Source organism: Hylobates moloch, unplaced genomic scaffold (assembly GCF_009828535.3).
Source record: "Hylobates moloch isolate HMO894 unplaced genomic scaffold, HMol_V3 SCAFFOLD_9, whole genome shotgun sequence".
Classification (NCBI taxonomy): Eukaryota; Metazoa; Chordata; class Mammalia; order Primates; family Hylobatidae; genus Hylobates; species Hylobates moloch.
In genome coordinates this window covers 58,346,542-58,417,208 of record NW_026652284.1, presented here as the reverse complement: position 1 = coordinate 58,417,208, position 70,667 = coordinate 58,346,542, and the positions used below count along the sequence as shown (strand labels likewise).

The 70,667-nt window shown below is 35.1% G+C and overlaps 1 long non-coding RNA gene across 1 annotated transcript; it reads right to left on the bottom strand.

Annotated features, from left to right (window-relative positions):
• Positions 1 to 10,432: 10,432 nt before the first annotated feature.
• Positions 10,433 to 36,262, bottom strand: LOC131384183 (uncharacterized). Its single transcript, XR_009214771.1, has 3 exons — positions 36,093 to 36,262; positions 33,019 to 33,214; positions 10,433 to 10,545 (listed from the first exon to the last, which is right to left on the bottom strand). It is a non-coding gene; the product is annotated as an uncharacterized LOC131384183 (long non-coding RNA).
• Between the last annotated feature and the right edge of the window lie 34,405 nt (positions 36,263 to 70,667).

Sequence of the window (70,667 nt, the reverse complement as noted above, 5' to 3'; positions counted from 1 at the left end):
TTTACATATATGTGATTATACCATGGCAGATTTTCTTTGGACTAAGGTTATTCCCTTGCTTAAGAAGGACTTGCCTTAATATTTGGCAATAAATAGCAGAAAGAAATTTCCACTTGTAAGCTTCACTAAACATAGTTTTTTAATGAGGTCACGGATTTGCCCATTTTAATAATAATTGCCTTCATAGCAGCATATTAATGAGTTCAAATAATATCTAACTTTCTCAATGGCCCCCTTTGCGTTATAGGCTGCTAACATTACTCAAGAGGAAGTGATTCTACCCAACTGGACTGCAGAGCAGCATGCTTCGCTCTGATGCCAGAGCCCCAGCAATCAGCTTCTAGAAACTGTAGGACCAAAAACCTCAGGGCTCTCAGCATGAAACCGTCTACCATAGGAAATTAAGGTGCCAACCACTCAATCAGAGAGTGCCTCCGTAGGGGTTACATCTCCAAGTCACCTAGCTATTTCCTGGCCTTTATTAACAAATGATATCTAAGAAAAACACAAGAAATTTTTTTTTAATTTTGATAAAATGAAAATTTAGCAGCCGGTTGACAGTGATCATTAAAGCTACTCATTATTTGCTTTTTCTCCTTCACTTTTCACCTGCTGGAAATATAAATGTTTAACTTTGTTGTTTTTGGAAGTCTGAACGTAATTAAAAACAATTAGCTAAGAAATATCCCAGCCCAATAAAAGCCTCTGTGCTGGTAGAACGATGTGATTCCACTCTGAGCAGCACAGCCCTGCTACTGCCTCAGCTGAAGTGGAGCTTGGTGAACAGTACCTCCTCCTAAATGTTGCTCTTCGGGTTGACTTTGAGAGTGCAGAGTGACCCTGCTGAGGTAAGCTTTCGATCACAGAGGCGCAAGCAAAAACCTTTACCATTACAACGTAATGGAAAGCAGATTTTAACATTCAGGGAAAATGTGACTTCAGAAATATTAAGGATCTTTATGTGGAAAAGGCATCGTTTTAACTGAGGCACTGCAGGAAACAAATTTCCCCTTGGGTGTTATGTAACATAAGCATGGTTTAAGCTTTGAGATAAGGTTCAGGCCATTTAATGGGGGACAAGCAACAAACTCAGGATATCCAGACTTGAAAGAAGTACAGATGGAAAAAAAAATACAATGATCAAAATTTACACTGCATTGTTCTGATCAGGAAACCAGTTCATTAAAAGAAATGGTTAGCAAAGCACAACTAAAAATTTAAAATATTATTTTCTCTGTAAGTTATCTTTTAATGTTTCATTGCATGATAGATGCAAGGTAGCATACTGTACTTAATAAATTCTGAAAATAGACTTATTCTTTTATTATTATTTGTGTGTATAGAGGATAACAGATTTCCCTTAGAGATCACAAAGTTTTAATTCACTTACGTGACATTATCAACACATAAGTCAGAAAAATATATATTCATTTGTCCTTGGATAATTTCTCCCTGTTATTATCACTAACAATGATAATCACAATATTTTATACACTACCTATAATAAAATCCTTTTTTCTTTTCATTTATAAAATTCTGAAGATTTACAACACTGATTTCTGAACATAGAGATGTCAATGTTAAGGTACTGGAAAGGTATTAAAACTACATTTTTATGCATTGACCTAGCAGGAAGCAGTTTTCACTGATGTCAGTGAAAGAAAATTACTAGTTATTTTTTCTGACCCTTCTCCCCCAAATAAACTAGTTTTATGTTATGTTATGAACAGCTAAGCAGCATTCTTGAAATTTAAACGTTTACAGCCACATACCAGTATTTAGATCTGATGTGAACTCTTCGATGAACACTATGTTACAACGAGCTAAATGTCAGGGAAACAAAGACTTATAGGAAAAGAATTCCTCAAGCAATTTAATCAAAACCTTTCAATCAAAGCATCAGGGACATTTGTATTCCTATATTCAGCCATTGGTACTAATACTGACTCACAGTCTCAGTGAGAAAGTTGAATAACTGTAGGTCATGCCACAGACCCTTGTTATGACTTGTGGCTTTGCACGTAAACAATGTCTTCACAGTGGTGATATAACCAGTTTGAAAGCAAAGGCAATTTGAAGAAGAATTTCTGTCAAACATTTGCCTATGCCTATTTCCCATAATCCCCAGTGCATCTTAGAGTTACAAATGTCAGTTAACTCTTGTAGTACCTCTTCTATTACTTTTTAATCGACTTATCTTTTCCTCTTTTCTTTTTCATTAACTTTGACTGTGATGATCATTGCTAAAAACATCTTCAATAAGGTTTGCTTGAGACCAATGGCTTGCTCACAGAGAGGCTATCACTGCATTTTCTGTTGGTGAGAAATTGGAATCCTGTTTGCAGTAACAACCTAGCAGAATTGGCAAGTGTCTGCTGTCTGTCTAGCTAGACAGACTTCCTCATTGTTCCAACACAGAAATTTATTTTTTTATTTTCCACTGATGTTTGTGTATTCCATCTGCTCTCTGAAATATTCTTCCTCTTCCTCTCCTCAATGACAATCCTAGCAATTTTTTATATTTGAACTCCTCCACGACATGTTCTTTAATCATTTCAGACAAGGCTTAATAGCAAGCACTTAATAGATATATGACTCATTTTGTTCTCTGTTGTAACTAGATTGTCTGTTTGCACGTGCCAATGCATGTAATAATTTTTCTTATCAAATGTATTCCCTGAGACCTAGGGAGTTGGAGGGTGTCTTTTTTTAATTTTGTCTCCTGTAGTACTTTTAATTATAACTTTTATTATAGGTTCATGAGTAGTTTTGTCTCACTAAAATTCACTCTCCTTTTAAATTATAAGGATTCTATCAACAATGATAAACATTGTAATTTGCTTATATTGATTAAGTCTCCAAATCCTTGCTGGTGATGATAAAATCCTCTTTGATCTTATCTCTACATTTCTCTCCAACTTCATCCTGATCCTTTTTCCTTCATGTTCCTGTAGTAAGGAATTCTGTGTTTCCCCCCGCATACACTTTTACTTTTATTTTATTTTACTTTATATCATTTTTTTTTGTATAGGTCCACCATCTTATGGCTCAGTCATTCCCTTCTAATTCACCTACTATTATTTTTTTCTTTATCGTCTTAAAATTCAAGTCAGGCATCACCTCTCCGTGAAGGGTTTGCCCCTAAAGACACACACACTTACTTGTGAGTAACATCTGTCCTCTGGTAGTGCCTAAGGCATTCCTCTATCAGGGCAGGTTTCATATTACATAGTATTCAAAATTAGTGTCTATGTGTCTTTTTTTCCCCTGGTGGATTGTGAACTCTTCAAGGAAAGGGGCCATGTTTTATCTGTCCCTGAATTCCTTGCATGTAGCACAGGCCTGCCCCATGGTGAGCAGGTAACAAATCTGAAGGGAGGTGAGAGTGCTAGCTTAAGTGCTTGTTCCTCAGGCACACACTGTGTCAACTGCTCTTGTTTTAACTGCCCAGGGTTGAACTTTGGCAACATCTTTAGGTAAGCGAATAACTATGATCCATAAAATACGTGAATATGTTTTTCAAACTGTCAAGCATGATCAAGTGGTGGTTTATTTTTATTATAAAAGAGGCTTTAAGCAATGGTCATTAATCTTGAAGTTTTTTATGAATATGCAAGTTGTTAAGATGATTCATATTAAACCAATCAGTGTGATTTGTTTATTTATTTATTTTGTTGCTTAGTCAAGCTCTTTCTTTGCCATGAATGATCACAGACAGGCAAGCCCAGACAGTATTTCATGAATAACTTTCTGTTTCCATCAGCAAGCAAGGAAAGGAGCGGTGTAATGTGCTACTGCATAGGGAAGAGCTCAAGCTTCAGTTGCCTGCCTCATGGCTGTTCTGAGCTGTCAGGATGTGCCTAGAAGAACCACAGGAGCATGGATGAACCCTTGAGAAAGAAGATAGATAACAGTGGGGAGAAGGTATTCAACAGAGGATCATGAAGCAGGGAGGGAAGAAGCGGTGATTGATCAATGATGGGTGTATACAAGAGACAGTTTTTCATCTCAAATATGCCATTGTATTCCACATTCTTTCCAAAACATTTCAAGTTCTGCGTTTCCAAATATTAACATTTCACTTGTTTTTGGATCATGTTCTTTATTCCTCTTGAATTACTCATAAATCTATGAACTGTTGTTCATTTGTACTTCTACCACAGTGTTATATATTAAATTAAAATTTGGAAGTAGAGGTTTTCTATAATTTGAATTCCTCTTTGCCTAATATTTCAAAAATCTGTTCTGTGTATGTAGAATGATCTCAGATACATCAACTACTAAGAATGAGAGGTCACTTTCACTGGCGAAAATCCATATACTAGAAGTAATCCAAAGACACATAGACGCTTCTTTTTTTCAAGTGATACAGCAGTCAAGCTTTCCTGAGCATTTGCAAGGACTCATCTTAGTATTGTTTTCATATTAATTATATTATATTAAAAATATAATTGGATTTCTCTGTTGTTTTAAGTAAACAGCTTGCTTAAGTTTTTTTAATCTTAGCTGTCAATTTTTACTCTGAAATAAGCACATTAAATATATAGACTTTATTTGTGCTAACAACTAAAATGCATAAATTGATCCCCTATCTTGTACAAATGCAAAATGATTAATGTCTATAATTACATAAAGCTCTAACAAATGAAGTAAAATTATTTTTTGAAGGAAAATTAATCCTTTCAAACTATACTACAAGGCTACAGTAACCAAAACAGCATGGTACTGGTACCAAAACAGAGACATAGATCAATGGAACAGAACAGAGCCCTCAGAAATAATGCCACATATCTACAACTATCTGATCTTTGACAAACCTGACAAAAACAAGCAATGGGGAAAGGATTCCCTATTTAATAAATGGTGCTGGGAAAACTGGCTAGCCATATGTAGAAAGCTGAAACTGGATCCTTTCCTTACACCTTATACAAAAATTAATTCAATATGGATTAAAGACTTAACATGTTAGACCTAAAACCATAAAAACTCTAGAAGAAAACCTAGGCAATACCATTCAGGACATAGGCATGGGCAAGGACTTCATGTCTAAAACATCAAAAGCAATGGCAACAAAAGCCAAAACTGACAAATGGGATCTAATTAAACTAAAGAGCTTCTGCACAGCAAAAGAAACTACCATCAGAGTGAACAGGCAACCTACAGAATGGGAGAAAATTTTTGCAACCTACTCATCTGACAAAGGGCTAATATCCAGAATCTACAATGAACTCAAATTTACAAGAAAAAAACAACCCCATCAAAAAGTGGGCGAAGGACATGAACAGACACTTCTCAAAAGAAGACATGTATGCAGCCAAAAAACACATGAAAAAATGCTCATCATCACTGGCCATCAGAGAAATGCAAATCAAAACCACAATGAGATACCATCTCACACCAGTTAGAATGGTGATCATTAAAAAGTCAGGAAACAACAGGTGCTGGAGAGGATGTGGAGAAAGAGGAACACTTTTACACTGTTGGTGGGACTGTAAACTAGTTCAACCATTGTGGAAGTCATTGTGGCGATTCCTCAGGGATCTCGAACTAGAAATACCATTTGACCCAGCCATCCCATTACTGGGTATATACCCAAAGGACTATAAATCATGCTGCTATAAAGACACATGCACACGTATGTTTATTGTGGCACTATTCACAATAGCAAAGACTTGGAACCAACCCAAATGTCCAACAACGATAGACTGGATTAAGAAAATGTGGCACATATACACCATGGAATACTATGCAGCCATAAAAAATGATGAGTTCGTGTCCTTTGTAGGGATATGGATGAAACTGGAAAACATCATTCTCAGTAAACTATCGCAAGGACAAAAAACCAAACACCGCATGTTCTCACTCATAGGTGGGAATTGAACAATGAGAACTCATGGACACAGGAAGGGGAACATCACACACTGGGGCCTGTTGTGGGGTGGGGGGCCGGGGGAGGGACAGCATTAGGAGATATACCTAATGCTAAATGAGGAGTTAATGGGTGCAGCACACCAATATGGCACATGGATACATATGTAACAAACCTGCACATTGTGCACATGTACCCTAAAACCTAAAGTATAATAATAATAAAAAAAAAGTGGGCAAAAGATATGAACAGACACTTCTCAAAAGAAGACATTTATGTGGCCAACAAACACATGAAAAAACGCTCGTCATCACCGGTCATTAGAGAAATGCAAATCAAAACCACGATGAGATACCAATTATTAAAAAGTTAGGAAACAACAGATGCTGGCAAGGCCATGGGGAAATAGGAATGATTTTACCCCATTAGTGGGAGTGCAAATTGTTCAACCATTGTAGAAGACAGTGTGGTGGTGATTCCTCAAGGCTCTAGAACCAGAAATACCATTTGACCCAGCAATCCCTTTAGTGTGTGTATACACCCAAAGGATTTTAAATCATTCTACTCTGAAGACATATGCACATGTATGTTTATTGCAGCACTATTTACAATAGCAAAGACTTGGAACCAACCCAAATGCCCATCAATGATGGACTGGATAAAGAAAATGTAGCACATATACACCATGGAATACTATGCAGCCACAAAAAAGAATGAGTTCATGTCCTTTGCAGGGACATGGATGAAGCTGGAAGCCATCATTCTCAGCAAACTAACACAGGAACAGAAAACCGAACACTGCATGTTCTCACACATAAGTGGGAGTTGAACAATGAGAATACATGGACACAGGGAGGGGAACATCACATACTGGGGCCTGTAGGGGGATGTGGGGAAGGGGAGGGAGAGCATTAGGACAAATACCTAATGCATGCAGGGCTTAAAACCTAGATGACAGGTTGATAGGTGCAGCAAACCACCATGGCACATGTATACCTATGTAACAAACCTGCACGTTCTGCACATATATTCCAGAACTTAAAGTAAAATAAAAAATAATAATAATTAAGAAATAATTTCTGAAAGCAGCAACAAATAATATATGAGTGCTATTGACAAATAGATAAAAGTAAGAGAATATGAGAGGTTAAACTGTAAAAATAATAAAATCAGGATAGTTTTTAGCAAAGCTAATCAAGAGAAAAGAATAAACACAAATAGTAAAAAATAGGGAGAAAACAAATTATGAGATACAGATCATTTTTGTTTTAGACAGTGTATATACAACACGATATATACGTTTAAATTAAATGGAAAATTATCTGGAAACTATAAAAATATAATAGGGTTTCAAGAATATATTAATATGAATGGGCCATGTGTAAAACAAAAGAACTACTTACCCATATGGTTATGAGCTTAATTCTTAACATTTCAATAAACAGATAGTTCTTTTATGTGAACAGTTAAATACAAAAAATTAAGGAAATCTCTGTTGTTGGATAAATCACGGGGAAAGGTTATACTGATTACTGACCTTGAGAAGCGTTTTACTTTTCTCTTTGGCTCTAATACTACTTTTCTTTATACCGATAGTGGAATTTTACATTCTCCAGTAGTAATGTAATAATTTCCAAATTGTTGGTAAATACCTCTGAATATTCCTTATTAGTTTTGTAATACTTTTTATTTTTAAAGTTATATTCTATAATTATATATTCTATAATTCTTTGCTATTTACGCTCTTTTTGTTTTTATCTTGATCAGACTTGTCAACCACTTGCCAGTGTTATTTGTTTTCTTCTATTATAACTTGAATGCCATGAGGTCAAAGCTTGTGTCTCTTTTGATCACTGTTGAAACACAGGTGACATCTAGCATTCAGAACAGTGCTAGGCAGATAGTGTAAACTTCTATGAATTCTTTTCACATGAAGACAAATGTTTGGCTACAGTTCTAAGATAACATTTTTTATTATATCTCTGAATATTACCTCTGTCCATTCTCCCTGTCTGAGCCATCTGGACACTGTGATGCTTTCTTTCTTTCTTTTCAGACACAAGCAAGGACTGCATCTCTCCATCCCTGAAATTAGAATTGGCCATGTACCTTGCTATGGGCAATGAACTCTCCAGTGGAAGCATTCAGCAGGTGGTGCATGGTACCATTATGATCCTGCACTTCCTTTTGTCTGAATTACAAAGCTGGCACATGATGGAACACTGCTCTGAAGAGCAGCCTGGACATGGAGCAGATTTGGGAGACTGAGAAATCAAAGCTCAATGTGATAGGCCACTGAAATTTGGGGAATTTTATTTTCTAGCCTAATACTAACTATAAAAAAATTTCTCAAGTTAATCAATCCTTCATATCCCATACATTTCTTTATTTATCCTTTTTTTTTTTTTTTTTGATGGAGTTTCAGCCTTGTAGCCCAAGCTGGAGTGCAATGGCACGATCTCAGCTCCCTGCAACCTCCGCCTCCCAAGATCAAGTGATTCTCCTGCCTCAGTCTCCCGAGTAACTGGGATTACAGGCACCTGCCACCACATCCGGCTAATTTTTGTATTTTTAGTGGAGACAGAGTTTCACCATGTTGACTAGGCTGGTCTCGAACTCCTGACCTCAGGTGATCTGCCCGCCTCAGCCTCCCAAAGTGCTAGGATTACAGGTGTGAGGAACCATGCCTGGCCTATTCATCCATTTTTTAAACTTCTATATGTTCTATTGTTTTAGAACAGTTCTACCCAATTTCCTGCTCGATAATTTTCAGCTATAACCATCCTGCTATTTTATTTCATCTACTTTTTCTTTTGTATTCAATATAAATAAAACTGAATTTTATAATATTTATTGGCTTTCTGAATGGTCCATATCTCTCTGAGAATTAAAACAAAAATCATTTTAGAATCTATTGTAACTGTTCTGGTGACTTTGTTTTCTCAGCTGATAGTAATTACACCATTTGTTAATGGTGCACTTTTGTTATGGTGTTGCCTTTCCTTAAATACTTGATAATTACCACCAGGGTATTCATATTAGGCTGTCTCCTGAAACTACTTGTGGAACTTTGATTGGAGGTCAGGATGTGATGTTCTGTCACGGATTATATTTTGGCTCATTTAGAGGGAGTATAGAGAATGGAAAAGGAAGACATTCTCCCTCCTCCATTCTTCATTGGCAAGGAATGCTCAGGTGGTAGTCCTTAGTGTGAGGGCTTTTCCTAGAAATTAGCTTCCCATGCTACCACTGTCTTGTACCCTACAGGATCTCCTAAATCCACCTAAATCTCCTAAATCTCCATCTTTTTAGAGATGCCTGGCCTATGACATGTGCGTGCATGCACGTGTTTGTAGGTAAACATACACATATAAGAGTTTATCTTACTGTAGAACTGCATCTTGTATTCATGTTAATTGGAACTGAATTATTTATCGTGCCAAGATTCCTCCACTTTTAGGCAAGGACGTTCTTTCTGCAACATTATTTTCCTATAAATATATGAACAATTTATGGAGTTAGTTGAATGTTGAATGGCACAATAAGAAACAACACAATCAATTTTACCTTCCAATCTTCTCAGTACACCAACTCAGTCCTGCCTTTCAGATAAAATTTCAAGGAGATCCAATAGCTTTTTGTTGCTGTTGTTACATATTAAACAACTCTTTTTTTCCAGGTATTAAAAACATCTAAATCAAACTTATAATAATATGACAATTGTCCAAACTCTAATTCAATTTTCTCCTGTCATACTCTCGCCTAGATTGTTTGGGATCCTCCCGAGTCTGATTCTAAAAGAGAGAGAGGTAAGAAAGTAGCATATAGGGTCTTCCGTTATGATCTGGCAACAGAGCCTTCTGGGTATTATACAATTCCAAAAACAACCCTTCCTTTTTGGGGTTGCATTTGCAGTGCCCTTGGAGACCTTGATTTGCAGTTCATAGGCTATGGGACATAATCTCCTCCAGCTGGCCACTTAAAATTTCTCTCCTCCCCTGGGCTTTTAGCGACATATCCCTTACTTAGTTTGGGATGGTTCACAGTTTTCAAGACTTTTTCTTGGGCAGTTTTCCTTTGAAAGCAACTCCAAATTGGATTCTTCACATGGGCCCACATCTGGTCCCTAGGAAAACAAGTCACCAGTAGTAAGAAGTTTTCTCTTAACAGCTTTCCTTCTCTTTTCTCTGCCAGCTCAAGTCAATCAAACATCATTAGAACTCGCCTGTAAGTCAAACACCTGTCCACGCCTTTCAACTCCAGAGAAGAGATATCCAAGCTTTCTGAACACACACAATGCTCCTCCTTTCAGATGCCCTGCTTCTCTCAAAATGGATACTGACCAGCATCTTCAGATAATTCCTCCACACAAGTCTCTCCCATCAATTCTCATTGCGGTTTAGTGGGAAGCAACATATGGCAGAACACGCTTTATAATTTTGCAGCATGCCCTTCCTGCAAGGTTTCACATAACACTTCAGACTTTACGAGGTAAGTATTATTTTTTAAGCTATTTTATAAATTATTTCTACATATTTAAGGGGTGCAATTGGAATTTTGTTACCTGGATATATTGCGTAGTGTTGAAATCTGGACTTGTAGTGTAACCATCACCCAAATAATGAGGTAAGTATTCTTAACAAATATCTTATTCTCTTTTGGGTCCTTAGCTGAAACTGAGACAGAAATAAACTAATTTTAATATTATAATATTTTGTTACATTTGTCAAAAGTTTCAATCTGATCTTGTCTTCTATATATCTAGTGGGATTTTTCTTATGAGTTTTCGGTTAACTAAGAGGTACGCGTCTTGTTTTTCTGCACAGCTGTGGTTTATAAAGTAGCTCATCAGATCAATCAGTTCCAGGCATCTAGAGGAGTAGAAAGCTGGAAGATGGACTCAGTCCATAATCTTAAAATGGAAGTTCTTCAGTGGCTTTATTGCTCATAAGATATGGTAATTTTCCTACAAGATACCTACATATTTTATTCTGACAAACCATATCTTAAAACACTTAAGTATATAAATGAATTCCTTCCATTAAACCCATGGTACTATTTATAGATTTCCTACTATGTGTCAGGTACTCTTTCAGTGTTCTAATGCTTAAAAAATGACAAAATATCACAGGTAGACAGATATATATATATAGATAGATAGATAGATAGATAGATAGATAGATAGAACATTGACACACAAATATACATACTAAATTATTTCAATAAAGGAGAATTGACAAAGTAATATGCAATCATAATACACGGAATACCAAATGGTACATATGTGTGTTCGAGAGTGAGCAGCAGAAGGGAAATCTTAAACACAGGAACTTCCCTAGACATTATTAGTTTTCACCTCTTGACACTTGATCTTGGGTCAAGTGTTCACTGAGATCATTTTATTTCTGGTTGAATGAGAATTCTAGAAGCACCACCAAGTTTATAAAGGAGCCATAACTTGGTGCTGTCAGAGTTAGTGAGGTAGGCACTTTGTAGCCATGGCAGTGAAATCTGCTGCCATATGGTATTCTGTATTTTGAGAGGGTCATTTAAGACATGAAGTGAAGACCTTGAGGTTCAGTCTGTTTGGTAAAAAACTAGACAGCTTACAACTATAAGTCACTTTATACTTGAATCTTCCCTAAGCATTCTGAAAAGTTTCTCAATCATTGCCTTTTTTCAGTTGATGCTTTGTTATGCTTTGTTGTGTGCGCATTAGGTGACCAGTGTTGTGGCATCTAATAGGCTGTATATAGTGCTCCTACCATATTATTATGTGCAGTGGGGCTACTTAATTAATACACAGCGATTCATTTTAAAAACTTTATTGACTACTTATACAACCATTTGAAAACACTTTGGAATAATGTGAAGGGTAGAACTAAGGCCAAAATAAGATCTCCAGAAGATTTCTATTTTTAATTTGAAAAATTTTTCTAAATGGAAGATAAATTTTATAGTGACTCAGCCTCACCTTTATACTCAGAAATGGGAAACTATCCTCACTTTTACCAGTATGACAGCTGTAATCTGTTAAGAGGTTTCTGTAATGTAGAAAGTTGGTACGTGGAACCTAGATGTCAGTGAGGGTCCAAAGAAACCACTTACCCATTCCTGGAACAAGAGCACACCAGGAAAGCTGGTAAGTGGCTATTTCCAATTTTAAGTCTCTTTTCATATAAAAACAATGATGATAGCACTAAATTAAGCAGCCCAGTCCCTGTGCTATGGTGCTGAATTGCAATGAACTGGCTTCCGTACCTGTGGAGTGATGGCATTCCCCAATCTCATTATTGGAAGCTCTGCATGTCATTTAACATTTAGCAGAGCATGCAGTATTGCAAGTAAAATTTCCTTTCAGTTTAAATACATGACTGTAACAGTAAGTCAGTCAGAATGCTCTTTTTCTGCAGGAGGTTGGATAGGGACATTCATTCATTTTTGCATACATTAGACAAATATTTCTTAAGAGGCAGGAGGATCACGAGGTCAGGAGATTGAGACCATCCTGGCCAACACAGTGAAAAAACCCTGTCTAAAACAAAAACAAAAACAAAAACAAAAAAAGAACCTGATCTATATCAACACAATGCAATGCTCTTTGCTTAGGGAGACAAAAGAAGTGTCAGTCATGATCCCAAGAGAGAAGATGCTTATATTGACACCTTCAATTGCATCTGAAGTTTCCCTTAACCTCACTTCTTAGTGAGCAGCAACAATAATCGACACCACTTTTTAATCACTTAGGTTGCAGGCACCACACTAAGCACCTTAAAAAAATAGCTCATTGATAGCATTGTCTTAACAAAGAAACACAATTTTGCAGATTCCAAAACTGGGTCTAAGATAGGTTAATATCTTGTCCAAAGTAACATAGATATTAACTAAAGTAGTAGCACAGTTATTAAGTAAAATGACAGAGTGAGGGCCTTGATTCAGGTTTCTTTTACTCCAAAGTTCCTTGTTTTAACTTATTTTATACTGTCCTCAAATTACTAAATCAAACCGAAGCTCTTGCATTTTCAAAGTAAAGCAAATGACAAAGCAGGTAAGGCAGTCGATCAGGTGAAAATGTCATAAAGCTAGCCTATACATCAGAAGCCTAGAAAACATGAGATTATTCTCTCCTCATTCCTCATCTTACATATAAAAATATATTCAAGTCCTGAAACTTTTTTTTCTAAATCTTTTCAATATGTGGTTTTTCCTCTCTATTCCTGCTATTGCTGTCCTATCAACAGCTTCCTGACTTGTTTCCCTGCCTCAAATTTTGTACCATTTATTTGTCCTTTAAATTATCACATAATGATCAATCTAACATAAAAATCTCATCACGTCACCCTCATGTGGATAATTGGCCAATGGCCCTTCATTATCTGATCCAATGCCCCATATATGGCATGGAGTTTAGCCCCTATGCCTCACCTCCTGTCACACCTTTGCTCCCCACTGGAATCTCTGGTAGTATAAAGACATATATATTTTACAGCACACAATATACTGTTTCATAATCCTTTCCTCTAAACATGTTCTTCCTTTATCCTTAGGTGCTTAAAGCCCTCTCTGTATTTCTAATACACCCAGCACACATCTCTATCGAAGCATTTGCCAAGTGAGATTTAATATACCAATGTTTGTGTCTTTTTTCTATCCTAGCAAACTAGACAACTTCAGTGGAAGTCCATATGTTTTCCAAATATTATCCTTCAGTGTCTAGTCAACGGCATAAATGTTTATTAAACTATATTAAAACAAAATGACAGTTTTAAAAACCAAACAATAACAACAACAAAAATAGAGATATTCTCAGTTTTCCTAGTAGAACATAGAAAACACTTACTGAAAAATCGGGGGAGAAAAGATATAGGTACTTCCTCCATGTTGATTGTGTTTTTGCATTCACCTTTATGTGACCTTGGACCAATCACTTAACGATTTGGAGTAAGTCTCAATTTCCCAATTACATAGTTAAATTGTTGTATTGGCTCATTCTTGGACCGAGGCTGAAAAGGCTCCAAAAGTCTATAGTTGCTGCACTAACTACCCTACACACTAGAAATAATATTTCAATATTTCAAATTTTCCTAGAGGCCACAGATGTGAATCAAAACAAAATCTACACATAAAGTAAAAGCAAGACATAATTAAAATTCTGTTCTGTAGGCAGAAACAGCTCCCCATACCCAACTATCTACCCTAAAATGACATGCCACTAGTGGAAGGGACTAAGTAAGAACATATGGGTAGAAAACTGCAATACAGCACTCTAAGTAGAAAGAAAACCCTAAACATTGGGACTATATAATTGCATTAATGCATTTTAATGCCTTATTTTATTCTACATGAAAACTGCCGGAATGCTCCTGCATTCTACCTTTACACCTAACAAGCCTATTGAAATCTTAAAGGGCTGAAGACTCAGGAGGAGTCATCCTTGGCTCCAAGATGAACTGCTTCCTCAGTGGCACTAGGTTTAGCCTGAGAAACAATATCAGCTATAGCCCTGGACTCCACATAAATAGATCCTTCATTAGTGTGGCTGGGATGTCAGTTTTCTGGGGCTGACAGAAGCAATCCTCTCTTTAGTTATAACATACTCGAATTACTGGTGTGTTTGAAAGCTGTCTAAGCTGTTTACAAATACAGCAACACATTGTCTCAAAGAATCATGCACACTGTATTTCAGTTAATTCCATCTATTTAGAAGGTTAAGATTGTAGTTCTGGAATTGGAGAACTGTATGGATTGTTCAAACAAAGAAAAATAAAAATTTATTGTAAAGTCTTACACTGTTAAAGGTGTGAGGTTTTAGTAAAGTGCAATTTGGTTACACTCAGCTGATTCCTGGAACTAGAATCCTTTTGACATTATTAAGAATCAATTAAGCATAGTTTCCCTAGGTATTGCTATAGTCCCTTGGTAATTTATCCAGGGCACATTCATAGCCTCTTTGTAGGTGAAATATAAATGGGACTGATTTAGATCAAGGATAGCTTTAAAACTAATGAGTGGATCTCAGAGACAGACTAATGAAAAGCTTTACAAGACATTTTCTCAACTGCCTTCTCTGCATGTGCCGAACTTTAAAGCGTTTAGCAGTTTCCACCAACCTTCTTAGGAACAAAGAGACAAAATTGAGGACTCTGTTTATTAAAGACTCAATAAAAATTAGACTGAATTATATAAGCATAACTAAAGGTGCACAATTTATTGTAGCATTGAGACTTAAATTTGTCTTCAGAAAGGAAGACAGTTGCTTTTATCTTAAGAAATAACAGAAGTCATGATTAAAAAAAAATCATTGTTGAGGAATTTGTTAAAAACACATCATGAGTCTCAGCTTTTAGTGAATTTATTTTGAACCTCCTGAAGCAGACACTACAATTTTTTACATTCTAATGAGTGAACTAAAAACATATATTTCAAAGCAAATAGCACTCATAAATTACATTTATGACACATGAGGTTGCTGACTGCTGTGCAGGGAACGCAGAGTAATGGTGCTAATATGCACTCTAGCTTGATTTTCTCAGTTCCCAACATGCTCTAATTCCACACTACAAATCTTTAAATGGCAGTTATATTTTAATTAATGTGATTATGTGCTGCCATTAGGAAACCCTCCCCCAGCACATTTCTCCTGCCAGGCCCATGAATGCCAGTAAACCATTAACATAAAAGGGCTGTTTGCTTATTAAATTCATCTACACAAATAGGCAAGGGTTGCAATTGTTGATTTGTCACTGAAAGAACCGAATGAGAAGGAGTTGTTCAGTGCCTGGCAGTTGCAATTATTTGCTGTAATTAAGTCTAATTTATAAATCCCCCCTCAAATGAGAAAGTAACAATTTTTGTTAATTAACAGGAGCATTTGTAAAGCTCATTAATTCCATCATTCACAGTCCGTCTGGAAAAATGGGAGCATATGGCTATTACGATGGGACATGTTGCATATGTGTATTTGTACATTAATCTGTTTGGAAGGTCTAATGATTGAAATGGGAGCTAGAAATGGATGTTATATTACTGAGAAAAGAAGATCTACTGTTTTCATTTATCTTTACAGCAATGTGAGTGCTTTGTTATTATCTTCTGCATACAGTTTCATTATTCCGATACAGCACTCCACATTGCCTCATACCATCATGCCCATAAGCCTGCAGGGTACAAGAGCACTTATCTTTCCTGATGACTGTTGAATCATTTAAAACAAGTTATTAGTGAAACAATTAAAATGATATTGGTTCACAATTGTATTTATAGCTGGCAGGCATAATGGGACATTCTGAATAGCGGTCGGGGGTTCTCAGAATGGATGGAAAATGCTGTTAATCAGAGACAAGAGAAACCTCTAAAGAAAACCTAAATTGCAGGAGCACGTTAATTGTATTGGAGCATTTCATTTAATTGAGAACAAAGGGAAGGTAAAAATCATATTATCAATGTTTTATGAACATGAAGAAATAGGAAAATTACTATGTCATTTGTCACATATCTTCTTTGAAAGTGAATTAAAAAGGCGGTATTTAACTTTAACCAGAGCAGGCCAAATACATCATGTTGTTACACATTTTCAATTTCAAAGGGAATAGCAAAATAAAATACAACAAATAAATTAATTAACTAATAACTACGGAGGAAGACATTGGGCAGAACACCCAACATACATAGGAAGATTCTAATCAGAGTTAGAGATTATTAAATGGCTGTAAAGGTGACGAAGGTTGTCCTTTCTCAATTCCATTCATAATTCTTAAGAAATTACCATGGTCAGCTTATCTGCAAGGAGTATATATGTTATTCTTTTCTTGCTTTTGGCAGCAGAAGTCACTGGAATTTATGAGAGATGACTGACAGCATATAGGTAGATGAATAGAAAACTTATCTTTTCACATAATCCAATTCATCTTAAACATGACTTGACTGGTATCGTGAATGGAAACTGTCAATCACACCAAATTCTGTGTGTGTAGTTTGTTTATATATGCTTGGAGGAAGCAGAAGTGGAATACTAGAGTTAGGGTAGCCAACAGTAAGAAGGGGATTGATTGGAAGAAACAAGGTTCTTATTATTTCTTCCATTGAGAAATGTTATTTTTTCCTCTAATAAACTATCTCATTTGGGATCTTAGATTTCTTCAGTGAAAGGGCAGTTTATTATGTCAATGAGCTGGTCTAGTTAAAACTGATTTATTTTGGGATTGTATTGAAAATATAGACCCAAATATAGATAGTTTTATTACTATCAAGAATTCAAAAATCTTTGATTGGGTTGGACATAAATAGAGAAAGTCTAAACAGCACAAGCATAGCACTAGCTATCAACCCAACCACTGTGAATTCAAAATGGCAATTGTGGATAAACCTATCACCAAAAGGGAACTTTTTTTATATAAAAAGCCAAATTTTTCTAAGAAAAACAGAAAGGAAAAATTAAGATAACAAGATGAGGTTTCAAATGAGAAAATATTTTATTAACTGAGAAAGGCTGAACCTATTTAAATGATTCTACTATAAAATCATAGATAATTTAAGGATAAAAATTATCTTTAACTATCCTTAGTAGAAAGATTTTAGATTTTGAAGAACTAGATTATAATAATAACAGCTAATGCTAATTGAGCTCTTTCTGCAAACCAATTATTGATTTAAGTTAACGAATTAACATTTTAAAACTACATAACATTCCTCAAAACAACTCTATGAAATATTATTATCCTCATTTTATCGATGAAGAAATTCAAGCACAAAAAGTTTTTGTAACTTGCCTAATGACAAATGGCTAATCCATGGGAGCAATTCATTGTCAACTGCCTAGACAGTTTATAATCCATTCAGTTTAATATTTGAACTTACATATTGATTCTCCTCACATATCTTCTTCCATTGAGAAATGTTAAAAATGAATTTGCAATGAGAATGTCCACATTTGTTTTCCAAATTGTGAAATTAAAAGCCCACAAATGAAAGTATATTTACATAAAGATAGAATAATTTTGAGTTATAATAGACCAAATAAATAATTAATGTTTTGCTGACTGCTGTTTTCAGACTACTGAATTGTGAGGTAAACTGGTGGCAAGTGGTGGAGAGAAAAGTTAGGTAGAAAAGATGATGAAGGATAGAATAAGTTAACTGTCCCTCAATTTTTTTCTCTTTCTGGCTTTCTCCACCCACCTGTTGTATAGAGCTCTCTGGTCCCCTAGTAGCTAGTTTGGAGAGAAAATAGCACAATCATGACAGGCTCTAGTTACTGCCTGATTGTTCTGCTGGTAGAATGCCAGATTGGTTTAGGTTTATTATTATTGCAAATCTGCCTAAAATATTATCTACACATGTATTAGTTCATTCTCATACTGCTATAAAGAACTATGTGAGACTGGGTAGTTTATGAAAAAAAGAAGTTTAACTGACTCACAGTTCTGCAGGTTGTATAGGAGGTATGGCTGGGGAGGCCTCAGGAAACTTACAATCACGGTAGAAGGTGAAGGGGAAGCAAGCACATCGTCACTTGGCAGAGCAAGAGAGAGAAGGTGAAGGGGGGACATGCCATACAGTTTTAAACAACCAGATATCGTGAGAAATCTATCAAGAGACAGCACTAGGGAAATGGTGCTAAACCATTAGAAACCACCATCATGACTCATTCACCTCCCACCAGGCCCCACCTCCAACACTGGAGATTACAATTTAACATGAGATTTGAATGGGCACACAGAGCCAAAACATATTAACACACTTGACTTTTAACAATGAATAGAGCTTACTGAGAAGTAACTCTGTTACTTCTATTAACAATGAGACCCTTAACAATGAATAGAGCTTGTGGAGAAGTAGTAGGACCCACTATTTGTTGAAGAGAAACAAATTAGAGTTATACTTGAGTTTTTGTCCATGTGTACAATTCCATTTGATTTGTTTTACTTAAATTGTTATATACATATATATGTTAGCTTATATATACTATATATTTCATCATATATATATTATATATATTTAAGCTTCTTCTGAGAAAGCAATCTCAAACCTACAGAGAATCACTACAAAGAATTTAATGAGATAAAGTCAATACCACTTATATTTAGGCCTTGAAAGAAAGAGATTGTTTTTATTTGTCTGTCTTGTTAATTATAATGTTCATAGTGAAACAAGCAACAAAATATAGATTCAGTTCTATAAAGATGCTGACTAAAGAAAGAGAAAACTCTTTTAAATAGAGGCTGTTATACACTGAAATATGCTCTCCTAAGAACTTGTTAAGCTGCCTAGTCTGACAACTTTAGTAACAGTGGAGAATTAATTGTATAGTCTCTTATGGATTCCAGCAAAGGAAATTAGAGAATTAAAGGAGATTCCCCTCTAGTGTGAAGAGTTTAAGAAATGCTTATTGAACTATACATATAAAGGAATCATCAGATAAAATGTGGTGACCGACATACATAGTTCAACACTGACTGACGTGTTAAAAATTATCTAAATATTATGCTGTATTACAACTTTAAACACACTTTAACTCTTAAAATTCTATCACTGTAATTGCTGCTTTAATGGGAAAAGCTTCCGGCATGGAAAGGCAGAATTACATGCCATTGATGTTCTCGTTGTACAAATATAAATTTAGACAAAATGATTAATAAAAAATATTGTCTCTGATGAGTATTTCCCTTCTACATAATCTTATTCAATGTTTTACCTTAATGCCAATATTAAAGAAGGGAAAATATATTTTTGTTTTGTAATGGCCATAAAACTTTGACTTGCCAGATATATGGCAACTATACTTTACCTATACTCACCAGTGTGCCCATATACATGTACAGTTCCTGCAAACCTAATATCAGAGTAAAGCAAAGTTTAGCAAAACTTACACCTCTCAAGATAGTTAATCAGGATAGGTGGAACTGGTAATTACCCTACTGCATTGTCCAAGGTAGCAATGTAATGTGTGCTCAGGCATAAACTCTGGTTACCACAATTGTGTAAGGGGGTTTATACTGGTTGCAGTGGGCCTCCCAGTCTTTCCCTCCCCAAGGCTGTGGGAATCCAGGACCAGGTGCTGGACAGCAAAAAATTAGTAATAACAATAAAAAAAACTTTTTAAATATTATCTTTCCTTTAAGCATCACCATCTTTTCATGGTTAAGATATTTCTTAGGACAAAAGTATGAAAGTTCACTCAAACAAGTTGTGTATTCCATTCTAGGAGTCTTTAAAAGCAGGTTGTGTGTCAATTTATAGATCCTTCTAGTTTAGAATTACTGAATAAGGAGAATGGAGAGAGAAAATAGGACTGAAATTTCCTCAGTGATAAACTTCATTCTGCCCTCCCTTTGTCCTCCTTATTTATCTATTTTTATTTATTTGTATTTAAATTTTAGTGTCAGTGGGTTCATGTGCAGGTTTGTTTCATGTATCTATGATTGCCTAATGCTGGAGTTTGGGCTTCTACTAAACCCATCACTCAGATTGTGAACACAATACTCAACAGGTAGTTTTTCAACACTTGTACTTCTTCCTGCCTCTACCCTTTTGAAGTGGCCAGTGTCTATTTTTACCACCTTTATGTCTCTGTGCACCCATTGTTTAGCTCCCTCTTATGAGTGAGAACATGTAGTGTTTGGTTTTCTGTTTCTGCATTAATTCACTTAGGATAATGACCTCCAGCTGCATCCACGTTGCTGCAAAGGACATAACTTCATCCTTTTTTATGGCTGCACCATATTCCATGGCATATGTGTACCACATTTTCTTGACACTCTCCTTATTTAGAGTGGGAGTGAAGAGCAGAGGGTGAGAAACTACAATGAAGCTCAGCCTGAGACCAGAACTGCAAGACTCCCTTACTTTCTCCAAATCCCAACATTCTTAAATATCTCTCTGATCTCTCCACAGCCAAAGGAAAAATACAAGCAGAAAAAAAAGTGAGGAAATCAGAATTCTTGCTTGCTTATACTAGTAAAAGGTCTTTCCTAATTGACAGTAGAATTCATTATGCCTTCCTTATGGTTCCAGTTAAATTCAACTCATCTTTTTTTTTTTTCAGTCATGTGAAAGCAATGTTAGACTCTGCTTTGCTTGGAGAAAAGTCTTTCAAGGTTCGTTGGTGTGTTCACATGCTACCAGAAGCATTAGTAACTGAGGGGAACATTCCCTTTGGCAAAACTCTCTTAATCCCTTTGTTTCATTAACTTCAACTATTGTTTTGGTTTCTTAATTGCATGTGACCTAATTACATCATGCCTTATGTCCCTATAATCCTTGGTCACTGCCTAAGCTTTTAAACACTCTAGTTGTCCCCTATCCTGTTTTGCCTTCCCATACCCATTGTTTCCTTTCTTTGTTCCTGTTTTTGCTTCCCTCCCTTTCAAACCTTCCTAAGTAATATTCTGAAACTTTATGCAATACTAAACACTGTTATACTCATCTTTAAGTAATTATTTACCCCAGGATCCAAAGTTAGGAAAGGCATTTTTCCACTTCCTAATGGCCAGTTTCAAAGCACACACTGTTCAAGATACCTGCCTGCCCAACACTACTACTCTGTATTCCCTAATGCTATCATCTTCTATTCTCTTGGTAACTGCTCCATAGCTAAGGATTTTTGTCACTTTTCGCAATGCCCAGACACCATGCACTGTAACAACGCTCTCTATGCAGGTTGTCCATCCAATAGTCCACATTCATGGCCCTTAGCTTTTGACCTCCCTGATAACCTCCCCGCTGAACGCCCCTTCTTGCCCGCACATCCATACACACAGACTACACGCTCACTTTAACCATCCATTTTCATGGCTAGATCCTGGGTTTGTCTTCTAGAAATGCCAGTAGATTAAAATATTCAACCTCTAAATTCCTAACTCATCCAAAACAGCTTACTCATTCTAACAATTTTATGCTCTCACTTAATGGGATCTTTAATGATCTCCATTTTCACCAACTCTACCTCCAACTTTGTCCACCCAACACACATCCTCATCAGCAATCTCTTGCTCTCACATCTCTACCAAGCTTAGACTTCAGTATTCAGGGCTCCAGGGATTATAACCTGCCCATTTTTTGACATATGAAAAGGGTATTAAAATATAGATAACCAAGACTACATCATCCTTCATCCCCATAACAGTGTAGAACACCTTCATGTAATTTACTCGCTCTTATTCCCAGACCCAACATATATTTCTGTTTGCCCCTGTCATGACTGGTTGTGGGAAACACACACCCATCAATCCCCAACTTCTACAGCATTCCTTCTTCTTCAGTCTCCTTGCAAAGTACAATTCTAGATTAAAGGCAGTCATCCTTTTCACCCCATTTACCTATGTCACTGAGTGAAATGTTGGAAAAAAAAATACCAGAACCTTGAACACTGCTCCTCCTACAAATTCACAGTTTCTAATTTCCTACCTGATGTGTTAGCTCCATTTAACACTTAACTCTGTTAATGTGCTATAATAGATCTAATAGATCTTTTTTTTTTTTTTTGAGAAAATGAAGACCCTAAGGTATTGAATTGAAAATACCTATCTCCCCCTTGTTCACTCTTACCTCTGCCCTCCAGGATCAAAAGTTAGACAGCCCACTTCCTGTTTAAATCTAGGCCATCTTGCTTCCCAACTCTTCTGTCTTTAGCAACATCATTGTTATTTCACTGTTCTTGTCCCTGTCTTGTCTTTTTCCTATCTATTCCACACATCAGCCCCATCAAAGTGATCCTCCTAAAACAAGGCTTATCCTGTCACTCCTGTGTTAAAGTCCCCTTCAACAATTTTGTATTGCCCTTACTACTGAAGTGTAAATGTTTTAACTTGACTTTTAAGACTCTGAATTATTACTTGATTCAAGTTGCCTTATCTCTTACCCTACAGACCCTTGCCCTTGGTTCATCTTTTCTTATGAACTTCATATCCACTGAACCTTTGCCTAGAGGCTCTATCATCCACCCAATCCTTCATCTGTACCTCAGCTGCCCCTTCCTCCAATGAGCCATGCTACTTTCACCTACCTCAGGTTTTATTTAATCTTTTGTTTCTAATTCAACTATTTTTCTCTAAGAAAATACCCCTGAATCTCCAGAGTTCAGATTAGGTGACAATTTTCTGTCTACACATTTGTGTTTCCCACGAGACACTAAGCCCTTACGGTCAGATGCAACATATATGTTTTTCACTGATTCTTTTTGGAGGTAAGTCACTGGGATCTGACATATAAATATTTTGTGAACCTAACGGCACAAGAATTGGTCTGTGTGTTCCAACTCATTATAGATCCAAGAGCATATGGAGATTAGCAATTGAAGGCTGAAAGGACTCACAAAGCATATGATCCATTTTACAAAGATAACCAGGCATAATAGATGTGTAATCTAAGAATATTAACATCATTTAGAAATCCCCTCACCCACTGAAAAACAAAAACAAAAACAAAGAACACTGGAAGAAGCATCAAAGTAAATATTGTTACCAAAATTCCTAATTCCTCAGGATTACCTAAGGGTACTTCTAATAAAATAAACAAAGTTCAGGTCAAGAAGAGTACATTTGCCAACATTGCTAGTTATGAAGGAAATGCAAAGTAAAGCCACAATGAGATAACACCTTAGTCCTGTAAGAATAGCTGTAATTAAAAGTCAAAAATAATAAATGTTGGCTTGGAGGTGGTGAAAGGGGAACAATTTTACTCTGCTGGTGGGAATGTAAACTAGTACAACCACTATGGAAAACAGTATGGACAGTATGGAAAGTCCTTAGAGAACTAAAAGTAGAACAACCATTTGATCCAGCAATCCCACTACTGGGTATCTACCCAAAGGGAAAGAAGTCATTATATGAAAAAGAGACATGCACACATATTTAGAGCAGAGCATAATTTGCAATTGCAAAATTGTGGAACCAACCTAAGTGCTCGTCAATCAATGACTTGATAAAGAAAATGTGGTATATAAACACCATAAAATACTAATCAGCCACAAGAAGGAAGAAAATAATGTATTTTGCAGCAACATGGTTGGAGCTGGAGACCATTATTCTAAATGAAGTATCTCAGGAATGGAAAATCAAGTATTGTATATTCTCACTTATAAGTGGGAGCTAAGCTATGAGGATGCAAAGGCATAAGAATGATATAATGGACCTTGGGGACTCTGTGGGAGAAAGATGGGAGGGGAGTGAGGGATAAAAGACTATATATTAGGTACCGGGTATTCTGCTCAGGTGACAGGTACAACAAAATCCCAGAAGTCACCACTAAATAACTTATCCATATAACAAAAAAACCACCTGGACCCCAGAAGCTATTGAAATAAAAACAAATAAATAAAAAGAAGAAAGCATTTGCTTCCACAACCTCAACGCAGCCTGACATCAAGTTTCAGACAAAGTTGAGGAGTTATTCAAGAGAATGCTACTGATCACTTTGGATGACCAGAAGCATTAGGGGGAGAGGATGTGGAATAGCCACAGGCCATGTAAGAATGCAGAGGTGTTAAATGGTGATATTTAGAAGTATGATAGACCCTCACAAATCAGTCTCTTAATATTTTGTACACTGAGGTACAAAAGAAATGGTAATTGTATTTTAATATTTTAGGGTGATACATAACTGTGTTAATTCAACAAACCATTGTGCCCACACTGGTTGGAAGGGATTTCTTTCATTTTTGTTCCATGAATTTACATTGTTTACAAAAAATAATTTTTCTGTATTCCTTTTAATTGTATATTTTATTTCTTAAGTGCCAACATGCCAGGCCCAAAGTCAGAGGCAGTGAAGACAATGAGAGAACCTTGCTTGTGGACTGATTCTGTTACAGAGTGTAAGCCAGCCATCTGCAGAGTGGCTGATGACTGTGATGGCATTAAGTTATCACAGGAAAAACTAGTGCTATCTTGAAGGTATTTGAGCAATACTTATTCAGTTTGGTAGTGTAATTAATGGTCACTAAAACCTTTTCCATTTCAAGAATTCAAGTTACTTGGTGTTTCTCAAACCATAGTAGGATCAAACGGGTGGGAGTCCACAACCAAAGATTACAAATTAGATCAAACATTTTGCTTTATGCAAATTATTCTACTAGAAAACACACTGAAAGGAACACATTTAGAAAGACTTCTGTTGAATTTATGTAGAAGAAAAGTCCTAAAACATTTTCAATGGATAGTAATTAAAAATTAATTGTAAATATTCCAAAATATATTACTTCTCATGGCTATACTATTTAATTTGCTTTTTCCTATTTTGTTTTACTGAACATAAAGTACCTGTATGTAGTCTCTCATACACATACACTTCTAATCTCAAAATTTTATTTTCATTTTTTAATAAAGCCAGAAATATTTTGAATTTTTAATATTATTGTCAGGTATCTTTTAGTAACAGAACCCTGAAGGTGGGGGAGTTAATTTAGCAACTTTTTTTTTTATTTGTTAACATTATTTTACCCAAGGTTAAGCTCCACAAATTTAAAAATCATAATCTCTTTTCATTTTGTATTTATTGTTTTGATTTACTATAATACTGATAAAATTGCAAAAAAAAAAAAGAAAAAAGAAAGAAACAGTTATCTTAGCTGGTATGGAAACAGAAATCTGCAACATTTAATTCAGCAGTAAAGCCCTAGATCAGGGTAATAATTATATCTATGAAACTATGCCATGTGGTTGCCAGCCATAAGAAAACAATAACACACCCTGATCCTTAAATATCCCAGAATAGAATGTCCCTGATTTCTATATTTTCAGTGAAGTATATGAAGAAAATCAGATGAATAAATACTGGCCTTCACTAACTTCAGTTTCTCTCTAAATCATTAACATAAAACAAGAGAGTCAACTAGCAGCTGATACAGCATATACTATTTTGGGGGATGAAAATTTACCCATTGTCTTTCTGAAATGCCTGTTCTCTCCATCATGACTCTTAAATCCACAGGTCTCTGAAACGCTTAGATGAGGCAGCAGGAGTTTGAATTACTGGCTGAGTCAGCAGGTCACAGAGACCTCAGATAGAAATTTTTTGTTGTTGTTTATTTATTTAGGGAATGAAAGAGATTTTCTGGAACATAGAAATTACAGCCTGTCATTTGCAGAAACATCTCTTTGTTTCAGGCATTCTGAGGAAATACGCAAGTGCCATGAGCAATCTAACACTAAAATTTGTTCAATGCCACAATTCAGAGAAATAATGAAATGTAATTGATAGGCTTAGAGATGATGAAGAAGCTATTGTTTGTTGTGGGGTTTTCACACCACAATGTTCTATTACTGAAATAATTTACTTTTATTTCGGGTGCTGATACTGGAATCTGTATATTTTTGGTACAAAATAACTTTAGGCTTTTGAAATATACTTGATGTTCCAACTACAAACCAGAGAAGGAAGCTTTTGGTGTTCCTAAACCACTCTGGATATCTTGTATTTGCCTCTGTTCAGAGAGTGCACCACAATCATTCAATGACCTGGGCCAGAAATCTTGTGCTTAAATACTGTTCGGCAGTGGTGAGAACACACAGCCAAGCTAAATTACTTCCCAGATCTGAGCAGCACTTCCCAGGCTGATGGACGCCGACACACAATGCTCCCTAAATCACCCCGTACTTTAATAACCCAGCCCTGCTGAAGGGACTGGGTTGATGTGAGCCTAAATCCAAGCCCGCCCCTACTGGATTTCATTCAGCTGGAAAAACGAACATGTAACAGCCACTGGCAATGGGCTTTGCTTATATGGGAAGTCCTCCCAGCCACTGCTTTAACTCCAGTGACCTCTTCTCCAACACTTAAGGCTGTAAGGAACTTGGCAACGCAGGAGAAAAAAAAAGAACAGTTTTTAGAACTTTGGTTGGCAGGGCTGCAAGCTACTGAGGCCATATGAATTCTGCGGCAAGAGGCCAACTGCGAGTGCTGAGGCTCACTTCTTTTAGCCTAGATAACCCACTTACTGATGCATGTGTCTTTTTAAAAGAATATTTTGATCACAGTGCGTACGCCTGCTCACATACTTTTATCTTCCTAAATTAACAAGTTCCTTAAACGTTTCACTTCAATTGTGATGAAAGTTGCCTCCCCTTTCAGATGCTTTCATACTACTGAAAACTGGATGCTTACTTTTGGTTAGCTAATTGTCGGTCTAGAGGCATCCAGCATTTCTCATTTTACCCACAGTGAAAAAGAAAACTTCTCCAAGAAGTTAGCACATACTTATAAAAATGACTGTTTCCTGCTTGTCAGCACTTTAGGAGGTGGTGTGCAAACAAAACCTCACTTTTCACGGAACTCTAGTTCTTGTTTGGCTCTGGTTGTACCTTACAGATAAGGAAACAGGCAAATGTGTGCAATGTCCTAGAACAAATCGGGCATATAGGAAGTCTGAGATAGAAGACAAAGTTCTCTATCATTTCCTATCACAACTCTGGAATGTTCATTCTTTTTAACGATGCCAGTGAAATGTATATGAACATCAGTAAAAAGGTGTCCTTGTATATTCAGCTCTCTTAAAAAGTCACTAGATACAATTGAACACCACTATTAGAAGTACATACTTACTTTTATTACTGCTTGTACCACAAAGTAGAATTCACAACACTTAAAAAATATATAAGCTGTAGTTGATGTTTTCTTGGAAGGTAATCCTCTATTTCTCAACTCTCATTTATTATAAAATGATTTGATACTATTAGAGGAAATCAGAAATTATTTTCAACCCTGAGAGAATATTTCTTCAAAGAAGTTTGTTCTTTTGTTAGTTTACTACACAAATGGCCTCTAAACCTTCTTTGTAAGATTTAAAACATCTTTTCTTATGATGTGGAAGGGAATAGTGGTGTGCTTCCCTGTGATTGTATATGATAGCTCTGTTTGTGTGCATTTAACTTGCATTTGGTAGGTAGGAATGAAATAGATTGGGTCTAATTTATTGCAGGTAAAGTTTAGTTAACAAGTTATGATACCAGTCTTGATATTACTATAGATGAAACAGTTTTCAATTAGAGTAATAAACAATTTCATTTGAGACAGTTTTATACAAGCAAAACACCTACTACTTAGTGTCAACTGAGTTCTGCACTTCTCATGTATGGTAGCTAATCAGTTACAAAGTGAATTAATTCCTCAAATATTGTAGAAATATTTTGCTGCTGAAAGCTTTCTTATCTCTGGAGCATATTAGTCTTAGATACTTCTGAAATTATCCACCTTATTAAACTCCAACAGACATGGTAATTTCTATTGACATAAGGGAAAAATAGAATCTTTTCCATAGAATATAGCTATAAACGCTGGTAAACAAACAAATGGGAACATGAAAAGGTTGACTCAGAACATAATGTCATCACAATCTTTATATAAATCCTATGTATATGTGGATGATTTGATTTACTTTTTAAATCAAAAGCAATCTTTCTTAAGGCAATATTAGAGTAGTTTTTAATGGTAGTGAACTAAGCTGTGATGATGATTTTAAAAAATAAATTTAATTATTTTTACCTTTCTGTTATTTGAAAATCTAGATGAAAGCAGATGAATATTAGCTAAATGCTCTGTAGTAGAGGTGAGAGGGAATTTAAAGTGATAATGTCTTAATTGACAAGATTGCAGTCCTAAATACATCAGTGACAAATTTAAGAGAGAATAACATTTCAGGATTAATGCTTTAAATTTACAGCTCACTACTTCATACACTCGGTTGCAATCTATCATGTTGAAGATAGGAGAAGTTTATATTCAGGGATACCTCTTACATTTTCTAGGATTTCTTGGCCTTATTAATTCAAATCTTACTTTCAATGCATGCATGCAGCCAAGATAATTACTAGAAGGCAAGATCAAAGCCAGCATATTATAGTCCTATTCCATTTTCTGCTGATGTGAGTGATCTGCCTCTCCTTTGATGTTGTATGCTTCTACAGCGAAAGTACAGAGGATAAAAATACTACACCATGTAATCTGGCATTTATCCCATGAGAGCAGAATTCCAAATTGTGACACATGTCAAGAAGTTAAAAAAAAACTTAAAAGAGACCTATGCTTTATAAAATGACGTACTCTGCATTTAAACATCATCAAACATCATTTTCCATAAAAATTTAGACCCTGATATAAAATTCAAAGAATTTTTGTAACTTTAGTGGAAGAAAATAGTTACCATATTTACTAGCAATTATATTAAATGTGTGCCTGAGCCTTTATCTCACCTAATGAGGGCAGTTGAGAAGAAGCAGAAGTATAACGTGCACACACATATATATTTGTGTGTATATCCATTCAAAAATTCCATCGCTTAGTGTGTACTCTACACATATATACAGATGGTTTTAGTTTGCTCTGAGTTATCTATCACCTTAGGTCATGAGGTTGAACAAGTCTCTGATCTCTGAACTGCTTGCTGTTGATTAGAGAAAGAGTTCCTGGTCTATAACATTATATTTACTTAAATATTTGCCCTTATGTTGTATCTCTGGCAATGTTCTGTCGGATATTCATCTTATTGCATCTTACATTGTCCTGTTGTGTCCTAGTTTACCTTTTATAAACATGTTAAGTGTGTGTGTTTGCTTACATATATATGAACACAGAGACTGTGTTCTAAATTAGCTTTTTTTGCTAAATTAAATTGAATTATTGCCCTTCTGAAGGAAACTAATATTTTCCGATCATTCCTCAGTTGCTAGTTGATTCTGGCTCATTCTATTTTGGATTCAGAGCCCTCCAAGGTACCATGATCAGACCTACATATTTTGACAGAAAAATCAAGCATTGTTTGGACTTCATGGCTGTCACTTCTGAAGCACAGAACCCAATATCGAGAAAATTGATTCTGATAGCACACAATTTAACTCACACTCTTCACTTCAAATAGAAATCAAAACTATTTTTTATTTTGAAAAAAATGGCTTTTCTCTTTCCCATAAACTGTATTTTCAAGGACTTCCAAGTGCCAGAATTATTATAAGGTGTGGTAATAAAACAAGACCCATGTATATCAATCTCAATGTATTTCTTACATCTTCTATCTCCATTGATGGGAGTGTGAGCTTCTAATAATAAGGTAAAGTACGATAAAATGAAGATCATTAAACATAGCTGGATATCAAATATAGATATGGATAGAAATACCTCTGCTGATCTTTGGGATATTATAGAATAGAATGGTGCTAGAAGACTAAATATGAGCAAATACCAGGCTGAACTTTGGAAACTGCAAATGTGTAACATGTAACCCCAATATACATCTCTGACAAAATTCTAAAGTGCATTTGCAAACAAATTTTCTTGAGACACAATTGAAATAAGGGACAAGAAAACATACTTTTCCCATATGGGTTTAAATTGAACCAATTATGTCTGTGCTATAGTATGAAAATCCCAGTTTATTTCATCTTTTAATTATATCTTGGTCCTTCTGACCTATTGTATGTCAAGCTGAAGATATAAACATGTCTTACTTCCTGTTCACTGGGATCTGCTCTTCTCTAAGCTTACACTTCTTCAATTTCCTTTACTTGGTTTTCTTTATTGTCCTCACTTGTAAACACTGGAATTCTCAAGGTATCAAACAGTTGATCTTTTTTCTTTTTTTACACCTGTTCTCTAGGTGTTGTGGGCTGAATGTTTGTGTCCCTCTAAAATCCAACTGTTGAATCCCGTACTGCTAATGGGATGATATTTGGTGATAGAGCCTTTTAAGATGTTAGGCCTTAAGAGTGGAAACCTCGTGGTGGGACTATTCCCCTTATAAGAAGAGACACAAAAGAACTTATGTGTATTCTCTCTGCCTCTCTCTGCCATGTGAGGACATGGCAAGAAGATAGCTGTCTGTTAACCAGAAAGTGAGCCCTCATGAGACACTGGATCTGCTGGCATCTTGATCTTAGACTTTCAGCTCCTAGAACTTTGAGGAATTAACGTTTGTTGTTTAAGCCACCCAGTCTATGCTAATTTGTTAGAGTAGTGTAAATTTATTAAGACACCAGGTAATGTCATTTACTCTCACAGCTTTAAACACCATGCAGATGCTGAGCTTCTAAATTTCTACCCCCAGCCCTGGACCTCCCTACTGCATCTAATATATACCTAATATATTTTTATATATTAAGTATATTATAAAATATATATTTTACGTATATAATATAAATTATATTTCATATATTTACTGAATCTAGACTCCCTACTGAATCTAGACTCCTGTATTCAGCTGCCTTCCCAGTATCTCCCTTTGTCCTTCTAATCCTACCTAATTCAATGGTTCTAATCCTACTGAACCATTACCATGCTTCTGGCACCATTGTTTTTACGTGTTTTAGCTTATTTAATCCTCATAACTCCATCAAGTTGAATATATTACTATTTTCAAGTTGTAGATACGAATATGAGACCTAGTTACTTGCTCAAGTTTACACAGATATATATATATATCCCAGACTTATAATGTCCAAAATTGAACTCCGGATTTCCCTACCACAGCCAATCCATTGCCAGTTTCCCACGCCAATGAATGGCACATCCTTTCTTCCAAATTGCTTCGAAGTACTTGGATTAACCTAGCTTTCTTTTCTCATTTTGCACATCAAATTCAAACCATCAGTAAACTTTGTTCAGTGTCTGACTACATCTCAAGACCATCATCATCATCTGTGTTCTAGACTATTGCAATATTCTTCTACCTGGTTACCCCACAATCTATTTACTACAAGGCAGGCAGAGCAACCCTATTGTAATAAAAAGAAAAATCAGTTACCTTTGTGCTTGATGTCCTCTTAGGGCCTCTCATCTCACTCAAAATAAAATGTGATCTCCCTGATATGGCCAAAAAGAGCTTCATGATCTGGTCCCCATCCAGATCTCAGGCCTTCTCCTCCACTCTTTATTTTATTTTCTTTCTTTCTTTTCTTGAGATGGAGTCTCGCTCTGTCGCCAGGCTGGAGTGCAGTGGTGTAATCTCGGCTCACTGCAACCTCTGCCTCCCGGGTTCAAGCGATTCTCCTGCCTCAGCCTCCTGAGTAGCTGGGACTACAGGTGTACACCAGCATACCCAGCTAATTTTTGTATTTTTAGCACAGGTGGGGTTTCACCATATTGGCCAGGATGGTTTTGATCTCTTGACCTCATGATCCACCTACCTTGGCCTCCCAAAGTGCTGAGATTACAGGCGTGAGCCACCGCACCTGGCCTCTCCTCCACTCTCTTAACTCACCCTTTTCTACCTCATTTCTTTTAGATCTTTTCTGTAATGTATCCTTATCAAAATGGTCTTTCCTCACTACACTAACAACACTAACACCTCCATCACTCCATGCCCCCATTTTTTTTCATTAGATTGTACTAATTTTCCATTAATATACTCCATCTTTTAAATTTATAGCTCTATTCCCTACAACAGTAGAAGCGCCATAGGAATACGGTTTTCTCTTTTTATCTGGTGAATTCTGAATGCCTAAACTCTGTTTTGCATCAAATAAACAATAATTATTAGCTGAGTAAGTTAATAGATCAGTCAAATAGTTTTGAGAATTCTCCTAAATCTACTAGTTATTATTTCTGTGAAAGTGGACCAAGGCACAGTAAGGATGGATAATTTTCTAGAGGAACCCACTAGCTTGGTTAAACAAAGAAACAATAAGTTAATATGTATTACCAAAGCAATTAATATTGTTATAAAATGCAATGCCTTTCTCTTTTAACGAATGCAATTTAGATTGGTTATTAACATGTATCTAAACTGTTCAAGTTTGTCATTCACCATTTGTTCTCAAGCATACTCTTGCCCTATTGTTCCACAGACATTTCACTTTTGACAGCGTTAAGAACATGTTTTCTCAATATATTATACTTGAACTTCGAATTACATGTCCTGTGTTTAGTACATTTCCTGTGACTGTGTGGGATAAAAGACGCTCAATTTTTTTTTCATTTTTTATTATTACTAGAATGTATTTTTTTTCTTAAAGGAGGTCAACAGCTGCCCAGAATAAAATCTACATTTCCCAGTTTCCCTTCTAAGTAGTTGGGGCTATATGACTATGTTCCAATAATGGAAGTGCTATGTATTTCTGTCACACGTGTCTTTAAGAGGAATGCTTAGACCCTTTGTGATGGAGACTCCTAAATATAAATTATTTTCTTTTTGTATAATAATGTATTTGTAGCTGGGACATACATACCCAGCTAGACTCTTGAATGTAGCCATGCAATGACATTCTTGCCAATAAAAGATGAGTCAAAATGATTGAGGGGTGTCATTTTCAGGTCTGGGACTTAACACATTGTGCTTATTATCTTCCCACTTTCCTTTTCCCAAGACCTGCAAGATGGACATGTCTGTGTCTCAGGTCAGGTCACACAGATGAACACCACACCCTAGGAATGATGGAAGAAAAAGATGAATGGAATCTGTATTCCTTATTGACTACATAAATGCAGAGCAACCAACTTAACAACTTGAAATGATGCATGGAAAGAAAATAAAATTCTTTCCTCTTTAATCACGTATTTGGGATCCCTAGTCAGTAGCTTAGCCTTTTCCTCTAAATTGTGAACATTTCCTCAGCCTTCGAATTTCCTTCTGGTTAGAATGTGAACATGAAATGTTAGAGTTTGAACAGCCATCCTAGATCATGAGGTAAAAGCCTCATGTTGACATAAAACCATCCCAATTCCTTTTAATCATGGAATGCATAATAGTCTTGAATGGCATGTCCCTAGACTTTGTTTATGTGGAAGAATGGACAAATGACTTTATTTTAGCCATTTTTAAGTTTCTATCATTTGAGCTAAATCTGATTCCAACTTAAACCATGTTGTATTCTCAGTAAGTGAATTATTTGCATCCTTTCAATTATTATAGAGCTAGCTCAGAAGCAATTCTACCATGGCCATTCCCTCAAGTCTGGATATCAGCACATTCTTTATTTATTATCTAAGAGAACATGGTTCTTCTTCAGGCAGTCCTTGTTCATGAGCTATTGTGTCACATGTACAAATGAGTGGGTATTGTTATAAACCTGAGATGCAGGGGTTTTCATTACAAAGTTTCCATTTATCTTGTTGGAAGAGTTGCTATGCCTTTCATGTGATATCCCTGGACAAGATTAATTTGTTACAATAAGATAAAGGAAACTCCGCTGAAAACCATAGCAAATAGCTCAGGTCAGTCTGAAAGTATATTTTTTACCCTTCTTCCTTTCTATACACACACATTATTAGGGTGGGTTCATCTAAAGTCAGTGCCCAGAGACGATTCTTGCTGTTGTTTTTGACAGAGAATCTGATAGAATATTACCTCTGCAACTCTGTTTCAGAGTTTCAGATTGCACAATCACCCCCACACCCTACCTCTCCTTTAGTGTCATTATGTGGGACTCTCTAAGTTATGGGACCTAAATTGTCTCCTGTAGTTCCAGGCCACAGTTTGAATTTTTCATATATTTGGGAAATAACCTTAAAGTCCATTTTATTTCAGAACAAATTCCTGTTATCATGATCAAGAAAGAAAGAGGAAACAACTAAATTGATAACCTGACATCTATCTAGAACGACCCTTCCCTTATTTTACTTAGCTAGCAAAAGAAAGAGTTGGGTCAAATTTAAACATTCTAGAAAATTTGTAATTTATTGTATTTTGAAAATAATACTAAGGGGCAATAGTGATGAATCAAAATAATTTAAACCTCATAGATAATTATAACTATTATTTTGTGATGCAAAAAATATTATTCTGAAGCATATATATGTTCTGAACATTTTAATAGCAATGGTTCCATGTGGTTTTCATAGTAGTTCTATGAGGTAGCTTGGGAGAGATGATCATATTACATACATTTTTTTTTAAAGATGTGTAACTTAAGACTTTTATAATTTAAGCAACTGTACAGCTAATATGTGGCAAAGATAAATTTTCAGATCCAGAGCCTGTCATCTTCCTACTTAGCATATAGAATTTAAATTAAAAACTTAAAATCTCTATTTGAAACACTGTATTCCTGTCTAACTTTGCATATACTGAAAAGTATTACCAATTTATATATAAATAGAATAAATAAGAGACATGACTTAGTAAGAATTCTGCACACTTCACTGGAAAACTGTCCAGTGGCAGTGACAGGCTTCAAGATGGATAGATGAGAGCATTAGATAAATCTTTTAATTTAGTTTTTTTCTCCTGTGACTTCTAACGCAAAGTTTGCTTTTACCTTTATAGAAAGCATCATGTACCAGGAAATAAATCTATATTAGGCACTATAGCACATCATTATCATCACTATAACCAACACTATCATTATAAAAATATATCACCTATTATATGCTAAGTGGGAGAAGCCATACCCTTTTAGGTGTTCTTTATGAAACTGAAAATTTGATATTTACTCCATAATTGTAAGATGGAAGAATCTTTTTTGTTTATCACCAACAAAGTGATGGAGAACTTTCTGCTCTGTCTGCATATGCCCTAATAATGTATTTTCAGAATAATATTTCCATTTGAAAAGTCTGAGGCAGTATTCCTGGGCACCTCAGGATCTATGTGTGGCTGGCTGGCTGAGTATTTTGAGCAAAGAGTCTACTCAATATTATCAGAAAATGGAGTGTTGTGGCTTAATATTTTTTTTTCCTCAAAACTGCTTGATTGGATAGTAGTTTTGACACCTGCTGTAGACAGCCAGTGTCTTTAATAAACATCCTAATGCCTAGTAAATAGTGATTTCTTAAAGGGAACTCATCAGACACAAAGCCTTAAATCTGATTCTGTAATTCAAGGGGAACACAAGGAAGTGGGAAAAGGATGTCATTTAAGCAGCTCAGAAACAACTGTTGATGTATAAAAAATACATAATTTTCCTCTTCCATGAGTAAACTGCACTGAAACCTACACAAATGGTGCATAACCCTTCATGACTTTGGCCCAAGGCTACATATTTAAGTGGTCTCCACCGTATTCACATATAAACAGAGGCACCGTATGCTAAGAATCACAATAATAGCAAAATAGCTATAACATTATTAGCATGATTTTATTTTTATTTTTATGGCTTCATGACTAGTTTGACAACTACCTACTGGCTTTTAGGAAATGCCTAAAATGCCAGTTACACATACTTTAGGTAGAAGAAGATCGACAGTTCTAGTTTTACTCATGGGATCATCTACAGGAAAGCTTCTCAGACAAAAATTTGGGGGTCTCAAGTTACAGTGAACATTCCATATACAGGCTTCTTTGTTATCAATTAATTCAACTTACTTCTTCATCAATTTTTTCTCCCTTCAGTCTTGATGGTTTCATGACCCAGACCCAGGCAATACCCTTAGGCAATCCATGTGATAATTGACACATTTTCTAACACGGTATAGTGATGCCCAAGTCACTGCTTTCAGGCTGTGACTGGAGCTTATTGGAGTCTGCAGCAGGGGCTCCTTTTATCCTCATACATCAGAATACACTGACAGCTCTTCCATACAGGGACCATGCAGATCTGTCCCCCAGGAAAATATATGCAAACACCTCCAGAACATTGAAATGGTTGCTAGGCATCACAATGGTGACATCTTTATGATAAACACAGTATGCAAAAGAAGGCCTCATAGAAGAATAACAAATTATTACATCCAGAGGGCAATTTTACAAGATTAACTGGTGTAATAAATTACTACTAGAGTCAGAATAGCACATTACCCTTTAAGGTATTTCACAGTGGAGACAAAATGAACTGGCCTATAAAAACTCAGAGAATGTAGGAGAGAATAACAAACTGCTTTTTCACATTTCTGAAAGATAGTCATGATACTTATAATATGGTGAGTTCAGCAAGTAATTATTGTAAAATAGTGTTAGGCATGCCGTTCATGCTAACATGACTATGTTTATTATTTTCCATACTGCTTTGAATTCTTAGTAACATTGCATTTGTACACTGTCGACTTAATGAAAAGCCTGTAGCATTTTATTTCTAAGACAAATGCAATACATACAAGATTACACAGTAAATTCCAAGGCTTGAGTATATTTCATAATAATTAATAAATATATGTATTGACAGCATAATAGGAGTTCTGGTATCTCTATGAGAGATAATGAATTGTTTCACTTGATTCTCAGCAGGTATTCAAAAACTTAAATGTTTCTTAATTTCAATATTGAATTTACATTGCTTTTTTTTTTAAATAATGCTATTTTACTTTTTCTTGCCTATACTCACATTACAAAAGTGAGAAAAAAATTTTTAAAAATCTGTAGCTTGAACATTGGAAGCATGAAAAGTTATATAGAATTATTATTTTATTTTTAGTTCATTAAAAGAACAGTAGCTGTCAGATGTCCACACTTTTTCATTCATCAATAATAATTCTAACTTCCAGTCTTGAGTCTAGTACTCTAATAAATAAAGAAAATAAAAGGGACCTGGCATGGTGGCTCATGCCTGTAATCCCAGCACTTTGGGAAGCTGAGGCAGGCGGATTCACCTGATGTCAAGGGTTTGAGACCAGCCTGGCCAAAATGGTGAAACCCTGTCTGTACTAAAAAATATAAACATTAGCCGGGCATGGTAGTGCGCACCTGTAATCCTAGCTATCTGGGAGGCTGAGGCAGGAGAATCGCTGGACCCTGGGAGGTGGAGGCTGCAGTGAACCGAGATCATGCCATTGCACTCCAGCCTGGGTGATAGAGAGAGACTCTGTCTCAAATGAAAAAAAAAAAAAAAAAAGAAAAGTAAAAAGAAAAGAAGGAAAGGTGGGGAAAGGGGAGAAAGAGAGAGAGAGAGAGATGGAGTGTTTATTCAGGTTCATGAATCTTTAAGATCAAAGTGTGTTCTATTCATCTCCTTCCTACCACCCACCACCCCTCATAAAGCTTTCTACTGTGGCTGCCATACAAAGTGACTTGACAAGCAAATGAATTTAGTATAGTGTTCACATAGTGTGAACTATACTCTGTCTCTTTTGAGACAGAGTCTTTCAGGATGTTCCTCACTTAATCAGGATCATGTTCTTTTTGACTCATCTTCAGATTTCCTCACGGTGAATTTGCTGATGCCTACAGCATAGTCCTTGAAGGTAGAAAGGAGTAGTTAAATTAGTGCTAACAATTACTGGGTTTGGACAAAAGATGGGGTTGGGGGAGTAAAGAATAAGGAAGACATTGAAGTTCCTCGAGAGCAATGTCATCCTTATTGAAAGTCAGTGGAGAGGGAGGACCTCATCAGAGAGAAAATGGAATCTCAATTGACTTAAATGTCTAATGAGTACTAATGATATAGGAGCTAAAAAGAAATTATTTAGGTAGTGTGTGAGGGTAAGAGAGTCCTTGGTAAGGCTTCCTTTGTAACAAAAAGCTGCCCCCAAATCATTTCTTTTCTAACAAAGAGCAGTCTGTAAAATCAAACTGCAGACATAGATGAGCAAGCTGGAAGCTTGCATGGGTGAATGCTGGCAGCTGTGCCAATAGTAAAAGTCTACCTGGGGGCCAACAATGTTCAACATGGAGGCTCCATCTTCCCTTTTCTTTGTCAACCACATGTACAGTAATGAAGCAGGCAACATGGCCCCAGGCAGGTAGAGAACTCACATGCATGATAAAAGATTAGGCTACGCAAAGGGCACACCTGGTCCAACCAATCTCTTGTGCCCTATGTAAATCAGGCATTGCTTCCTCAAGCTCGTCTATAAAACCTTGTGCATTCCATCATGGAACTGGAAGACCCACTCCAGAGCCCCTCTCTCTGCAGAATAGAGAGCTTTTTCTCTTCTCTTTTCTCTTGCCTATTAAACCTCTGCCCTTAAACTCACTCCTTGTGTGTCCATGTCCTCTATTTCCTTAATGTGAGGCAATGAACCTGGGGTATTAACCCAGACAAATGATGCTGCTTCACTAACTGGATGTCTGTTATTGGGAGTCATTATTCTTACTTAAAAAAAAGTGAATTATTTAATTATCATACAAGTAATGCTTTATTTATTCTTTCTATAGTGCTCTTCCTTTTTTAATGTAGATCACATTTCTGACCTATATCATTTTCCTTTTCTTTGAAAAACTATTTTTAATATTTCTGGGGACTTCTGCTGGCAATGAACTCTTTCAGATATTGTTTTCCTGAGAAAGTCCTCATTTATCTTTTTTTTTTTTAAATGATAATTTTGTAACCACTCAGTGGGTTCAACTTGTCTGCTACCTAGACAGAGCCAATTTCTCAAGACAGAGGAATTACAATAGAGAAAGGGTAATTCACACAGAGCTGGCTCTGCAGGAGACTGGAGTTTTATTATTGCTCAGATCAGTCTCCCCAAAAACTGGGGATCAGAGTTTTTTTTTTTTTTTTTTTTTTTTTTTTTTTGAGACGGAGTCTTGCTCTGTCACCCAGGCTGGAGTGCAGTGGCCCGATCTCGGCTCACTGCAAGCTCCGCCTCCCGGGTTCACGCCATTCTCCTGCCTCAGCCTCTCCGAGTAGCTGGGACTACAGGCGCCCGCCACCACGCCCGGCTAATTTTTTGTATTTTTAGTAGAGACAGGGTTTCACTGTGGTCTCGATCTCCTGACCTCGTGATCCGCCCGCCTCGGCCTCCCAAAGTGCTGGGATTATAAGCGTGAGCCACCGCGCCCGGCCGGGATCAGAGTTTTTAAGAATCATTTGGTCAGGAGCAGACCAGTGAGTCGAGAGTGCTGATTGGTTGGGTCAGAGATGAGATCACAGGGAGTCAAAACTATCCTCTCATGCTGAGTCACCTCCTGGGTGGGAGCCACAGAATTTGTTGGCAGATCCAGGTGGGGCAATCTGATTGTCAGAAATGCAAAACCCTGAAAAGACATCTCAAAAGGCTAATTTTAGGTTCACAATAATGATATTATCTTCCAGAGTAATTGTGAATAATGGCTGATAATATTTAGAATTCCACCCCCTCTCATCCTAACTTGGTGGCCGGTGGCCTTTCATTCGTTTTACAAGAAAAGTTCAGTTTTGGGGAAAGGCTACTATTTAAACTATAAACTAAATTACTTCCCAAGGCTAGTGCAGCCTATGCCCAAGAATGGACAAGGGCAGTTTGGAGATTAGAAGCAAAATGGAGTTGGTTAGTTCTGATATCTTTCACTGTCATAATTTCCTTAGTTAAAATTTTGCAAAAGTGGTTTCAATTTCCCTTGATATTAAATACCCAATATTTTACTTCATTCTCTTCTTGCTAGCATGGTTTCTGATGAAAAATCTACTATAATCCTTATCCTAATTTTTCTATAGGTAAAATATATTAAAAAAATTTTCTCCTCTGGCTTATTTCAGTATTTTCTCTTTGACTTTGGTTTTCTCTAATTCTAATATAATTTGCCAAAGTGTGGATTTTAAAAATATTTGTCTGGATGTTGTACTCTGAGCTTCCAGATCTATAATTTGGTATCTATCATTAATTTTTGGAAAATTCTAAACCATTACACTTCAAATATTTCTTCTATGTTCTTCTCTTTTCTATCTCTCTTTCTTTCTTTCTTTCTTTCTTTCTTTCTTTCTTTCTTTCTTTCTTTCTTTCCTCTCTTGCTTTCTTTTCCTTCTGGTATTATAATTACATGTAAGTTACAATTCTTGAAATTGTCCAACACATACTGAATATTCTTATTTTCAATTATTTTTTTCTTATTCACCTTTTTTTTTTTTTTAAATCATTCATCATTTCTGTTACAGTATTTTTTATTTCTGGCCTTTCCTTTTGATTCTTTCTTGGAGTTTCAGTCTTTCTTTCTGTAACCACCCAACGGGTTCACCTTGCCCACTGCCTAGACAGTCAATTTCTCAAGACAGGGGAATTCCAACAGAGAAAGAGTAATTCATGCAGAGCCGGCTGTGAAGGAGACCAGAGTTTTTTAATTACTCAATTCGGTCTCCCCAGACTTTCAGGGATGAGAGTTTTTCAGGATAATTTGGTGGGTGGGGGAAGGCTAGTGAGTTGAGACTGCTGATTGATCAGGTCAGAGATAAAATTATGGGAAGTTGAAGCTGTCTTCTTGTGCTGAGTCAGTTCTTGGGTGGAGTCCACAAGATCAGATAAGCCAGTTTATTGATCTGGGTGGGGCCAGCTAATGCATCAAGTGCAGGGTCTGCAAAATATTTTCAGCACTGATCTTAGGAGCAGGTTAGGGAGGGTCAGAATCTTGTAGCCTCCAGCTGCGTGACTCCTAAACCATAATTTTTAATCTTGTGGCTAATTCCTTAGTCCTACAATGGCAGTCTAGTCCCCAGGCAAGAAGGAGGTTTGTTTTGGAAAAGTGGCGTTATCATCTTTGTTTTAAACTATAAACTATAAACTATGAACTAAGTTCCTCCCAAAGTTAGTTCAGCCTATACCCTGGAAGGAACAAGGGCAGCTTAAAGGTTAGAAGCAAGATGAGAGTCGGTTAGGTTGGATCTCCTTCACTGTCTCAGTCATAATTTTGCAAAGAAGATTTGAGAAATCTTATTAATCATACTTATTTTAAATTTCCTGCCTGATAATTCTCACAATTGTGCCCTATCTTGTTTTGATGCTTCCTTTGTCTCTTCTCACTTTGTTTTTTGTTTTTGTTTTTTGCCTTTTAATATAGTTTGCACTGTTTTTGTTAAAAGTCAGATATGATATATCAAGTAAAAGAAACTGAAATAAATAGGCCTTTTTAGGAGGATTAATATTAATATTAATATGACTAGAAGTTGGACTTGTTTAACATTTGCTGTAGCTGTAGATACCAGACATGTCAAATTCCTCTATTGTCCTTGTTTTGGTCTCCCTCGTTGGCTTTGGGCTTCCCTAAATACTGTTCAGCAGCTATAGTCTGTGCCTTGCATCCTTTCAGCTGGAGTCCACTGCTATATGCTGGAATACTGTTGGTATTGTGGTAAAGTAGGGGGCGAGGAGAGTTCTATAATCTTATAATGGCATCCCAATGTTTTAATGGGACTGTGCCTCTGTGCTATGCCCTTCACAAGTGTTTTTTCAGTAGGATAGCTTCTTCCTTCCCCTTTAGGAGTGACAGGAGGTCTAGAGAGAGTTGTTGTAGAAGTAATGTTCTTCTCCAACTAGGATAAGGCTCTGGTAAAATCATTTTCCATGGAAAGTAAAACTTTGTTATGGAGCACTCTGGGAATATTCACGATGTTTACTCTTTGCTTTCTCTGTCAGAGTCGTGAGGGAATCTTTTCTGGTTCTTGACCATGAGAACTTATTAATGTTCTGGGGGATAAAACCTAAAAATGGGGAGAGGGGCTCCTTTAGACTATGGTTCCCAGGACTTTCTCATTCTCATGCTAGTCCAACACAGCCTCCAACAGTTCAAAATGATAACTTAATTGCTTATGGCTTCAGTTGATTCTGTTTCAGGTAAATAATTGGCTGTAACTCTGAATTCACCTGTCTCTTCAGAATTCTGGCTGATCATGTGCCCTGTGATCTCAGTTCTCATTGACTTTCAATTTGTTCAGATTTTTCTTGTAAAAATGGTATGTGAATACGTCCATGGCCTTTATGCATCAGAACAAAAATCAGAAGTTACTTGACTTTTCCACAAATGCTTCTCTGACATTTAAACTTGTGCTAACCATATTTGCTAAAATTTGGGAAAGATTGAAAATACACATAGGAAGAATTTTGACTCTTTGTCTTATTAATTTGGTGACTGAAATGAGTTCATTCTTGGGTGTTGCAATTTATTCATCTATAAAAATGGTAATAAAGATAGTTTATCTCATAGGAATTTTGTAAAGATTCAGTGTGTTGATAACATTTTATACACTTAAAAGAGTACTAGGCACTTCTTAAGCCCTATGTTACTTATACAGTGTCTCAAGAAAAGCATTTGTTATGGGAGGCATTATCCTGAAGTCAAATTTAGCCCTTACAGCATTGAGTACAAAACTGGAGTTATTTAGGCTTAGAAGCATTTTAGCTAATAAAGGTATTTCCATTTTTCTATAAAAATAAAAACAACAATAAATTTATGCATAATCGAATGCACTGGTAAGAATATACTTTTTATGTTTCTGCAGCTACTATTGTTCTTATTGTTTTTTGAATACTACAATTTTATTTAAAGGCATGTTGATTAGTTCTGACTCATTAGGAACCAACTAACACATATTAATAGAAAGTGAAATGACATAATTATGTAATAAATATTCATCTGGTAGATAAAAAATTTCAAAGTTTACACGAATAATAAAAAAATAGCAAGAGTTCTCCAGAGAAAAGCCAGAGAAAGCACTGAGCTATATTTTTATAAATTAGTAGAAATTTTTATTAGAGGAGGTTTTAGCTTTCTACAACACTATCCCTTAGGATCCATGCATCTTATGTGCTGAGTCATCCCTAAAGATTAGTCCGTTTTTAGTGTTTTCTATAATGTTCTGTACTTGGCTTGGAAGAAAGAAAATACTCTACTAACACCTGAACCAAAAAATGTCTTTTCAGTTCTTATTTTAGTAAGACATTCCATGCACTTTACAGTAATAAAATATAGCCATTATCCATGGATTGGTGAAAAAGATCACTGATTTTTCAATTGTTTAGTAACTGTACCTTTACATACTACCATAATAATGCTAATATTTCTTATTTATAGAATCCTCTATTTGAGAAACTCAAAGTATTTTATGAATATTATACCAATTAATCCTACATGACAAGTATTTGTATTCCCAGTATATAAATGAGGAGCTTACAGTGAGGCTGCTGTGCCAGCGAAAGAGTTTGTACTAGGTCTTGGAAGAGAGAAATGCATGTCATATCCAAGACCTTTCCAGTAAGAATGCCCTGGAGACTGTTTTTTTGGAGGGCTGTAGAAAAGGCATAGGTCAATGGTAATTTTTGAAGTTCTTAGAGCTAAGTTAGTGTCAGCTTGAAGAGCTGAAGCAATATCCATGAATTTGTTTCCTACATATTCTTTTATTTTGTTTTTGAGATGGAGTCTCGCTGTGTTGCCCAGGCTGGAGTGCAGTGGCGCAATCTCGACTCACTGCAAGCTCCACCTCTCCGGTTCATGCCGTTCTCCTGCTTCAACCTCCCAAGTAGCTGGGACTACAGGCAACCGGCACTAGGCCGGGCTAACTTTTTTTGTATTTTTAGTAGAGACGGGGTTTCACCATGTTAGCCAGGATGGTCTTGATCTCCTGACCTCATGATCTGCCCGCCTCGGCTTCCCAAAGTGCTGGGATTACAAGCATGAGCCACCATGCCTGGCCTCCTACATACTCTTATCATTCTTAATTAGCAACAGGCTAACAATACCAATGAATGCTTTAGTTATTTTGTTTTATTAAATGAGGGCATTTATCATAGGGATCTTCTTGCCCTAACTTCGAATAATGGGCACATGTATTTCCCTTCACTTTTTGGATGGGAACTTAATGAATTGATGGGATACAGCTCACTATGTGACCTCTTTGTATTCATCTGTATTTAGCCTTTCACCTGATCTTTGATGACCAGTTTACTTTAGTTCTATCAATTTTTTTGTTTTGTAAATTTTAGGCTTTAACTTTTTGTGTTTTTTTGAAGTCTGCTTTTATATATTTTAAATCTTCATAGATGAATAAAGCTAAGAAGATAAGACTATTCCAAGAAACCAGTGAGTTAATAAAAGAAAGTTGATGAAAGAAATGCCAATTGCAAAGCCAAAAGTGGCAAGGACAAGTTCCTGATGCTTCACAAAGAGCTGAAATAGACAAACTGTTTAAATTCTGTGCAAAAAAAAAAAAAAAAAAAAAAAAAAATGTAAACACCAGAAAGCAATCCTTTTCTATAGATAGAGCTACAACCCTAATGAAGGATTTGTTTAATATCAATGTCAACTGCTAATGGCTACAAGTAAATGCCAAACCAGATCATGCTAGGTAAACTTTTTGTTTAAAATCAGTAAATCTTAGTGTTTCAATACCATTCTTACTTGAGAATGACTTTATCTGTTCTATTTATGATTTGACTAGGTTCCTTCAATTACATATTTTTCAGAATTAACACTGTTAGCAGAATAAATGCTTATTTCTTTTATTGCTGCTGAATGGTTTTGAACTTTTAAAAAATAATAAAGATAGTTCACAGACCCACAATGTTGTTTCCAGAAGATTATGTATTATTTTCCAATCTCTTCTTGTGGTTTGGATATTAACTTGCTCACTATCTTTAGTTCTACAACCAGCTCTATTTGAATTATTTATCTTAATAGTGATCTCTTAGTATTTGATCTAGTTTTACCCTATAGCTTATGGACATAGTATCTTTCCCATACATTTGTAGACATAGAGTTTTTATTTCCTTTATACTTTTTCACTTCATGCTTTCATTTTGTACTGATGGATTTGCATTGATGTCAGTTTCAACATAGGAGATGAGTAAGCATGAAAATCTTAATTTCTAGAAAGGCCCTAGAGGTTACTTAAGAGACCTATGGTTGTGAGTCAGAGACAGACAAAGAAATATTCTTGGCCAAGCTATTACCTGAATTCAGAAGCCTCAAGTTTAGAAGAATTCAGAAGCCTCAAGTTTAGATGAAAAAACTTAAGCAGTAAGCAAGACAGAAGCAAAAACATGGCCCGAGATGTGCTCTCTGGAACTCAGGTTTGGGAACTGGTATCAGTTTCAGGAATCAGGTAGACATGTTTCCTTAAAGAGGCAGAGGAATTATTAGCTCTTCTAATTCAGAGCTCTATATCCATATTGAATTCAAGTTTTTCTATTGCCAGTCTAGGATTTATGTAGGAACAATGTGATATAGGTTGAGAATGTGGAATAAGATTGAGGATATAGAACTGGATGAAAATGACATTTTTATTACCAAATAATTTTTCTATTATTACAGCTAAGTAGATAGACCATGGCTGACAATGATTGAGGACACTTTAGTCCATGGTGTCCTTTCTAGTCAGAGATTACATCATTTTTTTCATATAGTCAATTCTTTATAAGTGTTTTGTTAATTAGTGTCAAATAAAAAGAGGAAATTGTACCCACAGGATGCTATGTGGTTAAAATTTAGTCCTTGAAAAAATATATATTAATCATAACAATAATAAAAGTTATTATCAATTGAGCAATTACTATGCATCAGAAGTGGACTACACTATTTGCGTATAAAACATAATCATTTTAATGACCTTTCAAGATAGGTGACATTATATCTAATTTGTTAATGGGGTAACTAGTAATTAAATAGTATACATGATTCTCCATAGATCACACAACATATAAGTGTTTCTAAAGTTCCTGATCTTTCCTCTAGCTCAATGGTCCCCAACGCTTTTTAGTGTCAGGGACTAGTTTCGTGGAAGACAATTTTTCCATGGTCTGGTAGTGGGGTGGGGTTGGGATGGTTTCAGGATAATTGAAGCACATTACATTTATTATTGTGCACTTTATTTCTATTATTACTAAATTGTAATATATAAAGAAATAATTATACAACTCACCATAATGTAGAATCAGTAGGAGCCTTGAGCTTGTTTTCCTGCAACTAGACGGTCTCATCACCCGCAAATGGGACCATCACCCTTGACTAGGACCACCTAGTTGCAGGAAAACAAACTTAAGGCTCCCATCGATTCTACATTATGGTGAGTTGTATAATTATTTCATTATATATTACAAGATAATACTAATGTAAAGTGCACAATAAATATAGTGTGCTTCAAACATCCTGAAACCATCCCAACCCCACCTGACTACCAGTCCATGGAATAATTGTCTTCCATGAAACTGGTCCCTGGTGCCAAAAACGTTGGGGACTGTTGAGCTAAAGGAAAGAATAGGAACTTTAGAAACAACTTCAATGTTGTGTGGTCTATGGAGAATCATGTATACTTTTTAATTACTAGTTTCCCCATCAACAAATTAGATAGAATGTCACCTATCTTGAAAGGTCATTAAAATAATTATTTTATTGGGGGTGATGGGAGACAGTGACAGATCATCAGGCATTAGATTCTCATGAGGAGCATGCAACCTAGATCCCTTGCATGCACAGTTCACAATAGGTTTCACACTCTGAAAATCTAATGCCATCACCGATCTGACAGGAAGTGGAGCTCTGGCAGTACTTTGAAGTAAGGTGACTGATGAGGAGCAGCTGTAAATACAGATGAGGCTTCTCTTACTCACCCGTTGCTCACCTCCTGCTGTGCTGCCCAGTCCTAACAGGACAGGGACTGGTTTTGGTCTGTGACCCAGGGGTTGAGGACCCCTGTTATAACTGATGCAATGGCCCTTACCTGACTAAGTACAGTAATAGAAAATAGTTCATACATATACTTTAAAAAGACACATATTGAGCATCCACTATGTCAGACACTGTGTTGTATTTCTGGTGGTAAAACATTAAGACACTGTTAGAACAGTCAAGAACCAAGGATTCTAATGGAAGAAAACTGATGAGTAAACAGAAAATTAGAGTGCATTGTGATAAGAGTTGGTATGGAAATATGTATTTGATGTTAGGGGCACAATGGTAGTAATTTTTAAAAGAGACATTAGGCACATGTATACAAAAAAGTGTATAAAAAGGAATAGACACTCTGCATATGTAATAAAAAGAACCAAAAAAATCAAATTTAGCAATGTCTATTCATTTTTAACCGAAAATAAATTCATTTAAATTAATTAAATTAATTTTGGTTAATTGGGCATAGTGAGTTTATTTACTACATTACATGGTTTGGGGAAAAGCATAACCCAATTTTCACAGCCAATTAGAATATTTCATTACCTCCTGATCTATCATTTGATCATAAAGCCTGAATTTGGTTGGAACCTGGTTACTCTACAGAAGTCATAGCTACTATGCTAGATTATTATTTTCTTCTTAATTTCTGTATCTCAAAATAGTTTATCAAAATCTCACCTCAGTTCTCTTCATTTCTCACTACTTTCCTTTCCTGAACAATCCCATATTCACAAATGTCTTCCCTTGTCTTGAAATCTATGATATGGACAAATATATAATGATATATTGATACCATTATATATATTTATTATCATTTATTTTATATATAAATATTATATATATATATATGATGTATGTCTACCATTATAGTATCATGGCAAATAGTTTTACTGCCCTCAAAATCGTCAGTGTTTTGCCTATTTATTTCTCCTTCCTCTCAAACCCTGATAATCACTCATCTTTTTACTGTCTTTATAGTTTTGCCTTTTTCAGTATGTTATATAATTGGAATTGTACACTATGCAGCCCTTTAATATTGGCTTCTTTCATTCAATAATATACACTTAAGCCAGGCACGGTGGCTCACACCTGTAATCCCAGCACTTTGGGAAGCTGAGGCAGGTGGATCACTTGAGGTCAAGAGTTTGAGACCAGCCTGGCCAAACGTGGTGAAACCCTGTCTCTACTAAAAATACAAAAAAAATTAGCCGGGTATGATGGCAGGTGCCTGTAATCCCAGCTACTTGGGAGGCTGAGGCAGGAGAATCGCTTGTTCCCCTCTTTGTGTTCATGAGTTGTTATTTACCTCCCATTCATAAGTATGAATATGCAGTATTTGGTTGTCTGTTCCTGTGTTCGTTTGCTTAGGATAATGGCCTCCAGCTTCATCCATGCTGCTGCAAAGAACATGATATTTTTCATTTTTATGGTTGTGTAGTATTCTGTAGTGAAAATTTGCCACATTTTCTTGATCCAGTCTACCGATGAACAGCATTTAGATTGATTATATGTCTTTATTGTGAATAGCGCTATGATGAACATAGGCATGCATGTGTCTTTTTGGCAGAATGATTTATATTCTTTTGGGTATATACCAAATAATGGTATTGCTAGGTTGAATGGAAATTCGTTTTGAGTTATTTGAGGAATCACCACCCTACTCTCCACAATGGCAGAACTAATTTATGTTCTCATCAGCAACGTATAAGCGTTCCCTTTTCTCTGCAACCTTGCCAGCATCTGTTGTTTTTTGACTTTTTAGTAATAACCAATTTGACTGGTATTAGATGGTATCTCATTGTGGTTTGGGTTTGCATTTTTCTAATGATTAGCAATGTGAGCATTTTTCCACGTGCTTGCTCTTCTCATGTATGTCTCTTTAAAAAAAAGTCTGTTCATGTCCTTTGCCCACTTTGTAATGGGGTTGTTTTTCTCTTGTAAATTTGTGTAAGTTCCTTAAATAATCTTGATATTAGACCTCTGTTGGATACATAGTTTGCAAGTATTTTCTCTCATTCTGTAGGCTGTCTGTTCACTGTGTTGAAAGTTTCTTTTGCTGTGGAGATGCTCTTTGGTTTAATTAGGTCCTATTTATCAATTTTTGCTTTTGTTGCAGTTGCTTTTGGCATCTTAATCATGAAATCTTTGCCAGGTCCTATATACAGAGTGGTATTTCCTAGGTTATCTTACAGAGATTTTACAGTTTTAGGTTTTACATTTAAGTCTTGAGTTTTTTATGTGGTGTAAGAAAGGGGTCCAGTTTCAATCTTCTGCATATGGCTAGCCGGTTATTCCAGAACCATTTATTGAATAAGGAGTCCTTTCCTCATTGCTTGTTTTTGTCACCTTTGTTAAAGATTAGATAGTTGTAGGCGTACAGCTTTACTTCTGGGCTCTCTATTCTGTTCCATTGGTCTATGTGTCTGTTTTTGTACCATATCATCCTGTTTTGGTTACTGTAGCTTTATAATATATTTTGAAGTCGGATAACATGATGCTTCCAGTTTTGTTCTTTTTGTTTAGGATTGCCTTGGCTATTCAGGCTCCTTTTTGGTTCCAAATGAATTTTAAAATAGTTATTTTTAGCTCTGTGAAGAGTGTCATTAGTAGTTTGACAGGAATAGCATTAAATCTGTAAATTGCTTTGGACAGTATGACCATTTTAATGATATTGATTCTTCCTATTCATGATCATGAAATGCTTTTTTCTGTTATCTCTGATTGCTTTGAGCAGTGTTTCATAATTCTTCTTGCAGAGGCCTTTCTCCTCCCTAGTTAGCTCTATTCCTAGGTATTTTATTCTTCCTGTGGCAATTGTGAATGGGACTACATTCCTGATTTTGCTCTCAGCTTGGAGGTTGCTGGTGTACAGAAATGCTGAAGATTTTTGTACATTGATTTTGTAGCCTGAAACTTGGCCTAAGTTGTTTCTCAGATCAAAGAGCTTTTGGGCAGATACTATGGGGTTTTCTATATATGGAATCCTGTTGTCTGAAAACAGGAATAGTTTTACTTACTCTCTTCCTATTTGGATTTTTTTTTTCCCCTATTGCCTGATTGCTCTGGCCAGGATTTCTAGCACTATGATGAATAGGGGTGGTGATAGAGAGTGTCCTTGTCTTGTTCTGGTTTTCAAGAGGAATGCTTCCCGCTTTTGCCCATTAAGTATGATGTTGGCTGTGGGCTCATCGTTTTCATTTACATTAAAATATTTAAAAAATTTGTCTTGATTTTGACCTGTGTTTTATTTAAAAGTGTGGTTTTTAATCTCCAAATATTTGGAGTTTTTCAATCTATGTTTCTGTTATTGATTTCTGGTTTAATTTCTTTTTGGTCTGAGAGAAAACATTGTATGATTTCTATTCTTTTGAACTTATTAAGGTATGTTTTGTGGCACAGAGTGTGATTTTCGTGAATGTCCCATGTATGTTTGAGAAGATTGTATCATCTGCTGTTCTGGAATGAAGTGTAGCTATCAGTTGCATCCAATTGATTGATGGTGCTGTTGAGTTTTGAAGTCAGCTTTTCAGTCACTAGCTGAAGTTCAGAAATGCTGCTAACACATCTGATTAATCTTCCTCTCAAGTAACCAATTGATTCCTACTGATTATTGGACTATTCTACTTTGGTCTCTGGGATCTTGTTGCAAGACTCTGACATATATTAATAACACGTTTTGGTGTTGGTAATTTTCATATTGGAGCATGCTCCAGGCAATGACACCTGTCAGGGAAAAGTGTCCAGACTTAGAAATGCCAAAAGAGATTATTAGGTATCATTTCCAGTGCAGGGCTGGGAGTTACCTATTAGACTTTCTGCAGATTAGTTGATTCTGTGAAGGTGTACACATGTGTTTGTCTTTATATTACCTAGGCTCTTCTAGAATGGTACTGAGGTAGAAGTTAAAAAGAGAACAAAGGACACAAATTTATCCATAAAAATAAACATGTATTTTGTCTGGTAGAGATAAATTTCCACCTAGTGATAAAAATGAGTCCACCCATTATACCTTATTGTCTTATAAGATATTTACCAGTTTTACATCTATTAGTACATTCACTTTAGCATTCCAGATTGCTTAAATATATATGTTTCTTCTTCAAATTCTTTATTGAAGTGATTTTAACATCTTACTGCTTTATTTATTAATTTATGAATTGCAGAAATCTTAATCATGTGTTAATTTTATATTTGCATGTGAATTATGAATTTTCCTTTTTTGGAAATTATATTTTTACATAATTATGTCATGATAGCCACCTGTCCTTTAGTGATTATAAGACACTGTTTGGAAGATATTGTTAGAGTTAAAAGATTTTAAAATATAAAATATATACATCTTCAAATTGGTGAAATATGGTAATCACTAAGTCATATTAATTCTTCCTCCAAATACACTTAAATACATCCTCTTCCTTTAGTTCCCACTGCTTTTGTCTGAGTTTCCTTGCTTCTTATGAGAAATGTTTCAATAACTTCCTAAATTATGTCTTTTTCATTAGACTTCATTCCTTCCAATCCATTATTTGCAATGCTGCCTCAGAATGATTCTAAACCCAACTGTCAAAGTGACACTGCTGTTTCAAACCCTGCAATGAATTCTACTTCTTGTTATAGTATGCTGAAATCTTCTCAGTTTACATGCTGAGTATCTTGCTTCCAACTTTATCTTTTCTTTAGTAAATCTCAGATTTTTTTTATCTTAGTAGTTTTGCACTTGTGGTATTACTGTAATCTCTGGTTAGAGATTCTTCAAGTTTCTACAAGCTTATGATTGTTTCATAATACTTAGCAAAGTATATATCTTTGTATATATCTTTTTAATTTATATTTATAAAGGTAATTTGCTACTTTTTAACAGAAGCTTCTGAATGGCTTAAATATTTCTGAGATGTGTTACTCTTTGGACAAGGAGTTTAAAATATTCCATATCACTTACTGAGTACATGTTGAGTCTTAATTAAATTTTACATTCATGTTCAAAGACAGTTATAATATACATATATTCTGGAGATGATTCCAAAATCAATTAAAGCAATAACTGGACCTACTTCCTCTCATTCCATTTTTGTACATCTAGGATATAAATTAGGAGAATTAAAAGAAATTTTAATAAACTACAATCACAATAAATTGAATTAATAATTATTAGCAATTGAATTTGATATTTCCTTATAGTCTAAGCTTAGATAGATATAAATATTGATATGTATGTAGATATAAGTATGTGTGTGTTTAAAGGTTAGTGTATACACAAAACTTTCATTTTTGGCACTTGGTATTTTAGATATAATAGATTGGAATTTTTTGCATCAAGAGGAATCTGATTGAGGAAAGAATATGTTAAATGAAATAAAAATTTTTGTATAGGAAAGTAATTTTTATTATAGATAGCTGAAAAGCAAGTTACAGAGAAGCTGTATTTGAGGATAAAAGAATTTGTTCTTAAAATTTTTAAAGTTGTATTCAAAAAAAAATTACTATATTAGCAAATCTTCTTATTGACATATGTTTTCTTCCTAGTTTCCAAGTCAATAAATTACTGGGGTGGAAACACAGATATTAGGAAAAGTGAGTTCCTATTTTTTATAGAGATACCAAAAATTATTTTATGTCTATATTATTAAAAGTAGACATTTTATATTAGAGTTTTATCTTGCAGATTTGGCCTGTCTTGAGCAGTCTGTATAGACAGGACGTACTATTTACACAAATTTACTCACCAAAACTTTTGTTCTAAGCCAGTTCATGCACATGTCATACTCTTTCTAGCTCTCTTATTTTTCTTATGTTGTATGTGTAAGAGGGGTTGGCTATATTTGTTCTGTCAATTGTAATAAACAACAATTATTTGGCTATTTTCAAAAACTGATTTTATCTCTTGAGCTAATATTTATACCCAGAGGATGAAACAAACAACAGCAAACAAACAACAAATAAACAATAAAAAAATCACCCAACCCTAAGTATGAGCATTTAAAATAACTAAATTCCTTCTAGATTTAAAGCCATCTCTTATGGGTCATTATCTCAACCAATTTTATTATCCCAGCCAATTTTTAATTTCTGCTCAGTCATCTATTGATTCTTATCTTCCCTCTTCTCCTGCCCATCTGTCTGGCAGATATTTAAATTTTCAGTGAGTTTAAATTTCGTCCTGGCAAAGGAAGAAGATTTCTGGTTCTTAGGTGCTTTATTCAGAGGTTTAGCTTGTCTTATCTGATCTCTGAAATTCCTTCACTGATATCTACTAAAATATTACTGGGACCACCTGCTCATTTGTATACCAGGCTGAAGTCCAGTCTCAAGTCAAGAAGCCTATTTTTTCCCACTTTTCTCTTCTGAAAATCCTTTCTCTTCACTGTTTTTATGTCTCTACTGGAGCACACAGGAATCATTAAATCTCCTAGATAAGTGTTTTTTATTATATAAAAGCAATGGGGCAGGAGAAAGAGGATTGCCCAGCATAAATCAAGGCAGTGGCACAAATCCGTAATAGTAACTATTTCATTCTTCATCATCACAAACCAATATCTTGCAAATGACTAGTTACAAAATGCATACGTAAAATATCCAATCAAAGTACAATTAAATGAATGGATTTTGCTAAAACAGTGTATGGTTAAGAAAGTATCCTTGCCTCCAGATTTACTTTTTTTTTCCTCAAGATTCTTTTGGCTGTTTGGAATCCTTTTGGTTTCAAATAAATTTTAGAACTTTTTTTCTATTTTTGTAGAAAATTCCATTGACATTTTGATAGGGATTGCCGTGAATTTTTTGCTTTAGGTAGTATGGACATTTTAACATTAAGTCTTCTAATCCATGGATATAGAATTTCCTACCCATTCTTTAACTCAAAACCACAATGAGATATAACATCATGTATTTTAGGATGACAACTATTTAAAAAAAAGATAACAAATGTTGTAGGATATGTGGAGAAATTCAAAACAATGTATTTTGTTGGTGGGAAAGTAAAACAGTGTAGCTGCTCTGGAAAACAGTACAGAGAGTCTTCAAAAACTTAAAAATAGGCATACTATATTATCTAGCAATCCCTCTTCTGGGTATCAATTTTAAAGGCTTAAAATCAGGATTTGAAGCTACTTCTATACTCCCATGTTCGTCGCTGCATTATTCACAATAACTAAGGTGTGGAAAAACACTTAAAAGTACTGAATGGACACAAACTGGAAGAATTCCCTTTGAAAACTGACACAAGACAGGGATGCCCTCTCTCACCACTCCTATTCAACATAGTGTTGGAAGTTCTGGCCACGGAAATCAGGCAGGAGAAGGAAATAAAGGGCATTCAATTAGGAAAAGAGGAAGTCAAATTGTCTCTGTTTGCAGATGACATGACTGTATATCTAGAAAACCCCATTGTCTCAGCCCAAAATCTCCTTAAGCTGATAAGCAACTTCAAAAAAGTCTCAGGATAGAAAATCAATGTGCAAAAATCACAAGCATTCTTATATACCAATAACAGACAAACAGAGAGCCAAATCATGAATGAACATTTGCTTCAAAGAGAATAAAATACCTAGGAATCCAACTTACAAGGGATGTGAAGGACCTCTTCAGGGAGAACTACAAAGCACTGCTCAATGAAATAAAAGAGGATATAAACAAATGGAAGAACATTCCATGCTCATGGGTAGGAAGAATCAATATCATGAAAATGGCCATACTGCCCAAGGTAATTTATAGATTCAATGCCATCCCCATCAAGCTACCAATGATTTTCTTCACAGAATTGGAAAAAACTACTTTAAAGTTCATATGGAACCAAAAAAGAGCCCTCATTGCCAAGTCCTAAGCCAAAAGAACAAAGCTGGAGGCATCACCCTACCTGACTTCAAACTATACTACAAGCCTACAGTAACCAAAACAGCATGGTACTGGTACCAAAACAGAGATATAGACCAATGGAACAGAACAGAGCCCTCAGAAACAATGCCGCATATCTATAACTATCTAATCTTTGACAAACCTGGCAAAAACAAGCAATGGGGAAAGGTTTCCCTATTTAATAAATGGTCCTGAGAAAACTGGCTAGCCATATGTAGAAAGCTGAAACTGTATCCTTTCCTTACACCTTATACAAAAATTAATTCAAGATGGATTAAAGACTTACATGTTAGGCCTAAAACCACAAAGACCCTAGAAGAAGACATAGGCAATACCATTCAGGACATAGGCATGGGCAAGGACTTCATGTCTAAAACACCAAAAGCAATGGCAACAAAAGCCAAAATTGACAAATGGGGTCTAATTAAACTAAAGAGCTTCTGCACAGCAAAAGAAACCACCATCAGAGTGAACAGGCAACCTACAGAATGGGAGAAAATGTTTGCAACCTACTCATCTGACAAAGGGCTAATATCCAGAATCTACAATGAACTCAAACAAATTTACAAGAAAAAAACAACCCCATCAAAAAGTGAGCAAAGGATATGAACAGACACTTCTCCAAAGAAGACATTTATGCAGCCAAAAAAACACATGAAAAAATGCTCATCATCACTGGCCATCAGAGAAATGCAAATCAAAACCACAATGAGATACCATCTCACACCAGTTAGAATGGCCATCATTCAAAAGTCAGGAAACAACAGGTGCTGGAGAGGATGTGGAGAAATAGGAACACTTTTACACTGTTGGTGGGACTGTAAACTAGTTCAACCATTGTGGAAGTCAGTGTGGCGATTCCTCAGGGATCTAGAACTAGAAATACCATTTGACCCAGCCATCCCATTACTGGGTATATACCCAAAGGATTGTAAATCATGCTGCTATAAAGACACATGCACACATATGTTTATTGCGGCACTATTCACAATAGCAAAGACTTGGAACCAACCCAAATGCCCAACAACGATAGACTGGATTAAGAAAATGTGGCACGTATACACCATGGAATACTATGCAGCCATAAAAAATGATGAGTTCATGTCCTTTGTAGGGACATGGATGAAGCTGGAAACCATCATTCTCAGCAAACTATCGCAAGGACAAAAAACCAAACACCACATGTTGTCATCATAGGTGGGAATTGAACAATGAGAACACATGGACACAGGAAGGGGAACATCACACTCCGGGGACTGTTGTGGGGTGGGGGGAGTGGGGAGGGATAGCATTGGGAGATATACCTAATGCTAAATGACGAGTTGATGGGTGCAGCACACCAACATGGCACATGTATACATATGTAACAAACCTGCACATTGTGCACATGTACCCTAAAACTTAAAGTATAATAATAATAAAAAAAGGCTTATTAACAATTGAGGGTCTCCCAGTGAAATGGCCAAATTCCTGATAAACACAGCCTCCCTCTCCTGAATTCTTATCCATCAATAAACCTATCCATGCACAGAGAAAAAAAAAGTTTATTAATGGATGAATAGATAAAGGAAATGTAATATTTATATCATATTAGAATATTATTCAGCATTAGATATGAGGAAATCTTTTTCTTTTTTTCGTTTTTTTTTTTTTCCTTTTCGAGGCAGAGTTTCATTCTTGTTGCCCAGGCTGGAGTGCAATGGCGCAATCTCGTCTCATCACAACCTCCGCCTCCCAGGTTCAAGCAATTCTCCTGCCTCAGCCTCCCAAGCAGCTGAGATTACAGATATGCGCCACCATGACCAGCTAATTTTTTTGTATTTAGTAGAGATGGGGTTTCACTATGTTGGTCAGGCTGGTCTCAAACTCCTGACCTCAGGTGAGGAGGAGCCTCCCAAAGTGCTGGGATCATAGGCGTGAGCCACCACGTCTGGCTAATTCAGCATTAGAAAGGAAGAAAATCCTGCCACAGGCAACACTATGACTGAATCTTGGAGGACGTTTGCTAAGTAAAGTAAGCCAGTCACAGAAGAACAAATACTGCATGATGCCACTTACATGAGGAATCTAAAATAGTCAAACTATAGAAGCAGAGAGTGTAATTGTTGTCAGGGACTGCGAGGAGGAAGAAATAAGGAGTTGCTTTTCATCAGGTATAAAGTTTACGTTATGCAAGATCAGTAAGTTCTAGGTAACTGTATAACATTGTGCATTTAGTTAAGAATAATGCATTGTATACTTAGAAGTGTATCAAGATAGTAGATATCATGTTAACTGTTCTTATCACAATTTAATAAATAAATAAATACCATGTGTGGAGTGTTGGTATAGTAACATAGAAGAATATTTACAATTATATTTAAAAAGTAATTAAAATACTTCTGTCTCTGTCATCTAAATGTCAGGGTGTGGCTTGAAATTTTTTAATCACAATGACATATCACAAAAATATGTAGTTTACTGAGGAAATGAATAAGAGAAACCAGCTGTCTCATCATGCCAAAAATTCAAGTGATTTATGAAACGTAAATCAAAGCCCTTTTATTTTTTTGGAAATTTATGAATTTTTTATTAAATTTTTTTATGTTAGCATTAAAACTTTGTTGGAATTTCAGATACACTAAATGCTAGATTTTCAATTTCTAATATGGTTAATGTTATAAGTCTGTGAAGTTCTGATAATTTTTAACTTATAAAGTGGTCCCAAGACCAAAATGTTAAGAGAATAACCACACGTAAGCAAGAAGACCTGCAAACTTCTCAGGACCATGATTTTTAAATTAGGCCTTTTGTCAGCTAATTTCATATCATTATCTTGGAAGTATATTTTCCTGAGAAACAAAAGCAATATTTTCTCATTTAGTTTTTCTATCATACATTTCTCTCACACACACATTTGCCTTCTTCATTCTCTCTCATTTTAAAATGCACCTTGCCGCAATAGACTACACGTTCTTTCTGTGAGTGCTTTTTTGTTTTCATCTGGAAAATCAAGTTTCTAAGACAATATTCACGGTGTAGTTTGAGAAGTTTATTTTAAAATTCAGAACTTGGAAAAGAAACAATGACCTTCGTTGTTTTAAGTCATGCCTCTCTTTCCTGAGAAAATGGGCCTCAACCCTGGGGCTTATTCTTAATGGCTTAAAGACTGTACAATCATTATGTCAACAAAGAAATTAAGGCAGAAATTAAAAATGTTTTTGTAACAAATAAAAATCAAAACACAATATACCAAAACCTGTGGCATCCAACAAAAGCAGTGCTAAGTGGGAAATTTATAGCATTAAATGTCTACATCAAAAAGTAGAAAACATTATAAATTAACAACCTAATATCACAACTCAGGGAACTAGAAAGTAAGAGCAAACAAAATGCAATGTTAGCAGACGAAAAGAAGTAACAAGGATCAAAGAAAAGTAAATGAAATAGAGACCCCCAAACAATAGAAAGGATAAAAAAGGTAAAAAATGGTTCTTTAATAAAATAAACAAAATTGAAAAACCACTAACTAGGCTAACCAAGAAGAGAGAAGAACCCCCCCAAAAAAATCTGAAATGAAAAATGAGCTATTACACCTGATACCATAGAAATACAAAGGATCATTAAGTATTACCATGAACAACTAACATTCACAAACTAGAAAACCTAGAGGAAATGGTGAAATTCCTGGAAACATGCAGCTTCCCAAGATTGAATCTGGAAGAACCAGATTCCTGAACAGACCATTAATGAGTAGTGAGACTCATTATTAGTGAGAAAATTAATAATTTTAATAATTAATAACAATAATAAATAATAGCTAATAATATATAACTATGTATTTTATTATACATAATAAATAAAATAATAATAATTTTAATAACTAATAGTAATAATAAAATATCCCAATAAAAAGCCCAGGATCCGATGGATTTACAGCTAAATTCTACCAAATATACAAAAAAAACCTAATACTAATCCTCCTGAAAATGTTCCAAAAACATCAATAAGGAGGGATTTCTCCCTAACTCATTTTACAAGGCCAGTGTCACTGTGATACAAATATCAGACAAGGACACAACAAAAATGAAAACCTGCAGACCAATATTCCAGAGGAACATAGAAGCAAAAATTCTCAACAAAATATTACAAAATCAAACCCAACAGCACATGAAAAAGGATAATATACCATGATCAACTGGGTTTTATTCCAGGGATGCAAGGATAGTTCAGCATACGTAATCAATAAATGTTATATATAACATAAAGAGAACTAAGGACAAAAATCACATAATCATCTCAATAGACAAAAAGCATTTGATGAAATTCAGCATCCTTTCATGACAAAAAAACTTCAACAAATTGGACATAGAAGGAACATATCTCAAAATAATAAAGGTAATATATGACAAACCCACAGTGAAAATCATACTGAATTTTAAAAAGTTGAAAGCATTCCCTCTGAGAACTAGAACAAGACAAGGATGCCCACTTTCACCACTCCTATTCTAAATAGTACTGAAAGTCCTAGCCAGAACAATCACGCAAGAAAAAGAAATAAAAGACATCCAAATTGGAAAAGAGGTGGTCAAATTGTTTCTGTTTCCTGATACTATGATCCTATATCCAAAAAACCCCTAAAGACTACTAGACCTTATGAACAAATTCATTAATTTGCAGGATACAAAGTCAACATACAAGAATCAGTGGCATTTCCATATACCAACAATGATCCTCCTGAAAACCAAATCAAGAAGGCAACCCATTTACAATGGCTACAATAAATAATAAATACATAAATATACAAATAAAATGTAGGAATATATTTAACCAAGATAATGAAAAATCTTTTCAAGGTAAACTACAAAACATTGATGAAAGAAATTGTAGATGACACAAGTGGAAAAACATCCCATGCTTATGAATCAGAGGAATTAATATTGTTCAAATGACTGTACTGTCTACTTAAATATACAGATTTAATGTAATCCCTGTCAAAATACCAACATCATTTTTCGCAGAATTACCAAAAAATTTTTAAATACATATACATTCTAAAAGAACCTGAATATTCAAAGCAATCCTAAACAAAAAGAACAAAGCTGGGGGTAACACATTACCTGAATCAAATTATAATACATGGCTATAGTAACCAAACAACCTGGTATTGGTATAAAAATAGTCACATAAATCAATGGAATAGAATAAATAATACATAATAAAGCCAAATATCTACAGCCAACTGATCTTTGTCAAAGCCTATAAGAGCATACAGTGGGGAAATAACACCCTTTTTCATAAATAGTGCTGGAAAAATTGAATTGCTATATGCAGAAGAATAAAAATGTTCCCCTATCTCTCACCATAATCACAAGATGAGTTAAAGACTTAAATGTAAGACCTGAAGCCATAAAAAATTCTTGAAGAAAACCTAGGGAAAATTTTCCTGGATCTTGGTCTACTCAAAGAATTCATGACAAATCTCAAAAGCACAAGAAACAAAAACTAAAACAGACAAGTGAAACAATTAAACTAAAATGCTTTTGCATAGCAAAACAAATAGAGTGGGAAGGTGATCAGCAGAATGGGAGAAAATACTAGCAAACTATGTATCTGACAGAGGACTAATATCCAAAATTTACAAGAAGCGATAAAAAAAAATCCTATTAAAAAGTGGGCAAGTGACATAGATATTTTTCAAAAGAAGCCATAACAAATGGGCAATGAGCACATAAAAACATGCCAAACATCAGTAATTGTCAGATAAATGCAAGTTAAAACACACTGAGACATCATCTTACACCAGTCAGAATGGCTACTATTAAAGAGACATAAAACAACAGGTGTTGGCAAGGATGAGGAGAAAAGGAACACTTATACACTGCTGGTGGAAGTGTAAATTAGTATAACCTCTATGAAAAGCAGTATGAAGATATATCAACTAAAAATTGAACTACCATTCAATTCAGCAATTCCATTATTAAGTATCTTTCCAAAGGAAAAAAAATCATTATAAGAAAAAGATAATTGCACTCAAATATTTATCACAGCACTGTTCATAATAGCAGTGATATGAAATCAACCCAAGCGTCCATCAGTGGATAACTGGATAAAGAAAATGTTGTATATATGCATAGTAGAATACTATTCATCCATAAAAAATGAAATCATGTCTTTTGCAACAATGTGGATAGAATTGGAGGCCATTATCTTCAAAAAATAACTCAGAAACAGAGAGAAAAATACCATGCTTTCACTTATAAATGGGAAATAAGTAATATTTAAACATGGACATAGAGTGTGAAGTGATGGACATTAGAGACACCCAAGGTTTGGGGAGTGAGAGGGGTTGGATGATGAGAAATCAGTTAATGGATAAAATATACATTATTTGAGTGATGGCTACACTAAAAGTCCATACTTCACTATTATGCAATATATCTTTGTGACAAAATTGCATTTGTACCCCTTAAATTTATATTAAAAAAGACCAAGGTGGAAATATATATTATCCTTTGATTATATGTTTATACACTTATTGAGCTCAAGTATTGCTTCTAAGAATATTCCTTTAACCTATTATTTATCTCATTGCACTGAAATTCATAATTCACTTGACTCTATATATCTTTACTAAAATATCCTTTGATTGAGGGATCCATAACTTATTCAACTTGGCATGTTCAATAACCTGTAATGACAGTTACCTAATGTAAATATTAAATGAAAACTGTTCTTCCAATACAAGAATATATTTCTAGAATAAAAGGGTCATAGTGTTGAAAAAATGGTGAAGTCTTTGAAGTAGGCAAAAGATTACAGGCTATTCTTACAATGGAATACTGGCCATTGTCCAGAATACTCTTGGAGTTTTCCAGTTCTATAGGAATTTGTTTCTCTTGTTTCTGAATGTTCTATCTTGAAATTCTTAGAGATAGGAGTTAACTTTTATAGTGCTGATGGTGATAAAAATGGTAAAGATGCATGTAAACTTTTTTCCTGGTAGAGATGCCAGAATGTTTTTATTTATTTATTTATTTATTTATTTATTTATTTATTTATTTATTTATTTATTTATTTTTGAGACCGTGTCTCGCCCTGTCTCCCAGGCTGGAGTGCAGTGGCGCGATCTTGGCTCACTGCAAGCTCCGCCTCCCGTGTTCACACCATTCTCCTGCCTCAGCCTCCCGAGTAGCTGGGACTACAGGCGCCCGCCACCACGCCTGGCTAATTTTTTGTATTTTTAGTAGAGACAGGGTTTCACCGTGTTAGCCAGGATGGTCTCAATCTCCTAACCTCGTGATCCGCCCACCTCGGCCCCCCAAAGTGCAGGGATTACAGGCGTGAGCCACTGTGCCTGGTCAGAATGTTTTTATGACATTCTCCCCACACCAAAAGATGATTCCAAACATTACATTTTATTGCTTTTTGTATATTAAGCATTGTGCATTTATTCGCAATATAATTTCAGCACTCCTGAGTGTGTTTATGTGTGTGTGTCTGTCTTTGGATGTTTTAAAAAATGATATATAATATAATAGGTGAGCATATTTTAGAGACATTTGTGATATTTTGATACATTTGTATAATATCTAATCATCAATTAAGGGTAATTGGAGTATCCATCACCTCAAGCATTTATCTTTACACTGAATTATTGAATTATTCTCTTCTGACTCTTTTGACATATATAATAGATTACTGTTCACTATAGTCACCCTACTGAGCTATCAAACACTAGATCTTTTTTCCCTATACCTAACTGTCTTTTTGTACTCACTAATCAAACTCTCTTTATTCCTTCCTTCCCTATTTCCCATTCCAGCCTTTGGTAACTGCTATCTACTCTCTATCTTCATGAGATCTAAAATTTTAGTTCCCATATATGAGCGAGAATATGTGATATTTCCCTTTATGTGCCTGGCTTATTTCACTTAACATAATGACCTACAGTTCCATCCATGTAGCAGTAAATAGTAGGATTTCATTTTTTTTGTGTGTGGCCAAATAATATTCCATTATGTGTGTGTGTAAAAGACATTTTTTTATTCATTCATCCATTCATGGAAACCTAGGTTGGTTCCATATTTTTGCTATTGTTAATAGTGCTATAATAAACATGGAAGTGTAGATATCTCTTTGATATATTGATTTCTCACACACACAAAAGAAAGGAAATCAATACACACACACACACACACACACACACACACACAGTAGTGGGATTGCTGAGTTACATGGGGTTCTATTCTTAGTCTTTTGAGGAACCTCCATTCTGTATTCATGCTGCATTCATTCCCACCAACAGTGTATGACGTTTCGCTTTTCTCCATATCCTCACCAGAATCTGTTATTTTTTTGTCTTTTTGATGAAAGCCATTTTAACTGGGGTGAGATATCTCATTGTAGTTTTCATTTACATTTCCTTGATAATTAGTGATCTTGAACATTTAAAAAAGATTCTATTGGCCATTTGTATGTCTTCCTTTGAGAAATGTCTAGTCAGATCTTGTGCATTTTTTAATTGGATTATTTGTTTGTTTGTTTTGCTATTGACTTGTATGAGTTCCTTATACAGTAGTTTTCCCTTGCCAGATACATAAATTGGAAATATTTTTTTCTCATTCTGTGGGTTGTTGATTGTTTCCTTAGCTGTGCAGAACTTTTTTAACTTGATGAAATCTTATTTTTCTGTTCTTGCTTTTGCTGGCTGTGCTTTTGAGCTTTCACCCAAAAATTCTTTGCCCAGACGTATTCTAAGCATTTCCCTAATGGTTTCTTTTAGTAGTTTCATAGTTTCAGGTCTTAGATTTCAGGTCTATATCTTTAATCTATTTTAATTTGATTTTTGTATATGATGAGAAATGGGGGTCTAGTTTCATTCTTTTATGAAGGTTATAGAGTTTTTCCAGATCCATTTATTAAAGAGATTGTCTTTCTCCAATGTATGTTCTTTGTGCCTCTGTTGAAAATGAGTCATCTGTGTACGTGTGTATTTATTTCTGGGTTCTCTATTCTCTTGAATTGTTCTATGTGTCTGTTATTAAGCCCAGTGCCTGATTTTTGGTTACTATGGCTTTGCAGTGTATTTTGAAATCAGGTAGTGTAATGGCTCCAACCTTGTTCTTTTTGCTCAGGTTTGCTTTGGCTATTCAGGGTCTTTTGTAGTTCCATTCAGATTTTAGAACTTTTTTCCTATTTATTTGAAGAATGTAATTTGTATTTTGATAGGGATTGCATTAAATCTGCAAATGACATTGGGTAGTATGAACATTTTTAAAACATTAATTCTTTCAATCCAGGTGCATGGGTTATCTTTCCTTTTTTGGTGCTGTCTTCAATTTCTTTTATCAGTGTTTTGATTTTTTCTTGCAGACATCTTTCACTTTTTGGTAAAATTTTTCCTTAGTACTTTATATTTTTGTAGCTATCATAAATTGAATTGCTTTCTTGATTTTTTTTCGGGTTGTTTGCTGTTGGCATATATAACTGTTCTTAATTTTTATATATTAATTTTGTACCTAGCACCTTTACTAAATTAATATATCAGTTTTTAATAATAGTTTTTTTGATGAAGTCTGAAGTGTTTTATAAATATAAGATAATGTCAATTGTGAACAAAGATAATTTGACTTCTTCCTTTCCAAATTGGACGCACTTTCATTTTTTCTCTTGTATAATGGCTCTGGCCAGGATTTCTAATATCATATTGAAAAAAATTGTGGTCCAAGTGGACATTCTGGTCTTGTTTCAGATCTTGGAGAAAAGGCCTTGAATTTTTCCCTATTCAGTCTGATGTGAGATGTGGGTTTGTTATATATGGCCTTTATTATTTTGAGGTGTTTCTTCAATACTCAGTTTGTTGAGATTTTTTATCATAAACGTGTTGAATTTTATTGAATGCTTTTATAGCAGCTATTGAAATGATCATATGGGTTTTGTGCTTGATTCTGTCAATGTGATGTATCACATTTATTGATTTGTATTATGTTGAACCATCCTTGCATCCCTGGGATGAATCCCACTTGATCATGGTGAAAGATATTTTTAATAAGTGGTTAAATTCAATTTGTTGATATTTTGTGAGATGTTTTGTATCTATATTCATCAGGGATATCCTTGTAGTTTTTTGTTGTTGTTGTTGTTGTGTTCCTGTCTGGTGTTGGTTATTAGGGTAATGCTGGACTCATAGGATGAGAGTCTTCAGATTTCTATTGAACCATTTTTAACATCTTTCTGATTCCTTAATTTATTCATGTGTTAACATTTGACACTTGTTCATTTTATATTGGTAAGTCATGATTTCAGTTTTTAAAAATGATTATCAGTAGCATATTTACAGAAATCATCTCTATGAAATATCAATTAATCCAATTGACTCTTAAAGAAAAAATACTTGCAAATTTTCTAGTTACTAAAATTCTATTAAAATGGAGAAATTTTTATTTTCCCACTAACAACAATCAATAGGAGATAATCTGCTATAATATAAGAATCTTCCTTCCCTGCCTCCCTCCCTCTCTCTTTTGTTTTATTTTTTTCTTTCCTTTTCTTCTTTTCTTTTTATTTTTTTTTGAACTATGTCCTCTTTATTTGAAAGAGACATTGAACCAGTATGTATTGCCTGACTATCAAAGGATAAATAGCACTGCATTTACTTTATTCTGTTTGGTTTTCTTTTTATATAAAAAAAGTCATTTTAGTAGGAAGCTTTCTTTAATTCATTATTTTTATCATATTGCTAGTGTGCCATCATCTCAAAATCTGCTTGTTTTAGGGTATTTTAACATTGTTTTTAATATTTTGATTAGAATATATTTGGCCTAATTAAAAATGTGAAACCAGAATGGATGATGACAATGCTCAACCTTCTCTTCAAATGATCTTACAGTAATTTCCAGACGAGGTCAAAGAAATAAACTATAACCCATTAGCCTGGGGGTAAGAGTGATCACTTTGCCATACTGGAAACTGGCAGCCTTTCTGTCTTTTGTCCTTAAGAAGTTGAGTATTAAACTAATTTTAAATATACCGAACAGACATAAAAGACAGAAGTACAGAAGAGAAAGACTATAATTTCACAAAAGATTGCTTTTTGGTTAATATTTACAAGTAACCTCTATTTCAGTAACCTGTGACACATCACGGAGAAATATCTAAAGTGCAGATAGTATGAAAATTTTTTGTTTAATGTTATAAAAAATGGTTTTAATGATATCTCAATCAATTATATAAAAGGGTCCTTTTGGGGGTAGAATAAAAGCACTTTGCATGTTTTATTTATGGGGAATGATATGCCTGAAGCCATATGTCTACATATTAACATTTGAATGAATCATCCTTCTTTTACAAAGTAATGTTTCGTTTAAAATTTTAAATATGTTATTCTTCTCAATGCTTAAATGTCATCTTGATTTCATGGGGTACGTATCTCTGTTCAGTTTCAAAATTTTGTTCTCAGAATGTATTGCATACTTTACTGAATTCAATTGAATACTGGTGCTAGAAACTCCATAAAACAAAAAGATGCATAAGCCCTTCTTTGGAATGAAAATACTTTGAGTTCGTTATTGATAGAAATTAAGTGACTGACAACGAAAGTCAATACATTACGTAATAAATTACTAACTTTGTCTGTAAGACTATAGAGGAGATAGTGTTCATAAAATATACAATTTGAAGCGACATAAGTAAAGGAAATGAAAGTCTTTAGAAATATGTATCAGCTCATGAGAAAATAAGTATTTCAATGATAATTTCAAAAGCCTCACCACACAGACAAAACAGCCATTAAATAAATGTGTGCTTCTTAGTGACATCTTCATATTTTGAAATGATTCACATTTTTCAGACATCACTCTATGGAGCAATTTATGTTTTTACTTTTCTTCTGTTATGAAGACCTCACAGTAGTGACTGTGATGCACATCTTTGTATTATCATTGTCTAGTCCTGTGTTTGACACATGATAAGAGTTCACTAATACTTTTTACTATTAAATAATAAATTCTGGAGATAAACTTTTTGAAAGAAATCTTAGTGTATTAGGGCTTTTTTTGGTTTTGCTTCAAAAATAAATTACCACAATTTAGCAATTGAAAAAAATACCCATTTATTACATCAGAATTCTGAACAAGTTGAACTGAACTCTGCTTAGAGTCTTATCAGGCTCAAATCAAGGTGTCAGCTTGATTGGGCTTTTATCTGGAAACTCTGGGGAAAAATCTGCTTCTAAGCTTATTCAAGTTGTTGCCAGAGTCCAGTTCGTTGTGGCTGATGGTCTCCAGTCTCATTTCCTTGCTAGTCATCAGGAGGGAGAACTCTCTACTCTTAGGTGCTACCCACATTCCTTCTGATATGGACCTAGCACTCAAAGCAACAGGAATTAATTGAGTTCTTCTCACATTTCGGATCCCTCTGAACTTCTCTTCTACTCTTCTTCCACCAAGTGGATAAAACTCTTTGATTTTAAATTGCTCATGTGTTTAGACTAAGTGCAGGTCCATAATCTCCCTTTTGGCATGTAATTGTAGGAGTAACCCCAGAATGTAAATGTCACCAGTTTCATCTTCAAATTCTGCCTACCACAGAGAAGTACATGAACTGTTAGATAAGAAGAAATTTATCAAAAAGTGAGATAACTGAAATTATCTTTTAATCAGAGAAGGATAAAGGATACTTTTGTATTTTTTGTATTTTTTATTTTTAGTTTAGAAAGGATGCTTCCTTAAAGGCCAGCAACATTCTATAATTTAGAATTATTTGTAACTTTTAAGGCAAAATTAGAATTTATAAATAGGTTAGAAGGACAAAATGCAACATCTCCTCATAAGATCTGAAGACACCATCTCTCTGCACATAAGTCCGTTCATTCCACCTGAATTGACTTGCTAGGTTATTCCTTCAATGGGTCAAGAATATCGAAGAACCCTTTGAACATATGAAACCCGAGGATGCAAACTGCTTGTTTCATAGAGAAAGAATAAAGTTACTGAATTCCAGAGGTGCTTTTTTAAAACATGACAGTGGACATTTTCTTTATGTGAAACATATTTACATATATATATATACACACACACACACACACACACCCTTTTTGTATACATTTTTGAAATCTATTTATGTTGAGCCAAAATTGAAGTTCATTTGAAGTTCCAAATTATTTAGTATAATTTATTAATTGCATATTTATACGGGCTGTCAGTATAGATAGAAATCCCTTCGTTCAAAGAAATATTAAAAAAAGTATGAACATGCGTATACATCCACTATACAACATGTTGACTTTTCATTACCTGATCATCCTAGGAATACCACAGATAAGTCTAAGCAAGTGCTTCTGCTGCAAGCCCCCAGTGTCTATGATTTGTTTATGAAATAAACATTTTTGTTGAGAAATATATTCTATCATGCTCTCTTTTTTCTTTCTTTTCTGGTTCAATTGTGGGCTTGTATTTTTATAAAAAAATTTTATAAACTGTTCTAAAACATTCACTTTCAAAAGATATTTATTTGATTTGCATTTCTCTGATGATCAACGATGTTGAGCACCTTTTCATGTACCTATTTGCCATTTGTATGTCTTCTTTTGAGAAACGTCTATTCAGATTTTTTGTCCGTATTTGAATAGGATTATTAGTTTTTTTCTGTAGAGCTATTTGAACTCTATATATTCTGCTTATTAACCCCTTCTCAGATGCATACTTTGCAAATATTTTCTCCCATTATATGAGTTGTCTCATCACTTTGTTGATTGTTTCCTTTGAAAAGTTTATTACTATTGAAAGTAATTGAAAACAGGAGATACTTTAATATGATGTCTATTATGTGAATCTTCTTGCAGGAAAAGAATAGACTTTAAAGTTAAAAAAAGATCAACATAAAATTTAGCCTAAATTTTGGCTTATTTTTCTTGCACTAATAATGTGATATTTGAAACAATCTTAACTTTTATGAGCCTTATTTTTCTTTTCTGTCAAATCAAGATAATAATTTCAGCCTTATGGAGTAATTAAGGGGATTTAAGTAATGCATACAAAATGTTACAGATAGTGCATATCCCTACAGCTGCTGGTAAATAACAGTTGCTTTAACTTCTATAGTGTTCATGGAGAATATAAGAGGTAACAGTAGGCTGTCTTAACTCCAAAACTGAAAGGAATAAAAAAATAATCTTCTTGAACACAAAGAAGGCAGACAATGATATTACCTATATATTACAAAACTGTATATTTAATCCATATCAAAGAGCACAAATACATTACACTATGGGGTGAAGGTAGGCCAGAATCATCACATCAGTGTTGAAATGGAAGAAATTAATCTCAAGTCTACTAAGAGGTTTCTTTAAATCCCAGTTTCACTGAAATCAATGTAAATAAAATCCTCTTCGTTGTCTATCAAAAATTTTCATTGTCTATATTTTTCATTCATATTTTGATCCATTTTTATGATCTACTCTGAAGTTTTTCTTTCTTAAAAGCATAAAATATAAAAACTGAGACGTTAGCTTTTTTTTTTTTTTTTTTTTTTTTGAGACGGAGACTTGCTCTGTCACCCAGGCTGGAGTGCAGTGGTGCAATCTCGGCTCACTGCAAGCTCCGCCTCCCGGGTTCACGCCATTCTCCTGCCTCAGCCTCTCCAAGTAGCTGGGACTACAGGTGCCCGCCACCATGGCCAGCTAATTTTTTGTACTTTTAGTAGAGATGGGGTTTCACCATGGTCTGGATCTCCTGACCTCGTGATTCGCCCTCCTTGGCCTCCCAAAGTGCTGGGATTACAAGCGTGAGCCACCGCGCCCGGCCGAGACATTAGCTTTTAAACATGTTTCATAAAGTTGATATACCATATGATGATTATTTTTTCTTTTGTTGCCAGTTTATGTTTAGATATATTGCATCCACAAACAATATTGCCATATGTTTGAATGATCTTAGTATGCTTTGCAGTGAAAGCCTATTAGAGCAAGAGGCACTAGGCAAAAGTCCAAAGATCTTGATTCAGTGTCCTGTTCCAGCCCTTTATTTTAGGTATCCTGGGAAAGCAACATCTTTATTGTTCAATTATCTCTTTTCCAAATGTAGACAATAATGATTTTTGCACGATATCACATAGTAGATGTGAACAACAAATGAAATAATCATCCAACAGCATCTTGCAAACTGTAAAGCTCTGTACAGTTATTAACAATTGTTGTTTGGTTATATATATTCTGTCAACTGAAGTTCAGGGTTGTAAATGAAGCTGGCGTCTAACCCGCCAATAATCTTACCAAGGATGCATACTCAGAGTGACTTTTTTACTGATCTGAATCCATACGCAGTCTAAATTGTTTGAAAAGCCTAAATGAATAATGAGAGCCCCAACATATAATAGTATCACAACATTTTTTAAAATACCAGAGTTAATATTTCATCCTCTTTCCTAGATTTCTTAAATAAATTATTGAAAACATACACTCACTCATTCCAAATTATATGCAATTAAATTATTTATAGTTTACTGAAAATGAAATTTTCTATATTGTATCTCTACATTAAGCAAGATAGTTTTATAGTGTTTGTTATTATATAAATAACTAGTCAATGTTCACTACGTTGGCGAAACCTTCTTGACTCAATACATCCAACTAGGTAGAAATAAATATTCAGCACTTTCCAAGATGCTATGAACATGAAGAGAGTAACATCTGTGATGTCAGTGTAAATAAACTCTTGTGATAAAAAGCATTTTCTGTATATTGGAAAAATAAAATAAAATAAGCTATATTTAATTTCAAAATAATTAAGTCACTGTCTAAATTTTTTTAGCAAGCAAAAGAGA